The sequence below is a fragment of the Dendrobates tinctorius genome, unplaced genomic scaffold, assembly GCF_039654945.1.
Source record: "Dendrobates tinctorius isolate UK_male_01 unplaced genomic scaffold, ASM3965494v1 ptg000108l, whole genome shotgun sequence".
NCBI lineage: Eukaryota > Metazoa > Chordata > Amphibia > Anura > Dendrobatidae > Dendrobates > Dendrobates tinctorius.
Window position 1 is genome coordinate 14,295,395 of NW_027361776.1, and position 72,089 is coordinate 14,367,483.

The window sequence follows — 72,089 nt, forward strand, 5'->3', positions numbered from 1 at the left end:
TCCTCTATACACCTTTTTTACACCATCCAGAATCAGCCTGCTACTTTGAGGTGTAAAATACACAGGGCCTGACAGAATCCAACTGTGTCCTGAAGTCTGTAGAGAGATTCCACTTCTCCCCAGTCCTCTATACACCTCTTTTACACCATCCAGAATCAGCCTGTTACTTTGAGGTGTAAAATACACAGGGCCTGACAGAATCCAACTGTGTCCTGAAGTCTGTAGAGAGATTCCATTTCTCCCCAGTCCTCTATACACCTCTTTTACACCATACAGAATCAGCCTGCTAATTTGAGGTGTAAAATACATAGGGCCTGACAGAATCCAACTGTGTCCTGAAGTCTGTAAAGAGATTCCATTTCTCCCCAGTCCTCTATACCCCTTTTTACACCATGCAGAATCAGCCTGTTACTTTGAGGTGTAAAATACACAGGGCCTGACAGAATACAACTGTGTCCTGAAGTCTGTAGAGAGATTCAAATACTCCCCACTGCTATATACACCTTGTACCTTGTTTTACAGTACCATATAGTTGGTGGTATTTTGGGTACATTTTCCCCAAAAATGAGGAAGTGTGGTGGAAGAGTAGGTAAACCGCTTTTAAAGCCGGAGCTTCAGGAACAAGTTTTGGCTTACATTGCTGACTTAGCCTTCGGCTCTATCGCCTCCTCTTCTGAAGTTTTAAAAAATAAAAGCACTGAGTCGTCATTGGAGGCTCGTGGTCATGAACCACACCTTTCCTTGTGTCCTTCACCCCAGCCAAACTTGAAGGATGCGGCAGGCCACTCTACAGATTACTCCATGGAGCTGTTTTCACATACCATGCCTGGGTTATCAAGTCAAATCGTGAATTACCCAGGCCAAGATGAATCTGAAATGGAGTGCACTGATGCACAGCCACTGCTAGATTTATCTGCTGGTACATTCACTACATTGTCCTCACAGTATACTGAGTCAGAATCTGACCCTGATGAAACTCAGGTGCCCCCTCCCGCATACTATACCACCATACACGGTGACACAGAGGAAGGTGCACATGAACTTGAAGAGGAGGTGATGGATGACCCAGTTGTTGACCCAGATTGGCATCCATTGTGGGAAGAGGGTGCCGCTGCCAATAGCTCAGAAGAGGAGGAGGAGCATCTGCAGCAGGCATCAACATCGCATCAGCTGTTATCTGGCAGGCCCGGAGCAGTCCAAAAACGGGTTACAAAAACCAAAAGAGTTGCAGGACAGCTTGGCCAGACGGTCAAAATAGCACAGCGTGCAAGGCCTCAAAATGTCTTCCATAGTAGGAAGAGAGCAGTGTGGCACTTTTTTGAACAAAATCCTAATGATCAGGCAAAGGTTATCTGTAAGAAGTGCGCAAAGACCTTTAGCTGAGGGAAAAATCTGAGAAATTTGAATACCAGTTGCATGCTTAGACATTTAACCACCATGCATGTGCAAGCGTGGATGGACTACCAAACCTCACGTACCACATGTGCACCTGTTCCCAAAGAAGGTAGTCAGCAACATTACATTGTTTCCCCCACTGTAAGCCCAACGGTTAGCACACCAGCAGCAGCAAATGTTAAGATGTCTTCATAAGGCCAAAGCAGTCAGGGAATCACAATGTTATATCAACGAAAGACTGAATCTAGGCCATCAGAAAGAACACCAACTCCATCACCATCATCAACCCTCTCTCAGTCCGCCATGCCCACTGCTAGTTCCACCATATGCAGCTCTCAAGTCCAGCTCACCCTACTAGAGACTATGAGTAGGACAAGAAAGAACTCATCCTCTCATCCGCGTACACTGGGTTTGAACGCCCTCTGTTGTGAGATCATTCTCTGGTTCCCTTTCTGGACTCTCTCTGGTGGTGTCTGGAGGTGGTGCGGCTGGTTTGATCAGTGGAGATCTGCCACCTGAGAATGAGGATGACGATTGGATCTCAGGATTCTCAGATTGGATTTAAGACAGCCGACGCCCTATTCAGTTGCTGGTGATTCCGTCTGGCTTGTTAGCTCTTGGTTTTCAGCTCTGTTCCTGTCATCTAAAGCTAAGTTTTTCTGCTAATGTTCACACTTGATTTTGTTGGTCTATTCAGTTTTTTTGTGTGGTCTGCCAGCCCCGGCTGGGGGCTGAGCTGAATTTCCACTCTTATTTATCAGTATTTTGCCAATTGGCTTTTTGTCCCTTACTAGTTCGGTCTCTTTTTGCTCTGTCTCAGAATATTCCAGAGTGCTGATATAGTGGGAGAAGTCTAGTGACTTCAGGGTTAATTTTGCTATCAGAAGTGTTGGGCATTATTTTTGTATGTTTTTTTGCAGGTTGCAGACAGTGACTTGCCTTTCCTTTTCTGTCTAGTTAGTTTGGGCCCCATCATTTGCCAGCCTATTTTCCTGCCTGTGTTTGTGCCTTCATCTTATTTCACCGTCAATACATGTGTGGGGGCTATCTATTCCTTTGGGGTCTGCTCTGGGGCAGTTAGTTTTCCCTTTTCTTGCTTTAGGCTTATGTAGTCCTCCGGCCGTGACGAGGCATCTAGGAACATCGTAGGCACGCTCCACGGCTACTGCTAGTTGTGTGGCAAGACCAGGGATCTGCAATCTGCATAGTTACCAACTTCTCTGGTTTTCTGTGGCTTAGCTTGTTTTGTTTTTTTTCTCGTCAGTGACCCATTCATAACAGCCCACATTGCCAAACTAATCTCGTTAGAGATGATGCCCTATCGCTTGGTTGAAAGCGCAGCTTTCCGCAAACTCATGGCATACGCAGTACCACACTATGACCTACCCAGTCGCCACTTCTTTTCTTGTAAAGCCATCCCAGCCCTCCACCTTCATGTGAAAGACCGCATTGTCCATGCACTCAAGCAATCAGTGAGTGGAAAGGTGCACCTCACAACTGAGGCATGGTCCAGTAGGCATGGCCAGGGCCGTTACGTGTCCATCAATGCGCACTGGGTTAATGTGGTGGATGCAAGGTCCACAGGGGACAGCGGTGGTGGGACAGTGCTGCCTAGCCCACGGTATAGGAAACAGTTGGCTGTAGGCATTCGACCCTCCTCCTCCAGAAGCGAAAGCTCGTCCACAGATCACAGTCGCATGAGCACTCAATCCGCAGCTGCCAGTGTTGCACACGAGGTGTCCCCCTATCGATCAGCTACTGGAAAGCGTTAGCAGGCTGTGTTGAAGATGATGTGTTTGGGCGACAGACACACCGCTTAGGTACTGGCCGACTACTTTCAGCGACAAACTGAGTCATGGCTGGGCAGTCTACATCTTGAGGCAGGCAAGGTAGTTAGTGATAACGGCCAGAATTTTGTGGCAGCCATAGTCTTTTCAAAACTCACAAGCATACCTTGCCTGGCTCACACCTTGAACCTGGTGGTGCAGTGCTTCCTCAATAATTATCCGGGGTTAACAGGCCTGCTCCATAAGGTTTGAAGACTGTGCTCGCAAATCTGCCGGTCGCCGGTACACTCCAGTCGTATGCAGAAGCTGCAGCGATTGCTCCACCTTCCCAAGCACCGCCTAATTATCAACGTTACAACAAGGTGGAACTCCACCCTGCACATGGTTGAGCGGCTGTGTGAACAGAGGCAGGCCGTAATGCATTTGTGGGAGGATACACTGGCAGGCACTTTGAGGGCAGACATGGAGTTGACAGGTGTGCAGTGGTCGAAGCTGAAAGACCTCTGTAAAGTCCTTCAGTGTTTTGAGGAATGCACACGGCTAGTAAGCGAAGACGATGCCATCATAAGCATGAGCATCCCACTTATGCGTCTGCTCATGCAAACTTTGACGCACATTAAGGAGCAGGTGTCTGCAGCCGAGGAGGAAGAGGAGGAGGGAAGCCTTGATGACAGTCAGCCATTGTCTGGTCAGGGAAGTCTCGTGGATGAGGTGGAGGAAGAAGAGGAGGAGGAGGATGATGATGGGGATGATTATTTAGGGGAGGAGGATGCTTCTCGTGGGGCTAGAGAAAATGTTGGCGTGGCAAGGTCTGGTACAGGGTTTGTGAGGGTTTGTGCATGACTGTAGGGATGTGGATTTGCCAGAAAGTGCTCCTCCACCCAGCACTCGCAGTGCATCATTGACACCGGGAACTTTGGCCCACATGTCAGATTATGCCTTGCAGATCCTAAAAAGGGACCCCCGCATTGCCAAAATGATGAGCAATGATGATTACTGGTTGGCCAGCATCCTGGATCCACGCTATAAAGGCAAATTCCAAAACATAATGCCACAGGAGAACCTTGACCTAATATCGGCTAACAAACAAGCAACTCTGGTAAACCGGTTGGTTGAGGCATTCCCACCACAGAGCAGTGGTGATGGTTCTGACACGAGCCGTAGGGGACGGGGGCAGCTTGGAAGAGGTGTTCTTGGTGCACACAGCAGAAGTGGCATTGGAGACAGGGGTTTCATGACCATGTTGTGGACTGATTTTTCAAGACCCGCTCACACGATTGGTAATATTGCATCGATTTAAAGTAACAGGAGACAGCAGTTGTCAACCATGGTTACAAACTACTTCTCGTCCCATATCGATGTTCTCCCTCACAGGTCATTCACATTTGACTATTGGGCCGCTACACTGGACACCTGGCCAGAATTGGCACAATATGCCTTACAGGAGCTCGCTTGCCCAGTTGCAAGTGTGCTAACAGAAAGAGTCGTCAGTGCCGCTGGATCAATCCTGACAGAAAAAAGGACCTGTCTGTCGACCAAAAATGTGGACGATCTAACCTTCATTAAAATTAACCATGCATGGGTTTCCAAGGATTTTGTCCCACCTTACCCTGATGACACATAGGTTGCCAGAAAAATGGCTTGCTTTTGTCCTCCTCTTCCTCGGACTTGACCAATTTCGCCTTTAGCAGCAGCTGAATATCCCACATCAACATATGCCATTTTGTAAACCTCCCTAACTGGGCTGCCTCCCCCCCCAAGGCCGGCGTCACCTAGGGCACGCAACTGTGCGAGTGCCGTTGCCCTGGACAGGTGGGTAGGCCGACTCTTGGGCGTGGGCACTGGCACAAGGTCCCTCATAGTGCAATCAAGTATCTCTGACGGTGGGGGTGCACACCCGCCGTCAGACACATCGCCTTACTATGAGGGGCCCAGTGCCAGTACCGATGCCCACAAGTGTGCCCCCCTTGCTTGGGCAGGGCCACAGCATTTGCAATGTTTACCTCTCCCTGCTCCTCCGCTGTGTAGTCTGGGCTATCAAATCCTTCACTGGGAATGCAACTACAAATTTGTTGAACTGATAGATGATGGTTAAGACGTAGCTATGCCCTGTCCCGCTGGCCAGGCTCTAGCTTCAGATGATCAATGGTTTCCATTTCTTATGGACATTGACTCACAGTGACATGCAGTGGTGGTTTATCATCAGCTTTCACAGTTTTCTTATTCACAGACATGTGACATTCCGGCACACATTTTTAAATGTGCCATCTCATGCCAATCCCATAGAATCACCTATGGCCTGTGGCTTCTGTCTTTTGCACTCCAAAGTTACGTGACAGATCATGATAGGCAGTGAGCACCATGTTTACATCTCTCCCTGTTTGATGGAGATGAGTAACGCTGATGGGATCAATGGTACTGCGATACAGCAACACTTTCTTCACAAAGAAATGTTTTCGCTGTCTCCACACACCAATTAATTGAGGGTCAGCATCGCCTCTGAGAATTGTGATGGAAGTTTTTCCCGTGATTCTTAATTCCTAGATTTCTGCAATCATCAGACTTTATGTCAGTAATTGTATGCATCTCATTTCCTATTGCGGAGAGGCTGGACTGTCTTACTGAGACAGAAATACATATGAATATTTAAAAATACCACCAAAAGTGTATACTGGTGTACGCTTCAAATACATTTCCTTTTTTCTACTTTTTAGATTGTTGTCTAATCCATACTGAGAACATGGAGATTTTAAATGTTTAAACTATGCTATATATACCTGCTATCCTGTGATAATGTACCCTTTCTCAACTTTGTACTATATGGTCAAATCCATACTGGGTCTGAGACCATCTGAGCTTGCCTCCTGATCTATAGACATAGATTTTTAATGTGCAAACTATGCTATACATACCTGTAATCCGGTGATACGTTATCCTTTCTCACCTTTGTCCAATCACGTCTAATCCATACTGGGCCTGAGACCATCTGAGCCTGCCTCCTGATCTATAGACATAAGTTTTTAATGTTTAAACTATGCTATACATACCTGTAATCCGGTGATAATGTACCCTTTCTCAACTTTGTACAATCTGGTCAAATCCATACTGGGCCTGAGACCGTTTGAGCCTGCCTCCTGATCTATAGACATAGGTGTTTAATGTGTAAACTATGCTATACATACCTGTAATCCAGTGACAATGTACCCTTTCTCAACTTTGTACAATCTGGTCAAATCCATACTGGGCCTGAGACCGTCTGAGCCTGCCTCCTGATCTATAGACATAGGTTTTTAAAGTGTAAACTATGCTATACATACCTGTAATCCGGTGATAATGTACCCTTTCTCAACTTTGTACAATCTGGTCAAATCCATACTGGGCCTGAGACCATCTGAGCCTGCCTCCTGATCTATAGAGATAGGTTTTTAATATGTAAACTATGCTATACATACCTGTAATCCGGTGATACGTTACCCTTTATCAACTTTCTATAATGTTGTCAAATCCATACTGGGCCTGAGAACGGCTGCCAAGCTGTTAAGCAAGCTACAGCACCTGTGGTTTGGACACGTAATTTTTTCATTTTTTCAGGAATGCCGGTTAGGCCTAATTCCATAATTGCGGTTGACTTGCACTTACTGGGAAATCATCGTTCGCGGGGAATAATTGGAATCCCAGATCCCCATCACTAACGGTGTTCAGCGGGTTATCAGCACCTGTAAGTGACAAAAGCTGGTCCTTTCAGTGTAGCGCGCATGCAGCCCCGGACATGTAAGGGCATGATAGACCTGTTATTGCTCGATCTCGCGTGCCAGTGCCTCGCGTATCCCTCTAGTAAACTTGACGCGTACCACGGAGGCATGCCGGAGTCTCGGTCGTTAACGGAATAAAGCTGAGAAATCTCTAGCACAACTACAAACGGACATACCACACAACACACAGAATCGACAAAGCTTGCAATCTGTCCATCTTTTCTGTAGCTTGTATGGTTGTGGTTTCCCAGGTGGAATCCAATTAAGCCACAGGCGCCACTCCTGGTGGTGCCCTTTTGGACATTCCTTTAAGGTTTAACTTTGCAATCATACAGCCCCCGGAAACCAAACAATTTGCCTTCATGGACGCTGTTTGGAGGTTCGTGGGAATAACACCGCCCCATCGGCAGTTGGCATAATTTATTGGTGGGAAGTCTGATGGTATATGATCGTGTTCGATTTCAGAATTTATTTTTTTTTTGGTTTGTATTTTACATTTTTATTCCAGCCTTTCTTGACTTCATAAGGGCAAGACAAGCCTATATCTGTGTCTCCTCCACCTCCTCCTTTTACTCCTCCACCTCTTTTCTAAATCTAGTTGCCCTTTTCCATATGTTATTTTTGTCTTCTGAGCATTTTGTCTGCTTTGGGACACCTTTAAAGGTGTTTTGTAATTGTTTTCTATGTGTTTGTGTTTGCTTGCCATTGTTTTCAATGGGATTCCACGGTGTTCTTCGAATGTTCGACGAACATTCAACGAAATTGCCTTCTGTGCGAGGAACCAAAACACTAGCTCGGTGGCTCAACACTACTCCTGATATATAGACGTACATTGTTAATGTTTAAACTATGCTATATATACCTGGTACAGTTGTGGCCAAAAGTATTGACACCCCTGCAATTCTGTCAGATAATACTCAGTTTCTTCCAGAAAATCATTGCAAACACAAATTTTTTGGTATTATTATCTTCATTTAATTTGTCTTAAATGAAAAAACACAAAAGAGAATGAAGCAAAAAGCAAAACATTGATCATTTCACACAAAACTCCAAAAATGGGCCAGACAAAAGTATTGGCACCCTCAGCCTAATACTTGGTTGCACAACCTTTAGCCAAAATAACTGCGACCAACCGCTTCCGGTAACTATCAATGAGTTTCTTACAATGCTCTGCTGGAATTTTAGACCATTCTTCTTTGGCAAAGATGCTCCAGGTCCCTGATATTTGAAGGGTGCCTTCTCCAAACTGCCATTTTTAGATCTCTCCACAGGTGTTCTATGGGATTCAGGTCTGGACTCATTGCTGGCCACCTTAGAAGTCTCCAGTGCTTTCTCTCAAACCATTTTCTACTGCTTTTTGAAGTGTGTTTTGGGTCATTGTCCTGCTGGAAGACCCATGACCTCTGAGGGAGACCCAGTTTTCTCACACTGGGCCCTACATTATGCTGCAAAATTTATTGGTAGTCTTCTGACTTCATAATGCCATGCACACGGTCAAGCAGTCCAGTGCCAGAGGCAGCAAAGCAACCCCAAAACATCAGGGAACCTCTGCCATGTTTGACTGTATGGACCGTGTTCTTTTCTTTGAATGCCTCTTTTTTCTCCTGTAAACTCTATGTTGATGCCTTTGCCCAAAAAGCTCTACTTTTGTCTCATCTGACCAGAGAACATTCTTCCAAAACGTTTTAGGCTTTTTCAGGTAAGTTTTGGCAAACTCCAGCCTGGCTTTTTTATGCCTCGGGGTAAGAAGTGGGGTCTTCCTGGGTCTCCTACTATATAGTCCCTTTTCATTCAGACGCCGACGGATAGTACGGGTTGACATTGTTGTACCCTCGGACTGCAGGGCAGCTTGAACTTGTTTGGATGTTAGTCGAGGTTCTTTATGCAACATCCGCACAATCTTGCGTTGAAATCTCTTGTCAATTTTTCTTTTCCTTCCACATCTAGGGAGGTTAGCCACAGTGCCATGGGCTTTAAACTTCTTGATGACACTTTGCACGGTAGACACAGGAACATTCAGGTCTTTGGAGATGGACTTGTAGCCTTGAGATTGCTCATGCTTCCTCACTATTTGGTTTTTCAAGTCCTTAGACAGTTCTTTGGTCTTTTTTTCTTTTCTCCATGCTCAATGTGGTACACACAAGGACACAGGACAGAGGTTGAGTCAACTTTAATCCATGTCAACTGGCTGCAAGTGTGATTTAGTTATTGCCAACACCTGTTAGGTGCCACAGGTAAGTTACAGGTGCTGTTAATTACACAAATTAGAGAAGCATCACATGATTTTTCGAACAGTGCCAATACTTTTGTCCACCCTCTTTTTTATGTTTGGTGTGGAATTATATCCAATTTGGCTTTAGGACAATTCTTTTTGTGTTTTTTCATTTAAGACAAATTAAATGAAGATAATAATACCAAAAAATTTGTGTTTGCAATCATTTTCAGGAAGAAACTGAGTATTATCTGACAGAATTGCAGGGGTGTCAATACTTTTGGCCACAACTGTATCTGGTGATATTGTACCATTTCTGCCAGGAAGTCCTCCTCCAACCAACACTCTAAGTGTATCATTGACACCTGTAACATTGTCCCACGTGTGTGATTCTTTCTTGCGGATCTTCTTGTTATATTGTGGTGTGATCCATCCTGAGCGTGTGAGTGTCTACTCCTGCAATTTAGATGTACATTTAAAAATTACCCCAATACTGTATACAGCTCTACGCTTGTGATACATTACCCATTTACTGCTTTTTATATTCTGGTCTAATCCAAACTGACCAAGTGAGAGTTATTTTCTGACTGTGGAAATAGATACTAAGATTGACAACAATGACACCTACACTGTGTACAGCTGTACTCTTGAGATCCATTACCGTTTTACAGCTTTTTAGATTGTGTTGTAATCCAATACTGAGCCTGAGAGTGTCTGTGTGTGCCTCCTCAAATATCTACAGAGATTTAGAATGTTTAAACTATACTATATATACTGGCTATCTGATGATACTGTACACTTTGTCTAATTTTTAGATTCTTGTCTAATCCATACTGAGCCTGTGAGCGTCTCTGTGAAACTGATGGAATATATAGGGAGATTGACAATTATCCTTTGACTGAATAGAGCTGTACGCTGCTTATACAGTGCCATATATCTGATGTCATTTTGGGTCTATTTTCTGCAAAATTTTGAAGTTTGGTGTTAGAGGCCACAGACGTGGGCGTGGGGGGGCCAGCTGGTGCTGATGGTGGTGGTGCATCTGCTGGTAGTGGCAAAAGCACAATAGCAGCTAAGGCAGGAGGTGTTGAGCCTGCGTCATGGTCTGGCTCCGGAACGCCTGGAAGGCTGCCTTTTCTGGGAGTAGGCTAACGGCTTTTAAAGCCGGAGCATGAGGAATTGGTTTTGGCTTACATTGCCGAAACAGACTCCAGCAAATATGCCCTCCTCTTCTGAAGTTTCAAAAAATGCAAGCACAGAGTCATCAAGTGCTGGCTCCTGGTCAGGAAGAACCCCTTTCCTTGTGTCCTTCACCCCCACCAAAAGTGAATTCCCAAGTCCAATATGAATCTGACATGGAGTGTGGGTGGCCAGCCAGGGCAGTGGGGTTAATCGGTACCGGGCCGGGGTCTCACAGGGATGTGTCACGGTGGTGTTGACCCGTTCCGTGGCCCTGGGTGTCCATGCAAAGGGGTGAATTATGTTTATAGGTGAATGATACGTGACGCCACCAGTGGTTTCTGATTAGATTGACCAGCGCTGCAGTGTCGCTTCTCTGGGACAGATGTTGTGGTGCAGCTAAGATGTAAAAGCCCAGCACAGGTAGGGCCGTAGTCGCAGGGCAGATGAAAGAGTTGGTAGATGGTGTGCAGTGCAGGATGTAGCAGAGCCGTGCGCCAGGCGCAGGAGAAAGATGACAGACAGTCGTGCAGTTCCTTTACCTGTACTTGGTAAGTGCCGTCCAGGACCCAGAGTACAGATGGAGAAGGAGTTGGTCAGCCTGGAAGCCAATTTCAAATTCTCTCTCTGCAGATAGGTAGCGTGGCCTCCGTTCTAGCGCTTATCTGAGGTACTCACAGTGCTGAGTTCAATGAAGTTCCCCCTGTTCTCTCTCTTTTGGAACTTTCTCGTATGGCAGGCAGCCGTAGCCTTTTCCTTCTGGCTCCCACACGTCGATGCTGGGGCCTCCGAGCCTTAGTTGGGTACAAAGCATTTACAGATGCTACTTCCTCCGGTTTCTGCTGCAGGAACGTCAGTGCCCCTACAAACTCGGAGACCGGAATCCGGACAATGCGCTCCAGCTAGGAGTGAGCCTTAACTCTGCTCATCCTCCAGCTCCCCTTCTCACTTCCACACACTTCCCCTTCCCTGCACAGAGTGCCCTAACTTACCTCCTCTCATCCACAGAGAGCAGCTCCTCAGCAGTCAGGTTCAGAGGTCTCCCTGCTGGACTGGAGTGGGAAATGTGTTGTGTGTTGGTTTAACTGCTAGAGAGATCCTTCGCTGCTCCCAAACATGACACCACACTCCCTAGGAGGAAGGTAATGCCACTGTGGCGACTGTACTCCTGGGGATGCCACAAGTGCACTGATGCCCAGCCACTGCTAGATGATTCTGCTGGTACATTGACCCAGACCACTACATTCCCCTCACACTCTACACAGCCAGAGTCTGACCCTGAGGAAACTCAGGTTCCCCTTCCCGCATACTATACCACCTTACACGGTGACAGAGGAAGGTGCAGATGAAAGTGCAGGTTCCTTGAGCATGTGGGGGGGCATACTCATGGGCAATGGCACTGGCACAGGGCCCCTGATAGTACGCAAAAGTGTCTCTGCCATTGGGAGGCCCCTCCCGGGGCCACCCACCATCAGACACACCGCCACACACCGCCGTACTATGAGGGGCCCTGTGCCAGTGCCGTCACCAATGAGTGAGCCCCCCCTGCTTGCTCCGGATCACAGCACTTGCAAAGTTGAAATACTTACCTCTCCCTGCTCCACCACCATGACGTCTTCCGCGTGTCCTGACAGTGATATTCTGATCAGAGAGCGCAATGACATCACGTTTGTACGCCCTCTGTCTAAACAGCCAAGTGCAGTGAGATGGAAGATGGGGACGATGAGGAGTCCAGACTAGTACAAGGATTCCCTAGCGGGGATACTTATTTAATTGTTTTCAATGTTGGGACAGCAATTTTTGGGGCGCACTATACTCTGGAGAATGATTTATGGGGCCCACCATACACTGGAGCATTCCAAAGGTGGACATCAGACATTGGAGCAGCATTTACAGGGCCCATTATACACTAGAGCATTAGAAATGGGGCCCATTATATATGGAGCATTATTTGGGCCCATAAGACAGTGGAGCTTCATCCATGGGGACCAACATATACTGTAGCATTATGTGGAGCTCATCATATACTGTTTCAAACATTATATGGGATCAATGATTCTGTATGGAGAAATATATGGGCCTCATTACTCTGTATAGCGCACTATGCGGTGCCCATAATACTGTATGGAGTAATATACTGTCCGTTTTTGGAGCTATTGGAGAATTTAAAATAAATATCAGTCATGAGATGTAAAAAGTAAAGTATTTTTCATTGAACTATACCGCTATTTCTCTGCCGTATCGGAGCATCATAATGTCACGGTCACGTGTGTCTGGACGCAGCGAGAACCGCAAGGCGAACCTATATGACACACGTGACCCTGGATACACCGCCTCCAGTTGGGCGAATTTAAATAATAAAGGGGGAACCTGGGTAACATTAACAATGGTGAGTCCTGCAATAGGAAATAGGGAAGTGGAGACCTCCTGTACTCCCCTGAGCCAGTGTCCCTGCACTCCTAACGTTCCCTATGCCGGTTCCGCACTGGGCGACGCACAGGAACCTTAAAACCCTAGCTCACCCTGAACCTAAACCCTCACTAGGGATTTGGTCGGTGCGGAAACTAATCCCACCACTGCACTAAACACACATGAGGGAAAATGACAATACAGGGGAAACACCACTTAGCTTTGCTATGTTGCGTACGCTCCTAGTAACAGAGCCCACCAACTGTGTGCATCTTCTCCTCCACCCGGATCCATCACCATAACTGGATCCTTCACCATAGTGCAGCCTTGGAGCAGAGTCCACCACCAGTTGTAGCTGTCCAGTAACAGAGTCCCAAAGATGAGTTCAGCTCCTGTCCAAAAAGTCAAGCATGCTTGAGTCCAGCTCTCAGCAACCAAGTCCCGCATGCTGAGTGCAACTCTCTCCATAGTTGTCACTCCACCAAGTCATGTAAGCACTTCCTGCCGACACCATAAACTGACTCCACCACGCCATGCCAGCCCTTCCTGCAGACCACATAGCTGCCACTCGTCCCCTCTGGCTGGGCTGCACAGGACTCATGTTCAGCTCCTTCTTTCACCCCGGCTTCCTTGTGAGTGACTAACACACAATATCACCAACAGTGATTGTACACACCTGGCTCCCTTTTATAGAGCCTAACACCTGATTTGTAATTAAGTGCACATTAAACCAAAGAAACTAAAGTGCACTACCGCTCACCACCACCGGGGCAACTTAGAATGAACGACACCACGTGTAATAATTCTAATGGCCACCGGGGGCATTCAACCCACTTTGGCACCAAGCCAAAGGAAAAAAGTACACTTTGTGCATTTAAACTGTCAGATCCACCTTGGATCATGACACATGAGTTGTGGTATGTGTTAAAGGGGCGCTCTTTGGCCCAGGGCACATGAAAACCTAGAGCCAGTCCTACCCCCCACAACTTTAGCCAAATAACCCCCAGTTTTCAGTGCGTAACTATTATTATGAAGTAAATTAAGGTTGACCAGCTTCAGTAATAAAAATTGATGCTTTTGCCATTCAAACGGGCACTGTAGGTGTGTTTAATGTCCTCCATTCCCTGCCGACTTTGCTTCCCCATTGACTTGCATTGGGTTTCGTGTTTCAGTCGGCCTTCGACTTTTCACGATAATCGGCTGATTTCGTTCGACCCGACTTTTGAGAAAGTCAGGTTTCATGAAACCCGACTTGACCCATAAAAAGGCAAAGTCGCTCATCTCTGCCCCTCATATGTGGTGGAAAACTTCTGTTTTGGTGGATGGTAGGGCTTGGAATGGAAGGACTGCTTAAGGAATGTATATAGTTGTATGGTGAGCACCTTCACAGAAGTTTATAACGTAGAGCCATAAAATTAAAGAAATTACATTTTTCTCACAAAAATGTTCTTTTAGCCTCAAATTTTTCATTTTTACAAAAGTAACAGGAGAAAATATATGATACAATTTGTTGTGCAATTTCTCCTGAGTATGCCAATGCCAAATATGTGGAGTAAAACTACTGTTTGGGAGCACGTCAAGGCTTGGCCATTTGACTTTTTAAATGCAAAATTAACTGGAATCATTAGTGGATGCCATGTTGCATTTGGATAGCTACTTATGTGCATAATACAGAAGAAACCCCAACAAGTGATCCTATTTTGGAAACCAGACCCATCAGTGAATGTACAGTATGTACCTATGTGGTGAGCAACCCCTAGGTTTTTTACAGAAGTTTAGAACGTTGAGCTGTGAAAATAAAAAATCTAATCTTTACCACAAAAATGTTGTTTTGGCCTTATTTTTTTATTTTTACAAGGGTAACAAGAGAAATTGCACTATACAAATTTGTGTATAGGTGCAAACTAAAAGTAGCCATCTCTATATATAACAAGCAAATAAAGTTCCAGCATGTAGTGCTAAAGCATGTAAATATGGAATCTATGAAGTATGAATAGCATTACTGCTCTGGATAATAAGAAAAAATGGAGATGAACAGCACATAATTAGGCCAATCCATGCATGCCTAGCAACATTGCTTGTTATATATAGAGATGGCTACTCTTAGGAACCTGGACGTGAGGGTGATTGTGCATGCAGAGGTCGTGGCCGAAATTGTGCAACTACAAACACTCACATCTTCTCAACGACCTTTCTGTCTGAATTACTAGGGGACCACAGCACACCACTATTGAACACAGAGCAGTGCCAAATGATTGTTGGTTGGATAGTGGAAAATGCTTCCAGTCCCTCTGCCATCACCACCACCCTGTCTTCCACTCGGTCAAGTCTCAGTAGCCATGAGTCTGTACCGCATATTCCTCACCTTGATCGTATTTCCTCCCACCTTGAGTGCACCTCTGCACACCAGTTTTCTGTTTTGGAAGTACCAGTCAGTTTTTTGTTATACACGTGATCAAAATTGTTGGTACCCCTCATTTAATGACAGAAAAACCCACAATGGTCATAGAAATAAATTGAATCTGACAAAAGAAATAATAAACCAAAAATCTATGAAAATGTATAAATGAAAGTCAGACATTGCTTTCAACCATGCTTTCACAGAATTTGAAAAAAAATAAAACTCATGAAATAGGCCTCGACAGAAATGATGGTACCCCTGAAAATAATGTGATAAAAGGGACATGTTAAATCAAGGTGTGTCCACTAATTAGCATCACAGGTGTCTACAATCTTGGAATCAGTGAGTAGGTCTGTATATAGTGCTACAGATACTCATTGTGCTTTTTGGTTACACGGTGTGTATCACACTCAACATCAACCAGAGGAAGCAAAGGAAAGAGTTGTCTCAGGAGATTAGAAAGAAAATTATAAATTAACATGTAAAAGGTAAAAGTGATAAGACCATCTCTAAGCAGCTTGAGTTCCTGTAACTACAGTTGCACATATTATTCAGAAAATTAAGCTCCATGTGACTGTACCAACCTCCATGGACGTGGCAGCAGGAGGAAAACTGATGACAAATCAAAGAGATGGATAATACGAATAGTAACAAAAAAGCCCAGAAAAACTTCTAAACAGAGTAAAGGTGATCTTCAAGCTCAACGAACATCATTGTCAGATCGCACCATCCGCCGTTGTATGAGCCAAAGTGTACTTCATGGGAGACGACCAATGAGTACACCATTGTTGAAAAAAATCATAAAAGATCCAGACTGGAATATGCCAGCTACATGTTGACAAGCCACAAAGCTTCTGGGAGAATGTCCTATGGACAGATGAGACAAAAATGGAACTTTTTGGCAAAGCACATCAGCTCTATGCTCACAGATGGAAAAATCAAGCATATCAAGAAAAGAACACTGTCCCTACTGTGATACATGGAGGAGGTTCTGTTATGTTCTGGGACTGTTTTTCTGTACCTGGCACAGGGTGTCTAGAATCTGTGCAGGGTAAAATGAAATCTCAAGACTATCAAGGGATTCTAGAGAGAAACTTGCTGCCCAGTGTCAGAATGCTTAGTCTCAGTAGCAGTTTATGTGTTTTGCAACAGGATAATGACCCACAACACACAGAAAAAAATACCCAAGAATGGCTAAGAGGAAAACATTGGACTATTCTGAAGTGGCCTTCTATGAGCCCTGACCTAAGTCCTGTTGAGCATCTTTGGAAAGAGCTGAAACATGCCGTTTGGAAAAGGCAGCCTTCAAATACAAGCAACTGGAGTAGTTTGCTCTTGAGGAGTGGGCCAAAATACCTGTCGAGAGGTGCAGAAGTCTCATTGACAGTTACAGAAATTGTTTGATTGCAGTGATTGCTTCAAAAGGTTGTGCAACAAAATATTAAGTTAAGGGTACCATCATTTCTGTCCAGGACTGCATCATGAGTTTTATTTTTGTTTTTAATTCTGTGGAAGCATGGTTGGAAATCAATGTCTGACTTTTATTTGTTCATTTTCATAGAATTTTGATTTATTATTACTTTAGTCAGAGTCAAGTTATTTCTGTGGCAATTGTGGGTTTTTCTGTCATTAAACGAGGAGTATCAACAATTTTGACCACGTGTGTATATGTTTACAGAGATACCATTTCTATTTACATTTGACTTTTTGATTGTGTTTTATTCCACTTTTTGTTCGGTGGTATGATGGAAAAGCATCATTTTTGGCCTCATTTTTTTATTTTATTTTTCACTGTGTTCACTGAAGGGGTTAAATAGTGGGACAGATTTATAGGTGAGCCCTTTCTGAATGTGGCAATACCAAATAGGTGTGCTTTTCCTTTTTTCAAAAAAATGTATATTTATTGGTAGAGTATTTTTTATTATTATTTTATGATTTTTAAAAAAATATTTTCCAATTAGTTGTAACTTTTTTTCTAATTCTTTTGTATTTTGTCCCACTATGCGACTTTGACTTTCACAGCTCGGATCGCAGTTATGAAGCACTGCAATGCAGCAGCATTGTTTTTCTTTGTAACCTGTCAGTGCTGCAGACACAAGTAGGATAGATCATGCAATGCACATGATCTAACTAATGTGCTAGAGCCAGGTGACCAGGATATCATCATGATGAAATCGGGTCACAATTGCAGCAATCGGCCCCTCACTATGATGTCACGGGGCAATCAATATCAATTGCAGCATTAAGAGGGTTATGTCCAACACTTTGGACCTGACTTCTGAGTTTGGGCTCCCTCTGGTGGTTGCTGCGGGTAATGGAGTTGGTCAGGTTGACAGAAGTCCATCACCTGAAGAGGAGGTCAGGTGTTACAGACTGGGAGGATTTAAGTGAGCAAGTTTCCCTCAGTTGTTGCTGGTGACTTGGTTTTCTTCCTGTGCATTTTGAAGTCTGCTTGCCCCCTGCTTGGTCTTGCATCTTTGCTGGAATCTTTTTGCATTTGATTCAGTTTTTGCCTTTCTCTGCTTTCTGCATTGCTGTTTGGGTTCAGCATTGTTCCCTGCTGGGACCGGTGCTGGACCCCGATCCATATGCCACAGCTTATGTCAGTATGTTCAGTATTGCTAATTCCCTGTTATATCAGTATCTTTTGTTTTGCTTCCAGTTCACACCAGAATTCTGATCTAGTGGTGGAGAGGTCATGTGGCATCAGTACTTTTGCATATCAAACGTGTTGGATTTTTCTTAGGGTTTTTTGCATGATTGCAGACAGTATCTTTCCTGTCCTGTTCTATCTAGACAGTTTTGGCCCCATCATTTGCTTAATCTATTTTCTGCCTGTGTTTGTGCCTCATCTTGTCTCACCAGCAATATATGTTTGGGGGCTATCTATTCCTTTGGGGTTCTACTTCGGGGCAGTTTAGTTTTCCCCTTTTCTTGCTTTAGGCTTATTAAATTCATTGACTGTGCCGGGGCGTCTAGGACATCGTAGGTACGTCTCACGGCTAATTCTAGTTGTGTTGTTAGTTTTATGGGTCTGCAATCCGCTAAGTTACCAACCTTTCTGGTTATCTGGTTGCCTAGCTTATTCCGCGTCTATCCTCCTCGGTGACCTAATCATAACAGCTAAGCTTCTGGGAACGGTGCGGGTACCGCTCCTGGAAGTGAGTGCCGAGTGCCAGCTGTCATGTCAGCTGAACATCCGGCAGCTCGTTTGAGCACAAAATCGCCTGGACATATCCTTACATAGAAGGTCGGTAAGTACTTATCAACCTGGACATATTGATATGTCCAAGGTCGTCAAGGAGTTAAAAATATGTTATATTAGAAAGAAAATCAATTACAGATGTAATGATTGGATTTTGGACCTACCATAGGTGAGAAAAATCCAGCCTGCCCTCGGCTTGAACAAGTGCGTTGAAGTCTGGGTGAATGTCTGAGGTGGATTTATGATGGATAGCTGACAGGTGATCATCAATGAGAGACGCTCTGTTTCTAGATTTGTGAAGCTTCATCACCAAGAATGTTTGTTCACATATGTAATTAAATCGAAAGAAAACAAACATTTTCTAAACATGCCTCCTCCTGTTTGGAAAGTTCTCCTCTTTGAGAGAAGAGTACAAATTTTGTAGTGATACTGACCTAAAGTGCTCTTTTAATAGTGTATCAGACTGCAGATCAATGAGTTAAAGCTGAACATGGATGAGTGTATTATCAGTGCTGCAGGTAAAGGGAGAAAAAATAAACTGCATTTCTTTCTCAACTGATTTGAAGTCTTGAAATTACCTTGAATAAAGTGCAAACATGGAAAGCATGGATGCGTACCTGTGACAGTGGTCAGCTGATGTTGTGGCTTTCTTTAGTGTTGGCAAGAGGGTAAGAATGATGTCATCCATTTGTCTTGAAATAAATCTCAACTTTCTCATGAAAGCTTTCACCAAGCTATATATTTCATGTACAGAAAGGCCCTTTCATTGTACTTTGGTGTTTAGCTCATTCATCAGTAAAGTTATTTCAATGTCAAATCCAAAATCTGCATTCCAGTCAGCATCTGACAGCTCTGTGACATAATAGCCCTTCTTGTCACAGAAATTTTGAAACTCTGCTCTCAAGTCTCATAATGTTTAAGGTACGTTCCCCTGGCTGACAAATTGGACAGCTATGTGGTGGTATATCACGATGTTCAGTCTAATTCTCTTCCAAAAGTGTAACATATTGTCTATGATTCTGCTCACTTGCCATGATGAAGTTAACTATTTTAGTAGTTACAACATCAGTAAGGCCAGATTCATATTGCGTTAGAGCAGTTCGTTCAACGAATGGGTTAAATCGACTGTGCTAACGCTACTCCTAATGCGATCGTATTATGCGATTGTGCTAGTGCAGATGCTCCATCTGCGCTAGCAGTGATGGACCCTCGAATGCTGCAGACCGTGTCCGAGGGTCCATCACAGAATGAAGGCACATCGCTAATGCATGCCGATTATCACATGCTTTAGTGACGCTCTACCTCATGGCACCTATGGGTGCGTTAACGCATCCGTTACATAGCGTTAGCGCCGCTATGTAACAAATGCGTTAAACAGAGCGCCCTAACACAATGTGGACCCAGCCTAATGTGACAGCCACAGTCCCGTTGTCACAGTGACATCGCCTCCCTCTAAGAGGTGAAGTCATGCTTGGAGGCAGAAAGGGACCCCCATGCCAGGTAACAGAGATTAAATCACAATTCCTCTGCATGTCAGAAAAAGGGAGATGTCTTATAAATTCTGGCCAGCAGAGGGGGGTAGTGAGTCAGCTAGAAATCAGCTGAGGGGGTTGTCATGAAAACAAAGCAGCTGTGAGCTGTGAGGAGAAAGGACAGTTTAAATGTGAGGACGTGAGGTAAAGAGATCTTTCTGGAAAATCCTGTCAGAGGAAGACAGGGAGCTGATCTGAGAGGAGCTCGATAGGCAGAGCTAATCTGTGAAGAGGGAAAGGACAAGAGCAGAGACTAAGGGACTATAGGGAAGCTAAAATACTGCATATAGCAGACCCCTGAGTGAAGTGCTATTAAAGAGAAAAGGGACATCAGAGTCCGAGGCTGACAGGAGCTGTAGGCCCTGATAGCCGAATCTGAAAGTACAGGGAATTGTAAATTCTCGTGCACATTAATCACCTGAGGGCACGGCAGCGGATAAGGAGCCCGGGGCCGACGGTGAAGAGAACGGTACCCGTGGAATAGGCTCACGCTGACAGCCGTACAGGCTAGTGAAACCATCACAAATAGAGGGTCGCAGCATAGTTATATACAGCGGAGACTCACACACAAAGCGCAGAAAGGAAGGTCCTAAATCCCCACCTGGCAAGGTGGATCCCCTGAATGCCTCCAGGCGAGCCGGACTCATTCCATCACCTCTATGTGGTACTCCGAACTGCAACCTATTACCAGTAAAAGGTAAAGAAACTGCACCTCTCTGTGTCTTTCTCTCATTTATCTGCACCCCAACGTTTACAGCCATTTTTACTATTTATTTAACATCTTTGCCCTGGGACTACAGCCCTACCTGTGGAGGGCTACAACATCATAACTGCGCCCAACATCCATCCCAGAGGAGCAACACCGCAGCGCTGGTCACCTCTGACCAGAATACCACAGGTGGCGTCACGTATTTCACATCTAATAACTTTATTTTCATTTTTACCACATAAATACCACACAACTTTCCCCTATTTTATTACTGGACGCCTCTGGGCCACGGACCGGGTCGCCGCCGCCGTGACACCGTCCTCTCATTGAAGTCGATGGGCCCGGTACCGAGTACCCCCAGGCCCCGCAGGGCGCTCCACTAACATGGTTTACTAGGTTCTCAGCATTGTGGACAGCTCCGCCGTCCACCCTCCTCTCCACCCTAATCACAGCTGCACTACCGCTGAACATAAACGCCGGAGCCTGTTTGTGCTCACAGAGCTCGGCTAAAAGAGCGAACAGTGTATGGCCACAGAAAGCTACCCCAAGGACACGGGGTTAGAGTCCCTCTAGGCCCACTGAGCATGCAGCGTCGCTGCCACGAGGGCCACTAAAGATGCTGGAAGAGGAGTGTGGAGCATGTGCACTGAGGCGTGATGGATCACTGGTGAGGACCAATGTCTGACTCAAACCCTTATGTACCTACACCTAAGCCTGGGCGATAGCAGGCTAGGCTGCACAACACATGCGTACCAAGGGTAGGGGTTTCATAATGAGTCACTCACCAGATACATTCATACATGCATACATCTCTCACACCTCATAGTCTATCTTAGCGCATGGGCGAGCGGCCATGCAAACCTTTTATAGCCACGGGTGTCCGGGACCTTCCTGGCTTCTCGGATGGGCCAATCCGAACACGAGCAGGACCTGAGCACGTGACCCTCGATCTCCAATGGTTGATCACTCCACGGCATGCTCAGTGGCCTGACATGAGGACTTAGTCCCTGGAGAATCTCAGCATGCATTGTCATAGCTGTGCCAGAGGTGGCAGCAGCAAGGAAACCCATGGAGTTGGCCTGGGCAGAGCGCCGGGACCAACGAATCTGCTGAGCGGGCTCCACTGTGGCTGAAGAAGAATGGGAGACCGTTGGGTGCAAGGCTCTGGATTCCTGCTGTGCAGTAGCAGGAACCCGACGCCTAACACTTAATTGCTGCCAGCTCCACCATCCAGATAGTCCTCATTGCTGGAGCATTCATTCAGCTCTCTTTGTCTGTGCCTGCCTGCAGACCAGACAGGCAAGGTCAAAGGGCCAGGTGTGGCCCACGAGCCACAGTTCTCCCAGCACTAGACTGGGTGAATATATCACTTGAAATCTTAATGATTAATTACAGCTTTCAATAAGTTCATAGAAAAAGATTGCTTGTCCAGTTATTTTTTGATCAGTTATCCAGAAGAAATAAAAATTCAAGTTGGTAATCTTACCCCGATGACCGACACTCTAAATGCTACTGTCAAATATTGACATTGTCATTTAAGTAAGTGGTTAACAGCAGCAAACCACTAATAGAAGCAGATACTGGCTGTCACACTGCTCAGTATGATGCATGTTTAGCTTCTAAGCATGCATCATACACAGGGATTCAGCACTGGACATAAATCATATGTCCAATGTCAGAAAACTGTATATAATTTTGACATTGTAGAAACCTTAGATTGGTATGCTTGATCTACCGACAGTCAAGCTTAAGGTAATCAAATATATCAAGTTCTTTCATGATTTTATTTTTTATCTTTTGCCATATTGACTTTATATTTATTCCTTTTTAATTTTTTTACATTCATTTTTTGCATTCATAATACTGGTACTAATTCTCTGCATTTTGACCTTTCCAAAACTTATTAGTTTTACTTCTGCTGATAGAGCATATGTCTCTGTTAAATATAGGGTAGTACCAGCCAAAAGTCTTTTCCGCAAAGTTTTATCATAAAAAATGTACAATATAATTTAGGAATTTTTCAAACTAGCAATGTTTAACTTCGTGTCTTAAGGAAAAGCTAAGTCTAGTAATTAATGATAAAAGTAAAAAGAAGTAAAACTTATTCTAGCGTTTGACAATCTACACGATTTCCTGCATATTCTTTAACAGTCTTAAAGGGAACCTGTCAGCAAATTTGTGCTATGTAATCTAAAGAAAGCATGGAGAAGGGATTGAAACTCTAAATTCGACGATATGATACATAGCAAGCTCTGTGCTGTTGTTTACTTACAGTCATGGCTGAAAGTGTTGGCATCCTTGAAATTGTTTCAGAAAATTAAGTATTTCTACCAGAAATGTATTGCAATTACACAAGATATGCTATATACACTTGCATTGGAACAATACACACAAAAAAGGCAAATTGGACAAAACCCCAAGCATGGGCCTGGCAGCCAGTTGCTTTGTAGATCAAAGACCAGTTCATGAGAAGGAGGATAGATTGACCACAAGATACAGTCATTTTTCCATGATATTCAGATTCATTTTTTAGATGTAAAATATTTCCAAAAAGCCTGAGATATTGTATCGTAAACAGACAAAAAACAGTGGCTACTGAGCCCAAAAGAGCAACAGTTTTAGAATTGCAGTATGTAAGCAAAATTTATTTTTTTCTACTTAGGTTTGTCATCAGAATAACTGACATCAAAATATTTTTATGTCCCAAAACAGCCCTTTTGGCTTTCACAGCCCTTTTAGTTATTTGTTGTAAATAGGTTTTGTATCTATCCTCCTCCCATTCAACTACTCTCAAAGTAATACTCAAGGGATTGTGCTGAAACATTTGACAGTTTTTACAATGTTCTTATTACTATTTTAGGCCATATACATAACCAGGATAAAGTAAGTTGAAGCAGTTCAGAGGAAATAGATGAATACTTAAAATTGAATTTCTCAAAGTCTTTGATGAGACTCAATCACTTCGGGTCAGAGACATTAGTCTGGAAGAAATGCATGATGCCATAATGTTACTCTCTAATGGAAAATCACCAGGACCAGATGGCATGCCTGCTAAATTATACTAAAAAAATGTAGCCCAAATATGTGCTACTTTGTTGGAAACCTTTTCAGAAGCCCTCTGAGGGCAATCCCTTCCTCAATCTTTTTATGATGCCACTATAGTGATGATCCCCAAGTCACATAAACCAGTTGAGGAATTTAGTTCCTATCATCTTATATATGTCTTTAATATGGATTATAAGTAGTGATCAGAAAATTTATTTGGAAAATAATCGCCAAACATAAATTGGACACAAATATGGCATATTCGGATTCGTGATTGAAAACCTGAGCAAAATTTTAGAAAATTGGTGAAAATAAGTAACACTGGGTAAAAAGTGCTGGAAAATATTTCTGTTCCCACAAAAGTGTTTTTATCACTTTTGCAATGATAATGGTGGTGTATCATCAGCATTTTTCATGTGTTTGATGAGGGGAGGAGGTTTGCAGAGCTCAGAGGGGCGGCGGTCTTGTAAGCTTTGTTTTTCCCCCTAACTTTATGTGTGCACATTGCGGCTAGTCAATCAGGGAACATCCACAATATCCTGACACCATGGCTTGTGTCATTCGCTGCTGAAATCACTTGTCCCTCTCCACATAAAGACCGAACATCTTGTTTTAGTGCCATTTTGACATGTAACAGTGCAGAGAGGCTGCTCCTGATGCCCTGGCACTGTTACCAGCAAGATTTTAGCTAGTTAGCTAGGTGGTTGTATTTCAGTCAGATAGTGTAGCTAACTAGTGTCCAGTGTGGCTCTTAAATTTACCTTCCAGCATTTTTTGGGCCATTACTGAGGTCCACAGACAAAGACAGCAGGGCCATGTCCTACAAGTGTGTTGTGCACTGCTTCTATTGTGCTCCATGCGCAAGTATAGCATTCTAATTAATATTTTTTCACTAGCTAAATGTGAAACAGCCTGCTGTATTTCATCTTGTCATTTAGTGTTGTGGTGATATGAAACTGTCTGCAGACCTAACACACATTAAAAAAAATTATAATTTTTCTGTTGCAAAAAGTTAGACAGCACGCCATATCACACTATCATTTTGCTGGGTTGAAAGTAAGCTGTTTGCAGATCTCACTCACATTACCACTGTTTTGTTTCTGTTGCTAAACATCATACAGTTTGGGACCTGACTTTAAAATAGTTTGTAGCATTTAGTGTGTTATAGAGGCCTGATCCAGAGGCCACAAAACAATTCTAACGTTCCTAACGTCATATAGTAGGGGACATCTGATTTTCAAATTGCTTGTAGCATATCTTCTTTGTCATACAGGGTCTCATCCACATTCAAACAATTCTTTCTTCTGTGACTAACGCAATACAGCATGCAATATTTCACTTTGGAATTTTTTGGCCGCTGAAATTTGCTGTTTGCAGAGGTGGTGCAGAGTTTAAAATCTAATTTTTTGTTGCTAATACTGTGCTGCTACCACACTATCTGAGCAACATGCCTGAGAAAAAGTGAGAACGTGGTGGAAGGGGAATTAGGCTTGGTGTTCAAGGTGGGGTAGGTGGTAAGGTTAGTGAAAGCACTAGTGAACCAACAACATCATGTCCTATGCAAAGACATCTGAAAACCTCTGTTACTGGACATGTTTCTCCACTTCCTTTTTTTGTGAGATGCACAGCAGTACGCCTTGTTGATGAGGCCCGTAAAGAGCATGTGCTCGAGTGGATGTCAAGCGTAGCTTCAAGTGGCCTCTCCTCCTCTTCCTTCACCTCAACCTCACACCCAGTACAGTCCACAGAGATGGCACCCCAATTACCTTTGCCTCCCCCCCATGTCCCAACTCTCCAACCGTACAACTGACTGTACAGAACCACAGATGGGTGAGTCTGATGAGCTGTTCAAACATTCTATACCATGGTCATCAGATGTGTACTCAAAAGCTTAACAGAGTCAAGAGGATGAACTCTGCACCGATGCACAACATTTTTTTAGCTTGGATCTGGAGCAGGACAAAGTAGGGTCTGAGCAGCATCCTGACCCTCAACATCAAATGTTAATCCATGGAGGTGATCCTTATGAGACTCAGATATCTGAGGCTCATGCAGATTGTACTGTGCTGTCAGGGCAGGAAGAGGAGGAGGGTGACTCCAAGGGCGAGGAATGTGATAACACAGAGGATGCTGATGATGAGGTGTTAGATCCCAGTTGTTGTGAACATAGAGGCATACAGTTGAGCAGGTCATCTGAGGAGGAAGATGAGGAGGTTATGCTGTGCTGTACTTCATAGACATGTAGTGATGCAGTCACGATGAGCAATGCATCCTCAGCCACAACTGTGACCAGCAGCGTTTGCAGCTCTGCAGCTCAAAGGGGTGGCAAAGTTCATCTAGCCTGGGCTTTTTTTGATACTGCAAAGGATGAGCCAACTCACATAATTTGCCAACTTTGCAAAAAAACTGAGTAGAGGTAAAAGTGCAATAATTTGATTACTACATGAACCTTCACATGCACAATCAACATGCATTACTCTGGGAATTCCATTGTGCAAAAATGCGGACCAGCAGGCCTTCAGCTGCCCCATCAATCGTATCTGCTGCTTCTTACTCCTCTGTTACCATGACAACTATTGAGATGCAGGTCTTCGACCGCAGAACCTCGGGTTCTTTACCCGCTCCAGTCATGCTAACTGAGAGTCCGCCATCAGCTGTAACAGAAGTGGACATGCCTGCTGTTTTAGACCCATCCCAGAGAACGAGCACACCACAACTTTTGCAATCCACTGTAGCAACTCTGCCAGTACCTCTCTCACGGTCAAGAAGTTTGTCTGGTTCACCGTACTTCGCCCTCAATTCTGCAGCCAGCCCTCGGCACCGCAGTTGTGGTGATGTAAAATATTGATTCCTCCTATACAGGACAAAGGTAAGAGGTTGAAATCCACCATCTATAATCTGTTAGTCACGGAAATGCAGCCTTTCCAGCTGGTAGATACAGACAGTTTCTGAAAGCTAATGACCGTCACAGTCCCCCAGTACCAATTGCCCAGTCATCATTACTTTTCTAAGAAAGTTGTGCCTGCACTACACCAGCATGTCGCAGGCAACATCACTCATTTCTTGACTAAATCTCTGCCACGGTGCATTTCACCACAGACATTGGGCGAGTAAACATGGTAATTTTAAATGTCATTCATGAGGACCAATCTGTTTTCGTGCTTGGGAAGTAAACTTCATCCAATATAAGAAGAGACCAAGTTCTATCTCAAATAGGTCATAAATGTGGAAAGTCATGGGCATTTGCATCTTTGGATACTGCTAAGGCTTTTGATTCCATGAAATGGAAATTCCTTCATCGTGTACTAATTAGTGTCAGGAACACTGCACTGCACTTGCTCACTGAACCAGTGCGCGTGTCCTGAGTAAGACAAACTGTGCTCAGCGATAACTGTGGAGCGGGCAGCAGCAGAGAAGGTGCGTGCTTCAGACCAGCAGGACCTAAAGCACGTGACTGCTGGGGGCATGGCCTAAACCTCAGAGAGCTAGGAGCTGCAGGTAAACTCCTAGCAGGGTAACTACGGGACAAAGTTACCAAGTGGCATAGACAGGCTGGGGTCAAAGCACGAGATAGTATGACAAAACCAGAGGACAGACAGAACGGGGAGTCAGGACGTAGCAAATGAGTCACACACGGAGATAGCTGCAAAGTACAAGCGAGGCGAGCAAAGAATAGTCAGGTCACAGGCAAGGAGTCATACACAGAGAGGGTAGTGCAGTACAGAATCAACAGGCAAACTCACAACGGGGGGACAGAACTGTTGTGAGTTCATTTTCCCCTTCACCGTTGATGTCTGATGAACTCCCTCTGCTGGTGAAGAGAGGTAGTGAAATTGATTGGGTTGGGAAGAACCTGTCATCTGAACAGGTGGAGCCTGATTGTACACCCGGAATCACTGAGTGGATATAAGGCAGCCGACGCCCTACAGGGGTGCTGGTGATCCTTTCTGCTCTGAGCTCTTGCAACCAGTTAGTCTGTCTACTGAAAGCTAAGTTTTTGCTCTCTTATCTTTCCATGAGATTTTTTCTGTTTGCTTCGTGTTTTGTGTTCAGCCTGCCTTTGTTGGGACGGGCTGAGCTCCATTTTTGTCTCTGATCAGTTGATCTCTTTGCTCTGTCTTCAGAATTTACCTGAGTGCTGATATAGTGATTTTGAAGTCTAGCGGCTTCAGGGCCTTTTTCCCTATCAGACGGTTGGGACATTTTTGGTAGGGTTTTTTGTGGATTGCAGCCAGCATCTTTTCTGTTCTTTCCTATCTAGTTAGTTGGGCCCCATAGTTTGCTCAGCCTGTCTTTCTGTCTGTGTTTGTGTTTTCATCTGCTTTTCACCGACAATACATGTTGGGGGCTGTCTATTGCTTTGGGGTCTGCTCTGGGGCAGTTTAGATTTCCCCTTTCTTTCTTTAGGCTTATTTAGTTCTCCGGCTGTGAACGAGGGGTCTAGGGCATCGTAGGAACCCCCCATGGCTACTGTTAGTTGTGGTGAATAGGATCAGGGGTCTGCAATCCGATAGCTACCAACCTCTCCGGTTTTCTGGACTTAGCTTGTATTTTTGTTTTTTCCTCCTCCGGTGACTCATTCATAACAGATTCACCAGCCATACCGCAGATTCTAGGGTACTCAATAGCAGGAAAGAATTGTAAAAAAAAAAAAAAAAAAGGGAAAGAAAAAAAAAGTGTCAGAATTTTTTTGTTGTGTATATTTTTTCCTCTATGTCTTTGAGGCCGTAGGGGGAATTTTTTCTTCTCAATGGAGATGAAGCAATTGTCTGATCGTGTGGAGCAGCTCGCTGCTGAAGTGCGGGGAATTTCTGCCTATCTTGCTAAATTTTTGAACTTTAAGAATAATTGTAAATTATTTTTTGCCTTGAAGCCTAACTCATCAGGGAGCTCCGCACAGCAGGTTAAAATTGTCATCTCCTTGCTGTGCAGCGATCCTCAGGATTGAGCGTTTTCCTTGAAACCTGATGATCCTATTCTAACTAATGTGAACGCATTTTTTCAAGCCTTGGGGCTGTTGTACGATGAACCTAATGCTATTGATCAGGCTGAAAAGGCCCTTTTGGCATTGAGCCAGGGTCAGGATTCTGCAGAGTTGTACTGTCAAAAATTCCGAAAGTGAGCGGTCCTTACTACCTGGAATCATGGTGCCTTGGCAGCTCTCTTTCGGAAGGGTTTGTCAGAAACCGTAAAAGATACTATGGTGGGATTTCCTGTTCCCTCTGGTCTTGACGATTGTATGTCATTAGCCATTCAGGTTGATCGGTGTTTGCGTGAACGCAAAATTGCACGAGAGGTGTCGCCACCTGTTGAACAAATGTCTGAACCTATGCAATATGATAGAGTTTTGTCTAGGGCGCAACGTCAGGAGTTGAGAAGGCGTAATAAGCTGTGTTTTTTCTGTGGAGATGCCTCGCATATTATTTCTGTCTGCCCTAAACGAGAGAAACATTTTGCACACACATTTGCTGTGGGTGGTGTTCAACCTAAGTTTCTTCTGGCAATTACTCTGATCTGCTCCCTGTCCACATTTTCCGCTAAGGCTTTTGTGGATTCGGGAGCAGCTCTGAACCTGATGGAATTGGATTTTGCTAAACGTTGTGTATTTCCTATGACACCTCTGCGGACGCCTATCCCTTTGAGGGGTATTGATGCTACTCCTTGGCGAAGAATAAACCTCAGTTTTGGACCCAGGTGGTAAAGCGGGTCGCCCCAGACCATCAAGAAAATTGCAGATTTTTGGTGTTGCATAATCTGCATGATACCACTGTTCTGGGGTTTCCCTGGTTGCAAATCCATAATCCAGTTTTGGATTGGAAATCTGTGTCTGTGGTGAGTTGGGGTTGTCGGTGTGCCCTTAGTGACGCTCCTGTTTTCTCCACCTCTCCCCAGTCGCATGATGTTCCTGACTGTTTGGCTGATTTTTATGATGTATTTAGTGAGAATGAGTCTGCGTCTTTGCCTCCTCATAGGAGTTATGACTGTGCAATTGAGCTGAGCCCTGGGTGTAAATTTCCCAAGGGTCGACTTTTCAATTTATCTGTACCCGAGCACGAGGCTATGCGATCCTATATTAAGGAGTCGTTGGAGAAGGGTCATATTAGACCATCCTCTTCACCCTTAGGTGCTGGGGTTTTTTTTGTGGCCAAGAAAGATGGTTCATTAAGGCCTTGAATTGACTATCGTTTCCTCAACAAAATTACTGTTAAATATCAGTATCCGTTACCCCTGATTTCTGATCTGTTCTCCAGAGTTAAAGGTGCTTGCTGGTTTACCAAGCTTGACCTCAGGGGGGCGTATAATCTTATTCGCATTAAGCATGGGGATGAATGGAAGATGGCGTTTAATACTCAAGAGGGACATTTTGAGTACCTGGTGATGCCTTTTGGGCTCACTAATGCCCCTTCTGTCTTCCAGTGCTTCATGAATGATATTTTCCGAGACTTTGTGGATAAATTTTTGATTATCTATCTGGATGATATTTTGATCTTTTCCAAGGATTGGGACTCTCATGTGGAACATGTTCGGACTGTGTTCCGGATTTTGAGGGAGAATTCCCTGTATGTCAAGGGATCGAAATGCCTTTTTGGGGTACAGAGGATTTCATTTTTGGGATTTATTTTGTCTCCGTCAACTATTGAAATGGACCCGGCCAATGTACAGGCCATTTATGATTGGGTTCAGCCCACTTCTTTGAAGGCCCTCCAGAAGTTTTTGGGTTTTGCTAATTTTTATCGTAAATTTATAGCTAATTTTTCTGGTATTGCCAAACTATTGACTGATTTGACTAAGAAAGGTGCTGATGTGCTGAATTGGTCTCCGGAGGCTGTTTCTTCCTTTCAAGAGCTGAATCGAAGGTTCACTTCTGCTCCGGTTTTGCGGCAACCTGATGTCTCACTCCCGTTTCAGGTAGAGGTGGACGCTTCTGAGATTGGTGCAGGAGCTGTTTTGTCCCAAAAAGATGCGGTAACATCTAAAATGAATCCCTGTGCTTTCTTTTCCCGAAAGTTCTCCCCATCTGAACGTAACTATGATGTGGGGAATCGGGAACTGTTAGCCATGAAATGGGCATTTGAGGAGTGGAGACATTGGTTGGAGGGAGCTAGACATCAAGTCGTGGTCCTTACTGACCTCAAGAATTTGATTTACCTGGAGTCGGCCAAACGCTTGAATCCTAGACAGGCTAGGTGGGCCTTGTTTTTCACACGTTTTGATTTTGTGGTCTCTTTTCTTCCAGGCACTAAGAATGTCAAGGCAGATGCCCTCTCTAGGAGTTTCTTTGCTGATTCTCCTGTTGTGACCAAGCCTGCTACCATCTTAGGTGAGGGGGTAGTTCTTTCTGCCATCTCGCCCGATTTGAGACGTGCTCTGGAAGAGTTTCAGGAAGACAAACCTGAGCGTTGTCCCATTGGAAAATTGTATGTTCCATACCAGTGGAGTAAGAGAGTGATGTCTGAAGTTCATTGCTCTGCATTGGCTGGTCATCCAGGTATTTTTGGTACTAGAGATTTGGTGAGTTGGTCTTTTTGGTGGCCCGCCTTGTCTCATGATGTCAGGAGTTTTGTGCAGTCCTGTGGGACTTGCTCCCGGTCTAAACCTTGTTCTCGCTCTAGTGGGCTGCTGATGCCTTTGCCGGTGCCCAGGAGACCATGACCCATATTTCAATGGATTTTATCTCTGATATGCCTGTCTCTCAGAGAATGACTGTTATTTGGGTGATTTGTGATAGATTCTCTAAGATGGTCCATCTTGTACCACTCCCTAAGTTGCCATCTTCCTCAGAGTTGGTGCCCTTGTTTTTGCAACAGGTGGTTCGCTTGCACGGGATTCCTGAGAACATTGTATCTGACAGAGGAGTTCAGTTTATTTCTAGATTTTGGAGGACTTTCTGTTCCAAGCTGGGAATTCAGTTGTCCTTCTCCTCTGCGTTTCACCCTCAGACCAATGGGCAGACAGAGAGAACAAACCAGACTTTGGAGTCATATTTGAGATGTTTTATTTCTGCTGATCAGGATGATTGGGTTTCATTTTTGCCCTTGGCCGAATTTGCTTTAAATAATAGAGCTAGTTCTGCCACTTTGATGTCACCGTTTTTTTGTAACTTTGGGTTTCATCCTCGATTCTCTTCAGGGCAGGTGGAGTCTTCTGCCTGCCCAGGTGTTGACACTGTGGTGGAGAGAATGCACCAGATCTGGGACCAAGTAGTGTATAAGTTGTCTCTCTCCCAGGAAAAGGCCCAGCGATTTTCCAACCGTCATAGGACCATTGGTCCCCAGTTTAAGGTGGGTGATATGGTTTGGTTGTCATCAAAGAATATCTCTATGAAGGTGGCTTCTCCAAAGTTTAAACCTAGTTTTATTGGACCTTACAAGATTTTGGAGATTCTTAATCCTGTCTCTTTTTGATTGGCTCTTCCTGTTACATTTAAGATCCATAACGTGTTTCATAAGTCTCTGTTAAAGAGGTTTGTTGAGCCAGTAGTTCCTGTGGTGGCATCTCCTGACCCTGTATTGGTGGAAGGTGATATAGAAGAGTTAATGGTTTGCTTTTATATCCCTTTAAATGCCTTTAAGACTTCAATTGCCTTTTGCCTTATTATTGCTAGAATTATTCTTATGTAGACTAGTAGTCTCTGTCTTCAAGGAAACTATACTTGTTATTAGAGTTGAGCGATACCGTCCGATACTTCAAAGTATCGGATCGGAATGGATCGGCCGATCTTAAAAAAAAGTATCGGTATCGCCGATTCCGATACCGGAAGTCCCATTCAAGTCTATGGGACTTCCGGTATCGGAATAAGAAAAACCCTGTTTTTGCCTTGTACAGCCTCTCTGGGGTCTGTACGGGCCTTTCGGGGGGCTGTGCCGGCCTGCCAGGGGGTCTATGCAGGCTCCGGTGGGCTGTGCCGGCCTGCCGGGGGGCTGTGCCGGCCTGCCGGGGGGCTGTGCAGGCTCCGGGGGGCTGTGCCGGCCTGCCGGTGGTCTGTGCAAGCTCCGGGGGGCTGTGCCGGCCTGCCGGTGGTCTGTGCAGGCTTCGGGGGTCTGTGCAAGCATCGTCCGATGGGACTACAAGTCCCATCGGGCGATGCCTGCTACCATGACAGTGATTGACACATTAGCCAATGATGGGACAGTAGTAGTCCCATCATCCGGCTAATGTGTTGAATGTAAAAAAAAAAAAAAATTACATGCTACATACATACAACATGCATACTACATGTAACATACATACTACATATATACTACATGCAACATGCATACTACATACATGCTACATTCATACTACATACTACATACATGCTACATTCATACTACATGCAACATACATACTACATATATACTACATGCATGCTACATACATACTACATATATACTACATGCATGCTACATACATACTGCATGCTACATACATACTACATGCTACATACATACCACATATATAATACGTGCATACTACATGCATGCTACATACATACTACATACATACTACATACATACTACATACATACTACATGCATGCTACATGCATGCTACATGCTACATACATACTACATATATACTACATGCATGCTACATACATACTGCATGCTACATACATACCACATACATACCACATACATACCACATACATACTACATACATACTACATGCATGCTACATACATACTACATGCTACATACATACTACATATATACTACATGCATGCTACATACATACTACATGCTACATACATACCACATACATACTACATACATACTACATACATACTACATGCATGCTACATACATACTACATACATACTACATACATACTACATGCATGCTACATACATACTGCATGCTACATACATACCACATACATACTACATACATACTACATACATACTACATGCATGCTACATACATACTACATGCTACATACATACTACATATATACTGCATGCTACATACATACCACATACATACCACATACATACTACATACATACTACATGCATGCTACATACATACTACATGCTACATACATACTACATGCATGCTACATACATACTACATGCTACATACATACTACATATATACTACATGCATGCTACATACATACTACATGCTACATACATACTACATATATACTACATGCATGCTACATACATACTACATGCTACATACATACCACATACATACTACATACATACTACATGCATGCTACATACATACTACATGCTACTTACATACTACATATATACTACATGCATGCTACATACATACTACATGCTACATACATACCACATACATACTACATACATACTACATGCATGCTACATACATACTACATGCTACATACATACTACATATATACTACATGCATGCTACATACATACTGCATGCTACATGCATGCTACATACATACTACATACATACTACATGCTACATACATACCACATATATACTACATACATACTACATACATGCTACATACAATACATTCATACAATACATACATAGACATACAGTACATATAACATAGAGTAACATACTTACCAATACTTGTCACATTGTTCCCCGAAGCCATTGTCTTTTACGGGATAAATATTAACATAACAAACCACAAAAATACTCACTCACGATCGGAAGCAGTCCACGAGTGTGTCCCACGACGATCTTGGGTAGAGAACTGCAGCATCAGCTGATGCTGCCGTTCTCTACGGGCTGCAGGAATCCAATGACGGAAGGTAGGTATCCTTCCGCACTGTATTCCTCCGCCATTTAAAAAAAAAAGTCCCTAGTCTCACTTTATGCCATTGCTGTGTGGGAATTTCCCACGCAGCAATGGCATAAAGTGAGACTAGGGACTTTTTTTTTTTAAGTGGCGGAGGAATACAGTGCGGAAGGATACCTACCTTCCGTCATTGGATTCCTGCAGCCCGTAGAGAACGGCAGCATCAGCTGATGCTGCAGTTCTCTACCCAAGATCGTCGTGGGACACACTCGTGGACTGCTTCGGATCGTGGGTGAGTATTTTTGTGGTTTGTTATGTTAATATTTATTCCGTAAAAGACAATGGCTTCGGGGAACAATGTGACAAGTATTGGTTAGTATGTTACTCTATGTTATATGTACTGTATGTCTATGTATGTATTGTATGAATGTATTGTATGTAGCATGCATGTAGTATGTAGTATATATGTGGTATGTATGTAGCATGTAGTATGTATGTAGCATGCATGTAGTATGTATGTAATATATATGTGGTATGTATGTAGCATGTAGTATGTATGTAGTATGTATGTAGCATGCATGTAGTATGTATGTAGTATGTATGTAGTATGTATGTAGCATGCAGTATGTACATGTATGTAGCATGCATGTAGTATATATGTAGTATGTATGTAGCATGTAGTATGTATGTAGCATGCATGTAGTATGTATGTAGTATGTATGTAGCATGCAGTATGTATGTAGCATGCATGTAGTATATATGTAGTATGTATGTAGCATGCATGTAGCATCCATGTAGTATGTATGTAGTATGTATGTGGTATGTATGTAGCATGTAGTATGTATGTAGCATGCATGTAGTATATATGTAGTATGTATGTAGCATGTAGTATGTATGTAGCATGCATGTAGTATGTATGTAGTATGTATGTGGTATGTATGTAGCATGTAGTATGTATGTAGCATGCATGTAGTATGTAGGTAGCATGCATGTAGTATGTATGTAGTATATATGTGGTATGTATGTAGCATGTAGTATGTATGTAGCATGCATGTAGTATGTATGTAGTATATATGTGGTATGTATGTAGCATGTAGTATGTATGTAGCATGCATGTAGTATGTATGTAGTATGTATGTAGTATGTATGTAGCATGCATGTAGTATGTATGTAGTATGTATGTAGTATGTATGTAGCATGCAGTATGTATGTAGCATGCATGTAGTATATATGTAGTATATATGTAGTATGTATGTAGTATGTATGTAGCATGCATGTAGTATGTATGTAGTATGTATGTAGTATGTATGTGGTATGTATGTAGCATGCAGTATGTATGTAGCATGCATGTAGTATATATGTAGTATGTATGTAGCATGTAGCATGCATGTAGCATGCATGTATTATGTATGTAGTATGTATGTAGTATTTTTTTTTTTTTTAACATTTAACACATTAGCCGGATGATGGGACTACTACTGTCCCATCATTGGCTAATGTGTCAATCACTGTCATGGTAGCAGGCATCGCCAGATGGGACTTGTAGTCCCATCGGACGATGCTTGCACAGACCCCCGGACATCAGCACAGCCCCCCGGCAGGCCGGCACAGCCCCCCGGCAGGCCGGTAGAGACCCCCACAGGGTGCACAGACCACCGGCAGGCCGGCACAGCCCCCCGGCAGGCCGGTACAGACCCCGGGCAGTCCACACAGCCCTCCGGCAGGCCGGCACAGCCCCCCGGCAGGCCGGCAGAGACCCCCGGAAGGCCCGAAATGACGGCGCATCATGATGCGCACACACCGCGCATCATGATGACGTCATTTCGGCTGTCAATCAACTTTGAACTTCCGATTCCGATGCCGACTTCCGATATTGAAAAAATATCGGAAGTCGGTATCGGAATTCCGATACAGCAAGTATCGGCCGATACCCGATACTTGCGGTATCGTAATGCTCAACACTACTTGTTATCATATTTGTTCTCAACAACGTATTCTGGGTATATTGTAAACAAGGTACGTACGACCCTGAGGTGATGGTGGGGGCCAAATGATCTCCAGAGTCACATATTGTTGTAAATGGTATAAAAACATGTCTTATATTTCATTACGTCAGATAAAGTGATTTAGCCACGACCAGTGTGTGTGTCACTTTGTCTACAAGCGCTTGTGAACAGAAAGGGCGAAAAACCTCACGATTCGAACTCACTGGTGATCTGGACAGCTGACGCTTGGTCAGAACAAAAGCAGCTACGACAGTTTTGGCGCCCGACGGGGACCGTGGAAACCAGTCTATTCGGAATCCGTATGTGGGAGCTTCCTGGAAGGTTGAAAATGCAGAATCCAGGCTGCAGCAGGTGAGAACATTTATTCTTACATTGATTCTGCATCTGCAACCTTTCTAAGGATCTCTACATATCTCTGGGTAAGACTGTACAAACACGGTTCAAAAGAACCCACATCACCAGTGAGTGGTGAGTATGTTTGTATGAGAGTTGAATAATAATTGTCATCTGTATTATCTGTTAAACTGTCCTGGCAATATACTAATATACTAACTGGTTGTGTACTGTGTAGCACAAAGTCTGGGATAGACTCTGTGCAGTAGTTATTTTGGATTGCCAGTAAATTTGTATAAGGCTTTGGTTTTTGGTTGCTCTGGTTTTCAATGTTTCTTGTGTAAGAAGTTGGCTTTGGTGTTCTCGGAGTGTCAGTGGACACTGCTGTAGGTTAAAGTGTCAATCAAATCCAAAGTGCAAGATAGCCAGGCTGTGTGAATCCTTGTATATATGTCTATGAGAACCTCTGAATAAGATGAGAGATGAGTAATTGAGTATAAAAAAGTCCCTGAATGTGATGAATGAATCATCACACATCATTTTTGTGTCAAGAGATTTGTTACCTTTCTAGTTGTGGTGGAATCCCGGACAGATGAGTTATAGATATTTCAAATCTACATCTGAGACTGAATGAATTGAGTAATGATATAGCTCGTGTTATATGTGGCATTACATTGTAAAGTTTCCTGAATGCATTTGGCCAGAAAAAGGGCAAGGCATGGTTAATCTCATTATCCAGTTATCTGCTCTTACAGTGAAATCCCGTGATTTTGAGTTTTCTTTGTAGAAATTGATTTTGATAAGTCTAAAGAACTACGGAACTCTGTGAAGGACGCTCTGATGAGAGGGGGGAAAGATGGCGCTGCGCAGTTTTTCTTCTCCCTTCGCTCTTATCTCTGCTGAGTGTGAGCTGTGCTCAAAATTCTCTGTAATTCTATCTGTAAGGTACGCGCTGAAAGATTTGTGCATTTTAAAGCAACAGTACTTAATTGAAGTTGGAAGTTAAAAGTAAAATATGGTGCCTAATTTAGAAGGGAATTGTAAGTGTAAGTGATTGTTTGGTCATTAATGTGTTTGAACCTGCTTCTAGTTGTGTGATTGATTTGTATAGCAAATTGTGTATCAACAGAGGAGGTAGCCGACTGTACGGCTGATAAAGTAGGTCAGAGGCCTATCACACCTGGGCCTTCTTACTTTAGTCAGCGGGTTTTTTGTTGTGGGTGAGAGGCGAGGGCGAGGAGCCCTCTGGATATACCTTGGCAGGCTCGCTCTGACTTGCTATGTGTGGGCTGTAAGACAGAGGTCCAGACACACAGAAGGGCATTTCAGAAGAAAGGTGAGCTGTCTAAAGTTGAAATAGCCTTCCCACAACAATCCATGGAGCTGGGCTGGAAGGATTCAGGCCTGATCCTATTCTAGCCAGCTGATCTAACGGGTGAGAGGCAGAGAGCCTTCCCGTTACATCCTGTAGGTCTACCAGGTGAGAGGCAAGGAGCCTTCCCGCTACACCTTGGCAGGCTCTCTCTGACTTGCTAAGTGTGGCCTGTAAGACAGAGGTCCAGGCACACTGGGAGGGCATTTCAGAAGAAAGGTGAGCTGTCGGCAGAAAAAGGTTGAAGCCATGGCAACTTTTTCTGTGTACAGTCGGTGCCCCCAATAAGATCCAAGACAGCTATGCAAATTGTAAAAGACAGAGCAGAAAGGAAGCAGTAAAACAGGTAGGTTGGACAAATATTGAAAAAGGCAAAAATACCAGAGTGTGAATGTTTGGATGTACAAAAAGGCACAGACAAGGGAAGAAAATAGCAAGTGAATAAATGATGCTTGAGAATGTGCAGCAGTATGAAAGGTGTATTATGAATGTTTGATTGACAAAGTGTAACCAGAGACCCAGACAAAACAGATGGACTTGTAAACACTGTGATCAGACTCAGACAAACCCAGACTGAATAGCTACTTGTGTGACCTGTGCTACTGACCTAAGCGAATTGCGCTAAATCCTGTCCAGACAAGATTATAAGAAGCTGACATAATAGTGTGGATAGTGGGTAGTGGGGACATTGGCCCTTGAGGAGTAAGCTGACAGTAGACATCAGACGACCAACCCCATCAGGACCTAGAAGTGCGACTAGAATAAGAAAGATGCAGGTGTATTATCCCTGGAGCCCCTCTGACCAGCTAGCTTTGCTGAAGCAGCTGCCTGACCCTGAAGACCAACCATTCCCGTTTTACAGACACATAAAGGGAGTACTGCAGACATATAAGTGTACCTGGGCAGACCTAGAGAGGTTGGTGAGTTTAAAGGCAGGTGACGCACTAGGACATATAATTAAGACACACACAGATGTGACAAAGAATCCGACTTGGGGCATGGATGATAAATCTGCACGATCTGGGGAGACGTACTGTGAGTCACTAAAACAATGGGCTATAGTGAAACAGTCAGAGCAGTCCGTACTCCTGACTAATGTGACACAGCAAAAAGGAGAGAGGGTAGAGATGTACTTTGGACAGTTACAGCTGAAATGGGCAGACATGGAGTACATTTGCATAAACCCACTTGATGTTAGAATACTGGTGAATGCATTCATTGACGGTATGAACAAAGACTTACGAGATGCAGTACAGGCAGCCAGACCTGAATGGAGATATGTAGATCCGAAAAGACCTCCTTAAGGTAGCTAAAGAAGTTGAGTAAACAAGGACAATAAGACGACCTGTCTTGTATGCTGGAGCACAAGGAAAAAAGTGGAGACGTAATAAGGGACCTAAGGACCTAGAAAAAGTGAGGTGCTGGAATTGTGGTACTTACAAAACTTATTGTTAGTGACAATACCCCTATGAATTTACTGGGAGCAGATGTGCTGAGTGCGATCCCGGCCATCATACAGTACTCTCCTGAGGGTATTACAGTCACAAGTCCCCTCTCAGATAAACATTTGTGTAAGATTGCGGCAATGGTATATATGACAAAAGCGGTGAAACTAACACCTGACACCAAAATGCCTGAGGATGAAGAAATGGGACAGGTGCCACACACTGTTTGGGCAAGGGGGGAAAAATGATGTGGGTCGGTTGCCCATTCCCCCTGTCATGATTGAATTGTTTTAAGCAATACCCCTTGAGCCTAGCCAAATCAATTACCCCGAGCAGAGATATTAGTGAGTATGTTAAGGCAGGGGTTCTGGTGCAAAGAAACCCCCGCCCGGACTGCAAAGATCTTCCCCCTGCGACACCTCTTTGTATCCCATTAGGAAAAAAAGGACTCAAGGGTTTGCTGACACTTACAGAAAGGTTCATGACTTAAGGGCTATTAATGATGATACAGTGAGTGTGACCTCAATCGTCCCTAACACACACACACAATACTGTCACAGATCCCAGTAATGTCAGAATGTTTCACAGTCATTGATTTAGCAGGTGCATTCTTCTCTGTACCCCTGCACCCTGGCTGTCAGTGTCTTTCTCCTTTACTCATAGAAGTGAACAATATTGTTGGACAGTCCTCCCACAAAGGGGGAAAGAAATCCCCTGCCATCTATTCAGCAGCAATGGCAGGGATCCTTGAGTAGTGGCAATCACCTCATCCGCTGATTGTACTATTACAGTACGTGGATGACCCTAAGGGTTGCAAGGTCTCACGTGACAAATTACAGTATTACAAACAAAAGGTGACATTTGTTGGGACATTGTATTGCCGAAGGTACCAGACACCTGACAGGAAACAGGCAATTCAAGATCTCCCTCTACCCAGGTCACATCAGCATCTATGCACCTTCCTAGGTTTAGTGACCTACAGTAGGCCTTGGATAAGGTCCGCTTCACAAATATTCCAACCACTTTATGACTGCTTGTCATCAGACCCGGGACCTCACACAAAATTGATTGTGTCTGTGCGGTAGGAGCAGCTGCACTACTACTAGGAAAGGCATGTGAGATCACACTGACGTTTCTTTTGACAATCTATTCCCCACATGACATCCATGCCATACTCGTATAAGTTCAACCAAAACATCTGTCTATGGCCAGACAGCTCCGACTTGAGTGTGCTCTACTAATTCCTGAGTATGTCACCCTCAAAAGATGTAACGTTCTGAATCCAGCCACACCCCTGCCTGTGGATTCAGAAAAAGGGGGAATTGGTGACCGTATTAGTGAGTGAGGAAGGATACTTTGACATGACACATGAACATGTCTGCATAGAACTGATGAGTCAGGAGACAGTTGGGTTTGCACACGTTCATGAAAAACCTGTTCTTAACGCAGACTTTGAGTTTCTTTTTTGTAGATGGCCCCAGATACCACCAGGATGGACGATTCTACACTGGATATGCAGTAGTAACCTCACATGAGGTAATCCGAGCGGAACCACTCTCTCCTCACATGTCGGTGAAGGAGGCAGAGTTGAAGGCACTCACTGAGGCGTGTAGAGCCGCTGCAGGTAAAGTCGCTAATATTTTCACAGATTCGAAGCCCATTAAAAATGTAGAGCTGGTGAAACAATTGATGGAGGCATTGATGTTACCAGTCCAGGTTGGCATTGTCAAGGTAAAAGCACACACAAAGGTGACTCCGTGGAGGTAGAGGGCAATAGAAGGGCGAACGAGGCTGCTAAAATAGCACAAGGCGGCCTAGAGAGAGCAGTGGACGGTGGCGGGGAGTCAGCGTATTCCAGCCACATTGGGTCTAGATGTCCTGAAATCCCTCCGGCAAAAGGCTGCCCAAACAGAGAAGGTACACCGGGGGAGACTGGGAGCTGAGCTGAACTCAAATGGAGTATGGGAGAATAAGGATAAATTGTGCCCACCAAAGTCCCTGTTCCCAATCGTGGCGCAAGCAGCTCATGGCCCCACTCACACCTCAAAAAGTCACATGTGTGCCATGGTAGATGCCTTCTGGATCGCTCCTGGTTTCAGTTACGCAGCGAAACTTGTACAATCATGCCTCACCTGTGCACAGCACAACCCAGGTAAAACAGTAAAAGTCCCTAAGAAAGCGACATCTAGGCCTCTCTACCCGTTTCAGAGACTGCAGATTGACGACATACAGCTACCAAGGTAGGAGTGTATGCAAATATCCTAGTATGTGTAGATCTCTTCTCTGGTTGGCCGGAAGCCTATCCGGTAAAATGTGCAAATACTAAAATGACTACAGACAAACTGATGAAAGAACTGATCTGCAGGTATGGTGTCCCAGAAGCCACAGAAACAGATAGGGGTACACACTTCACGGGAGAAATAATGAGGGAAGTCATGCAGGCCCTGGGTGTACAGCAAACATTTCATACACCATATAGGCCACAAAGTAGTGGGAAAGTGGAAAGATTAAATGGGACACTTGAACTGAAAATTCAAAAGGCCATGGCAGACACAGGAAAGAGCTGGGTAGAGTGCTGGCCTCTTGCACTCTTTTCAGTTAGACACACTCCAAATAGAAAGACAGGCTTGTCTCCCTTTGAAGTCCTGTTTGGTAATGCACCAAAGACTGGTCTGTACTTCCCACATGTGCTACAAATGCAACACGGTTGTATGTCCAGGCCTAGCAGGAAAGACTTGATGTGGTGCATAAACATGTGTTCTCATACATTCCAGATCCTAATGCCAGTGCAGATGTGCATCAGCTGAATCCAGGTGATTGGGTGGTTATACGCAGACACATGAGAAGGATCCGGAACCCACGATTTGACGGCCCCTTCCAAGTCCAGCTGACCACATCCACTTCAGTAAAACTTGAGGGAAAGTCCACCTGGATCCACGCCAGTCACTGCAAGAAGGTCCTGTCAACAGCAGAATGACGGTTCTCCTAATCACCTTGCTGGCAGTGACAGGGTTACTGCACTCTGCAAAGACACAGGACAAACTCTTAAATGCTGATTTGGGACAACAAACTTATTCGGCATCATGCTCTTCTTATAAAGGACATGGAAGGACAGAAACCGAAAGACTGTTGGATCTGTACACACAGCCCTGTATCCGCGAGGACTATGCCGTTCTTAGCCTTACCTCTGGATCCATGGGAGGTATTAACCCCACACTGCCTACACAATGAGACTTGGACTCAATCTAGGTGTGCCCCATGATATATCTGCCTCATTGGCTATAATCGAATGGGTCGCTAATCCCTGGTTTCAGTTTAATATAACGCGGCCTAAAGGTACAAATGTGGTGACGGGAATATGATTCAGATGTCGGAAATATGGTCGCCAGGAGGAGGACTGAAATCCCTCACTCAGACCCTATTCCCAATGATGGATGGTGGTTCAGTCTTCAACACACTGGAGCAGACACCTGTGGTGAGGACAATAATTGCTTCCGCATATACACTCATGATCAAACACAGGTTAATAAGACGATGTACCAGGATGGTATTGAAGGCTGTAGAGCATCTACGGGTAAAATAATAAGGAAAGAAAGGGGTAAATGTACATCTGGTATAAGGGGAAAACTAATGAATAATACTTGGTGTGCCCATAAGCCTGCAGTAGGTCAGGACTTTTGAGTTTATACCAATGTATACAGACCCCTGGTCACGTTTGTGTTCTCCCTGAAGGAGTATTCTTGGTTTGCGGACATCGAGCCTACAGGTGGGAAGGCCAGACATAAGAGGGGTCTGCACTCTTGCTAAACTGACACCAGCCACTTTCATAGTTCCTCATAGTAAAATAGACACTGCAGCAGTTCCAATTCACACTTTGTATAGAAGGGCTGCAGACAATAAGCCCCAGCCAAATGGTAGGCCGCATCTAGTAGAGATGGGGATAACAAAATATTCAGTAGTATGCTAATATACCCCTTCATAACATAACTGTGGGATAAATTAGTGGAAGGTACCGACTACCTGGACGATCAGATTTTCCAGATTCTTGAAGTTCTAAATGAGACTAATACAATACAGAGACAATTAATCATAGTTACTAACCAGCATACTATAGTACTAGATTACCTGACAGCAAAATAAGGAGGAATGTGTCAGATAATTGGTCTCACCTGTTGTAATTATATCGACCCTGCTGGCAATCTCCAGATCAGGGCCGGTATAGACAAAATAGGTGAACGTAGAGACCAATGGTTAAAGCAACACAGTGCAAACAGATACTCCTGGTGAGGTAACACATTCTCTTTCCTAAATCCAGCAAATTGGTTTAATGGCTTAGCAGGATGGATTTTTGGCATTTTGCAGACTTGCATGCAAATTTTGTTTTTTTGCTTATTGTTTTATGTAGCCGTAAAAGCGCTAATATATGTATTACTTAAGCTACTGAATAATGTATGTGTGGAAAAAAAAATCTAAGGCTGAACCTTCTGTAGTGTATCATAGACCCCAGGTAGCCATTGCTGATGGGAAAGTAAGTGTCCACACTGAGGGTGGATGGGCGAAGCAGGTAGGAAGCCCCCTTATGGGTACTAGACCCTTGAGACCGTAGCTCCTTTGTGGACATCACCTGACCCTGTGGCAAAGGTTATACCATTTACAAAAGGGGGAAATTGATATAGAAGAGTTAATGGTTTGCTTTTATATCCCTTTAAATGCCTTTAAGACTTCAATTGCCTTTTGCCTTATTATTGCTAGAATTATTCTTATGTAGACTAGTAGTCTCTGTCTTCAAGGAAACTATACTAGTTATCATATTTGTTCTCAACAACGTGTTCTGGGTATATTGTAAACAAGGTACGTACGACCCTGAGGTGATGGTGGGGGCCAAATGAGCTCCAGAGTCACATATTGTTGTAAATGGTATAAAAACATGTCTTATATTTCATTACGTCAGATAAAGTGATTTAGCCACGACCAGTGTGTGTGTCACTTTGTCTCCAAGCGCTTGTGAACAGAAAGGGCGAAAAACCTCACGATTCGAACTCACTGGTGATCTGGACAGCTGACGCTTGGTCAGAACAAAAGCAGCTACGACAAAGGTAATGTGGAATATGAGGTTGAGAAGATACTGGATTCTCGCCTGGCTAGACGGAGACTCCAGTATTTGGTTAAATGGAAGGATTATGGCCAGGAGGATAATTCTTGGGTTCCTGCATCCGATATTCATGCCGAAAGATTGGTTCGTGCTTTTCATCGGGCCCATCCTGATCATCCTGGTGGCGTGGATGAGGGTTCGGTGACCCCTCCTCAAGGGGGAGGTACTGTTGTGAGTTCATTTTCCCCTTCACCGTTGATGTCTGATGAACTCCCTCTGCTGGTGAAGAGAGGTAGTGAAATTGATTGGGTTGGGAAGAACCTGTCATCTGAACAGGTGGAGCCTGATTGTACACCCGGAATCACTGAGTGGATATAAGGCAGCCGACGCCCTACAGTGGTGCTGGTGATCCTTTCTGCTCTGAGCTCTTGCAACCAGTTAGTCCTGTCTACTGAAAGCTAAGTTTTTGCTCTCTTATCTTTCCATGAGATTTTTTCTGTTTGCTTCGTGTTTTGTGTTCAGCCTGCCTTTGTTGGGACGGGCTGAGCTCCATTTTTGTCTCTGATCAGTTGATCTCTTTGCTCTGTCTTCAGAATTTACCTGAGTGCTGATATAGTGATTTTGAAGTCTAGCGACTTCAGGGCCTTTTTCCCTATCAGACGGTTGGGACATTTTTGGTAGGGTTTTTTGCGGATTGCAGCCAGCATCTTTTCTGTCCTTTCCTATTTAGTTAGTTGGGCCCCATCGTTTGCTCAACCTGTCTTTCTGTCTGTGTTTGTGTTTTCATCTACTTTTCACCGACAATACATGTTGGGGGCTGTCTATTGCTTTGGGGTCTGCTCTGGGGCAGTTTAGATTTCCCATTTCTTTCTTTAGGCTTATTTAGTTCTCCGGCTGTGAACGAGGGGTCTAGGGCATCGTAGGAACCCCCCACGGCTACTGTTAGTTGTGGTGAATAGGATCAGGGGTCTGCAATCCGATAGCTACCAGCCTCTTTGGTTTTATGGACTTAGCTTGTATTTTTGTTTTTTCCTCCTCTGGTGACTCATTCATAACACAGAACCGGGTCAGAACCATATAAGCAAGCTAGAAGACAACGAACAGGCAGAGGCACACAGGGGTCAAAACACTCGGCCAAAGGCAAAAGTATAACTGATAGGGATTGGAGTTTCCCAGGGCTATATGAAGCTCTCCCTGAACCAAAGAGAGGCCACAATAATTAACCCCAGGCGTGCAGGTCAAAACCTGCACTGGGATCATGACAATTAGATTTGGTTTTAGTGAAATATTTAGCAGATGGATTGAATTACTTAACTTCAAATAGCAAATGTGTGTTCTTGTGAACTGATTATTTTCAGAATATTTTAATCTGGAAAGGGGAACTAGACAGGTTTGCTCTGGCAATAGAGCCCATTGCTCTTAAAATCAGGCATGACCCTATGATAAACTGAATCGCAATAAATTCCAGATAGGATAAAGTTGTATTATATGCCAATAATCTAATTCTCTTCTTATAAAGAATGGAACAATTCTTTCCGAGAGCAATTAATTTAATTAATCACTTTAGGCATCTAGCTGGTCTTTAAATAATCTGGGAGAAATCCTCGGTTACCCCGATCACTGAGAGTATACCTGGACTTATACCTGGATTGAAAAGAAAATGTATAACCTCACACTGAGATGCATAAGCATCTCAGGCTGGCGGAACTCACCAAATAATAAAGAAGGTATAAGGTGCGCTCGCAGCCCAGGGTCCACCGTGCAGAGATGGAAAAGGCTGCTCGGTAATGGCGGACGTTATATGGTGGTACAATAGAGGAACACATGGCGTTAACTCCACCTAGTATGTACAGAGGTGGACTCTGTTACCTCACAGAGCCGCCCGACTGCCAAACACAAATGCTGCAGCTTATTTATGCTCACAGAGCTCGGCAATGTGAGCACTGGTGTATAGACACAGAACTCTTCCCCTGAGACACTGGGTTAGAGTCCCTCTAGTCACACTAGTGCTCAGCACTGCAACTGTGGTGCCAGGAAGAACCTAACTTAATAAATAAAGTGCAATATGTGCTAACTGCACCGCTCTGTTGGATGCCACTAACCATCCGGACAAGGGAGGAAAGTGCTAGACTTGTGCACGGCTTTGCACTGGTGGATGCAGCCACTAAATGCAATACTGAAGGTGCCCGGAGCTGGACAGCACCATATGGAGCTGAGTGAGGTGCTGAGATGTGGAAGCACCGTGACACAGACCAAGCCACTGACTGGCGCTGACTCTAACTCTATAGCCCTATCACATGCGTATCCAAGGGAGGGGAGTCTTAATGAGTCAGTCACTAGTTTCATGCATCCACCATCACTCACACAAAATACAATTAGAATCTATACTAGAGCATGGCCGAGCGGCCATGCAAACCTTTTATAGCAGTGTCCTTCCGGGACCTTCCTGGTGGTTCAATCCGACCTGGAGAAGGACCTGAGCATGTGACCTCTGATCTCTAATGAGGGATCAGCCCACGCGCATGCTCAGTGGACTGAAAGGAGGACTTAGTCCCTGGAGTAGCTCGCTGCTGACCAGCATGCATTGCTATAGCTGGACCAGAGGTGGCAGCAGCAAGCAAACCCACAGTGCTAGTCTGAGCAGAGCGCTGAGATCGACGAGTCTGCTGAGCAGCCTCCTCTGTGGCCGGAGAGGAATGGGAGACCACCGAAGGCAAGGCTCGGGATGCCTGCTGTGCAGCGACAGGAACCCGACACTTAACAGCTTAAAGTTAAATTTGAGAAATGGTCCCAGCTTCTTTTTGCTGTAGAGAAAATAATTACTTTTATTAAAAATATCATTCCTCCAAAGTCTCTCTATATATTGGAGCACTCCTCTATTAGGATCCCAAAATATTCTTTAATAGAATACTTGGTATGATGTTGGCCTTCATATGGGCTCATCAAGGCCCAAAGTTAGAATTGGAACCATGTATAGGTCTAAATGCCATGGTGGCCATGCAGTGCTTGACCTATTTTGATATGATCTGGCTGCCCAGTTGCGCTATTTAAAAAGTTGGTTGAGAGATGACAGAGCGCCTAATGTCGAAGCTCATATTTTTCAATTGTTGAATGGGATTTCAATATGGGCAAGTCTTGAAGGGTAATATAAACCACCACAAGGCTTATTATTCGTGCATAAATTAGTGATACAGATTTGGAAGGAAAGTAAACATATTTTGAAATTTACTGATCAAGTGGGTTAGTTATGGGACAATCCTGAGTTTCCATACCTTAAGATCAAGATCAAATATTCAAGAAGCGATATGGAATAACAACACTGGATATGGCCTTTGAAAATTAAGTTTTATTATCATTCGACCAAATACATACAAAATAGGGTGTTCCTCACATGGACTTCGCCAGTTATGACATACTAAGATGCAGACATCAAGATATCCGTTAATAGGTGTACTCTCTACCAGGGCCCCACGGGTTTAATTTCCTGACTATGCACATTTTTGCTTAATCCAAATTGTATTTAATCAACTTCTTGTGGAAGTCAGATGGTAACAAGTGATGCCTTCAATAACTGAAGAACAATGGAGTGATGCTTTAGAAGCCCACACAATGGTATCACGAGCTGCAAATAATACATTAATGCAATTATATATTTTGCATCAATTTTACCTAAATCCATCTTAATTATATAGGTTCCATAAATTAACTTCTGATTGTTATCAAAGATGTGGGTAATTGGGGGCAGATTTTTGTCATGTTATCTGGAATTGCGCTGTGGTAAATTGGTACTGGAGTGAAGTGTCTCTATATTATCAAGAATAATATGGACACCGATTGGTTGTGTGCTGGAATTGTGTGTTTAGGGAATTGTTGATAAGGAGATTTGGTCGCACTATGATAGAATTTTTCTCTGTGAGACTTTGTTCCTCGCCAGGAAAGCGATAGCTTTAAGGTGCGTGAGGGAAGAAGGTCACCTATTGTCAATCAATGGAAAAAGCTAGTGAATAATATAATACCATATGAGAATATAGTGTATAGAAATAGAAGATGCCCTCAAAAATTCTATAAAGTTTGGGAGACGTGGTGTGAATCACCTCTGATGCACTTATCTCCCAAAGCTTTAACTTCCTGAATTTCACGTTATGTACCCTGAAGGGTTCCGGGTTTCCAAACACATGAGATGAGATTCCTGATACAAGTGAATCAATGAGTGTATTGCTCTTTCTAACCTCTAAATCATTAACACTTTAAAAAACGGACGAGTTCAGTGTTCTAAATATTGTAAAGATTGAAAATATATAGATACACATTTATATATTCTAATATGTTACAGTGATATATGTTAATTAAAATATTATGTAACATTTGTAATGGTAAACAGAAAGGACATTTGTTAATTTTGGTAACATAATCCAACTCATATCCTGTTAATGTATGCTATGGGTTTTGGCCGTTGCAGCTGAAAAGAGGAAATCGGAAAACCAGGGGAAGAGTCTTGAGGAGATCATTTGCATATTCCCAGTGCCTTCTGGGATAAGTGAAGAGTCTCCGCGAGCTCAACGATCACTGGGTTTTGGCCGTTGCAGCTGAAAAGAGGAAATCTGAAAAACCGCGCGCCTATCGGCGTGCGAATTTGGGCTCATCTTTCATCGTTTTTAAGAAATCTCAAGATGGAAGAGGCCAGGAGCCATTTGGTGAGCTGCATTTCTTGCTACATGTTCACAGACTTACCAGTGGAAAAGCCAAACTTCACATGCCACAAATGCAAGCTTGTGTCCCTGTTGGAGGAAAAGTTGCAAAATCTCGAAGAGAGGTTAGCTACGTTGAAGATCATTAAGGAAGGTGAAGAGTTCTTGGACAGAGCAGAATTATCTCTTCATGTTACAGAAAGAGAAGAAATTCGAAGTGCACCTGAAGAAACAGAGGAATGGAGACATGTGACCCAGAGAAGCAGGAGGATCAGGAGGCAGTCAGCACCCATACTGCTCAGAAACCAGTACCAGGCTCTCACGCAGGAAAACAATGAAGAAATACATCAGGATAAGACTTTGCCAACAAGCAGCAACCTTGTACGCCTTCAGAGTCCTCCTGGATGGAGAAAGAAAAATGTTGTGAAGAAGAAACGGAGAGTGGTGGTCATGGGGGATTCCCTGTTGAGAGGAACTGAGGCCGCTATCTGCAGACCGGATATAACTTCAAGAGAAATGTGTTGTCTTCCAGGTGCAAAAATTAAAGATGTGTCTGACAGGATATCAGGACTCTTCAGACCTACAGATGACTACCCATTCCTGCTACTACATGTGGGGACAAATGACACTGCAAGAAACGACCTGGAAACCATCTGCAGAGACTTTGAAGACTTAGGCAAGAAAGTGAAAGAACTGGGAGCGCAGGTGGTCTTCTCTTCCATCCTCCCAGTGGATGGCCATGGAACAAGGAGGTGGAATAAGATTCTGCAGGTGAACAACTGGCTACGTCGATGGTGCCGTCAGCAACGATTTGGATTCCTGGATCACGGAGTGAACTACTTATACGATGGACTACTTGCTAGAGATGGGGTGCACCTTACGAAGACTGGTAAGCATGTATTTGGAAGTCGCCTTGCTACACTTGTAAGGAGAGCTTTAAACTAGAACAACATGGGAAGGGAAGCAAAAGACCAGAAAAAGCCATACACCTGACAAATGCTATTGAGAACTCTGCTATTAGAAGTGGAAAGGAAGAACAAAGACGAAAGAATCTAATTAATAAAAATATTGGAGAAAGAGAAACCAATCACAAACTAAAATGTTTCTATACTAATGCACAAAGCATGGGCAACAAACAAGGAGAATTGGAACTACTAACACAGGAAAAGAAATATGATGTCATTGGAATCACTGACACTTGGTGGGACAATACACATGATTGGAATACAAGACTAGAAGGATACAACTTATTTGCAAGAAACAGACTTGATAAACGAGGAGGGGGTGTCGCATTGTATGTTAGAAACGCGTATATCTGCACAGAGATTGAAGCTTCAGAGACTGGGAGTTCTGTGGAAACTGTTTGGGTAAGAATACAAGGACAGAACAATGGAAAGGACACCATTGTAGGCATTTACTACAGGCCGCCTGTGCAAGCTGAAGCTATGGATGAACTCTTTATGCATCAAATGGCCAAGTTCTCCAAAAAATATGACATAGTTGTCATGGGAGATTTCAACTATCCAGACATTTGTTGGGAATCTCTCTCAGGCAAAACTAACAGGTCAAGGAAATTCTTATCCTCTCTTGCTGACAACTTTATCTTCCAAAAGGTAAGGGAGAAAACAAGGGGAACTGCTACCTTGGATCTAATCCTTATAAACAGGGAGGAAATGGTTGAGGAGGTAAAAGTGGCTGGGACCCTAGGAGGTAGCGACCATGCTATTTTAGAATTTTGGATAACTAGAGGCGGAAGACCTGTGAAGACTCAGACGTCAAGGTTAGATTTCAGAAAGGCAGATTTTAAGGGATTCAGAAAGAGAATTGGAGGGATCCAATGGCTGGATATCCTTAAAGACAAAAATGTCCAGGAAGGATGGGAAATCTTGAAAAATGAAATTCTCAAAGCACAGTTGTTAACAATTCCGAAAAGAGGGAAGAATAGGAAGCAGTTAAGGAAACCAGGATGGATGAACACAGAACTTAAGCACATGCTAAAAAGGAAGAAAAAAATGTTTATAAAATGGAAAGAGGGAGGCATATCTAAAGAAGAATATAATGCTGTCTGCAGAACCTGCAGGGCACAAATCAGATTAGCTAAAGCTGAAAATGAATTGAGGCTTGCAAGAGATGTCAAAAGCAATAATAAAGGATTTTGGGGATATGTCAAAAGTAAAAGAAAAGTCAAAGATGCTATAGGATTTTTACAGGATGAAAATGATGAAATGGTAAGACAGGATGTTGAGAAGGCTGAACTTTTAAATTCCTATTTTGCATCTGTTTTCTCTCAGAAAGGAAATGTAACATCAACTGTTATTCACTGTCCTATTAAGGGAATAGAAGAATCCAGGATATCTATAAACAGAAAGATAGTGAGGAAACACTTAGCTAGCCTAAATGAATTCAAGTCTCCAGGTCCAGATGAATTACACCCCAGAGTACTGAAGGAGATAGCAGAAGAAATTTTTGAACCCCTCTCTATAATCTTTGAAAATTCTTGGAGAACAGGAGAAGTGCCAGAAGACTGGAGAAGAGCAAATGTTGTTCCTATCTTCAAAAAGGGGAAGAAGGTGGACCCAGGTAACTATAGGCCGGTGAGTCTGACTTCTATACCAGGAAAGATCTTTGAACAAATTATTAAACAACATGTATGTCAATACCTGGATAAGAATGAAGTGATTAAACAGAGTCAGCATGGGTTTGTAACTAATAAGTCATGTCAGACTAACTTAATTTCCTTCTATGACGGTATCACTGATTGGGTGGATCAAGGAAATGCTGTAGATATAGTATATCTTGACTTCAGCAAAGCATTTGACAAAGTCTCTCATACAATCCTTATTGAAAAAATGATTAAGTATGGAATGGACAAGGCAACTGTTAGGTGGATTCATAACTGGCTTAGTGATCGGACCCAAAGAGTGGTCGTAAATGGCTGCACATCCAGTTGGAAGAATGTCTCAAGTGGGGTACCACAGGGCTCTGTCCTGGGCCCTGTATTGTTCAACATCTTTATCAACGATTTAGATGAAGGAATTGAGGGTAAACTGATTAAATTTGCTGATGACACAAAGCTAGGAGGGATAGCTAATACTAGAGAAGAGAGAGAGAGGATTCAAAAAGATTTAAATAAACTGGAGAAGTGGGCAGCAACTAACAGAATGGTTTTTAACAGGGAGAAATGCAAAGTACTACATCTGGGCAATAAAAATGGAAAAAGCATATATAGAATGGGAGGAATAGGGCTAAGTGACAGCACATGTGAAAAAGACTTGGGTATACTAATAGATCACAGACTGAATATGAGTCAACAGTGTGATGCAGCAGCAAAAAAGGCAAATGCAATTCTAGGATGTATTAACAGAAGCATACAGTCTAGATCACGTGAAGTCATTATTTCCCTCTACTCCTCTTTGGTCAGACCTCATCTGGAATATTGTGTCCAGTTTTGGGCACCACATTTTAAAAAAGACATCAACAAACTGGAGCAAGTTCAGAAAAGATCGACCAGAATGGTGACCGGTCTGCAAACCCTGTCTTATGAGGAAAGGTTGCAGGATTTGGGAATGTTTAGTTTGCAAAAGAGAAGACTGAGAGGAGACTTAATAGCTGTCTACAAATATCTAAAGGGCTGTCACATTGTAGAAGGATCAACTTTATTCTCATTTGCACAAGGAAAGACTAGAAGCAATGGGATGAAACTGAATGGGAGGAGACACAGATTAGATATTAGAAAAAACTTTTTGACAGTTAGAGTGATCAATGAGTGGAACAGGCTGCCACGAGAAGTGGTGAGTTCTCCTTCAATGGAAGTCTTCAAACAGAGGCTGGACAGACATCTGACTGGGATGATTTAGCGAATCCTGCTTTGAGCAGGGGGTTGGACCAGATGGCCCAGGAGGTCCCTTCCAACTCTACGATTCTATGATTCTATGATTCTATGTTCTTTCTGAAGTATTTTTCAATAAAAAAAAAAAAGAGTTAAAAAATGTAGAAGTTAAAACGTATCAGTCACTAAATTTCAGATTAAAAGTTAGAATTTATCTGTTTTGCTAGTGTTTTTCATCGAAGTTGTAAAACTCAAGAAAAGTGTTGGAGATGGGAGAGATGGAAATAAAAGTCTTAGATTCACTACGCAACAATTTTACATATATTTTTTATTCCCAGAAGTTCAGTGTGTTTTCCTATTTCTTAGCACCTAAAATGAATAGGAAAAGGTTACCATTCCCCACAAACTTTGCTTTCGTGGTAGTCAGCACAATGACATTTTGAAATGTATCTACTTTTAAGAATATTCGAGAAATATTCAGTGCTGAGTATAGACTTTGAGAAGCTTCTGGAACTGTAAAAACCATCAAGAAGTTTTAAGAACTGTTCAGAATTGTCTAGAACTTTCTCAAACTGTACATTCTGCAGCAGTATATATACAATAATCTTAAGCTAACCATTTAATTTGTTGTTCTGCAGTTTAAGAAAACTTAGACAGCTGCAGTTAATTTAGATGGCATCAAGAGGTTGCTGTGACGAATGATTAAGGTATTCGTGGCAGCACTGGGTCGGATGAAATTAAATGTTGTTTTTTTTCCTTTGGTCGGCAAATCAGCTGTTGGTTTGTAACTACTCCCACCTCCCTTTAAATAGTCACATGACCCATCAGCTGCTCATCGTTAATAGAGTTTTTGCTTTATGCAGACCAGCTAGGTGTGTGGCTCGCCTGTGACTCTTGTATTGATTCTGTGGGAATTCTGCTATCCTTTTGCCATTTTCTCTGCTGCTGTGGAGCTCAGCAGCAGAGCCTGAGCTGATTAGTTTCCTTTTTTCTGTCCCCTGTTTGTCTCTTCTCCTGTCTGTTATCATCTGTTGATGTTAGCATCCTTGCAGGCCAGTGCACTTGTCAGGGTTCATAGTATGAGATTCAATGGCTAGCACACGATAGGTACGGGGGTATGGTGCTAGTGAAGGAGGCTCATGAGTCCCACATAAATGTCTATTAGAATCACTGCACACATGCACTTAAGGAGTATTTTCTTATTAGTGAAATTTATTTAAAACAAGTGCTCTTATAGTGATTGCGACAGAATGACGTTTCGGGCATTCAAGACCTTGATCACATAAGTAGCTGAAAAAAAACGGAGATATATACAATCAGGTGTTGTTGTTACATATATTACATATTTACATTATATTTACTACATAATATATATGTCTAGTATATCCATGTCTGACATCTGGTGATGCTCATAGGAGGAATGCCAAGACTATGGTAAATGTGAAAATATTAACATATAAGTACTGAGAGAGAGATCGGAGGGCACAGATAAATGCATCATTATACAAAGTCAATAGACATGTGTGGAAAAAATATTGAAGCATAAAATAACAAGAGGACATGTATACCCTTGAACAATGTAGTGGTTCATGAAGGATGTGGTCCTTATGATCAAAATAGGGACAGCGAGTATGCCTGGATAGAGGAATTTGTATGTTTAAATTAGAATGAATGGTTACTTATAATGCCTGGTGATAAAAATTTTTTGCTAAATATAAGTGACTAATAGCATGGTTGTATTTAAAACCCTGTGGTGTCATAGAACTGTCTATCTAGTATCTTACCCATTGATGAAAATGGTATAGTGATAAGGTTATAAATATTTACCCGTAGTAGTTCTGAACTAAGGGCTGTCCTGAATTAGGTAATGGTCACTTATGCCTTTAGGTTAGCCAGGGTCAGAGCGGTCGCTCTATGTGGCTGTGGAGGTAAGTTGCATAAACATTAGCCTGTGTAAATAAGTGGAAAAAATGTACTTAACTTAATTGACTGGGTCATCATGGTTCACTCACGGTGGTGGCGAGACGCTGGAGTGTGTTAACACTCAGTTGTAGCAAGGAGGAGTGACTAGGAGCGATGTTCATAGCTCCTTTTAAACATGTTTTGTCCATGTGACAGGAAATGACAATTGCTGGTCTCAGGACAGGATGTGACATCACCGCACATGCTCAGATGAAGTGTGAGGCTCATGGTGGCGGCCATGTTTTTGGTTGAAAAAGTCATGCGATCCCAACGGGTCACATGACTATGTGATGATAAAAAACTTATTTTATCATAGTATAGTCTTAATAACAATGTTGTTAAGGGGATAATGGTTAATTAGGAATGTAACACCAAAGTGTTACAAGGTAACAGTCATCCGATTGTGGGATTTGTTATACATTTAAGGTTGAATGTAACAAGCCATGATGTTAGACTGTGATTTAAATAGTGTGTGACAATGGTTCAACAACATTGAACCAGTGTTGTGGTCAATATAAGCTAAAATACATTATGTATCGGCCATAAAGATGCTACTGGGTATGGATGCTAGTGTGCCGAAGTTCTGATGATATATATGATATATGTTGAGTACAGTGTATATGATGATAGACATTATGATCATAATACATAAGAAAACAAGTAGGAGTTCAAACTTAAGGTTAAAGGAAAGCAATCAAAGAAAGGGAAAGGAAACTTATGGCCAAATAACTAATGGTATGCTTAATCTTACCAGAGGGTTATGTCGTGCCCTGTTATTTGTATACATTAGGTGACCTAGGAAAGAATGTCAATTGTTAGTTATGCCACTCTATTTCACGATTAAGACCCCTAGGAGCAAGGGTGTTGAGTGTGTATATCCAGTAAGTTTCACGCTCTTTCAAGAGTTTGATGTGGTTACCCCCTCTTCTGGGTCTATGTACTTTTTCTAACACTTGGAAGCATAATTGTGAGATGTTATGTCTGGCTTCTTTGAAATGGGCCGGTAGGGGTAGCCAGGTGTATTCACATCTGATTGCAGATTTATGGCTAGAGATCCTCCTCCTAATTGCCTGGGTTGTTTCCCCTACATATAACAGTCCACAAGGGCACTTGATCACGTAAACAACAAAGTTGGAATCACAAGTGTAGAAGTCCTTTATGGGGTAGGATTTGCCTGTCCGGGGATGTGTGACTACATTGCCTCTGGTGACATTTGAACATGACATACAGCTAAGACAGGGATAAGTACCTGTCCTTCTTTGACCAGAGAGGGTAAGCGAATGGATGGTTTCCTTAGTCCCTATGTCCGCTCGTACCAGTCTGTCCCGTATGTTTGGGGGTCTCCGCAGACACATCAAGGGGGGGTTTTTGAATGACTCAACCCTGGGGTATGATCTTGTCAATAGTGGCCAGTGTTTGCGGATCAAATTATGTACCCTTAGTATGGAGGGATGGTGGTAATGGACAAAGGGAAGCCTCACAGGTTTTGTCATGTCACTGGGCGATGTAATATCAGTGCGGGCTCTATGTAGTTCATCAGTGAGTAATTTTTTCGGGTAATTTCGGCTGGCAAATTTATTGGACATTTCGATTAAACGTGTGTCTCTAATTGTGGGGTCGGAGACAATTCTATTGACTCTCTTAAATTGTGATCTTGGCAAGCTCTTTCTAGTTGCTTGTGGGTGACAGCTGTCATATAGGAGGAGACTATTGACATCTGTAGGCTTTGAAAAAATGTCTGTAGTTAAATATCCCCAGTCATCTTTTATTACTCTTGTGTCCAGAAAGCTGATGTTATTGGCGTCATGGGATAGTGTGAATTTGAGTTCAGGTCTAATCTGATTGATGGAGTTAAAGAAGTCAAGGAGGCTGTCCTGGGGGCCGTGCCATATGCAGAAAATATCATTGATGTATCTTAACCATACGAGAGCCTGTTGCTGAAAGGTGGGATTGGGGTATATATGGTCTCTCTCAAACCTATCCATAAAAAGATTTGCGTATGCGGGGGCTACATTCGAGCCCATCGCAGTACCCCGTATCTGTACATAAAAGTCATCTTCAAAGAGAAAGTAATTTTCATGTAGTACCAGGTTTAGTAGATCAATACATAGGTTTCTTTGTTTGGTATCGGTGTTAGCCTTCTGGAGGGTAAGGGAAACTGCCTCTATACCTTTGTCATGTTCAATGGAGGTGTATAAGCTGTTAACATCCAATGTACACAAGATACTATTAGGTGGAATGGGTCCCAGATCCTTCAATTTTTTAAGAAAGGAGCTAGTGTCTAGAAGGGATGATCTGGTCATGTGGGCATGTGGAATCAACAGCTTTTCTAAAAATACAGACAGTGGACTTAAGACCGAGTCAGTGGAGGCCACAATAGGGCGTCCTGGTGGATTATGGAGGTCCTTGTGGATTTTGGGAAGTATGTATATGACGGGGGTGATTGGATGTATGTTGGATAGGAAGGTTTTGGTCTTGGTATCAATCGTCCCATTTCTTATGTATTCGTTTGTGATGTAGTCTATTTTCCTACGTATGGGAAATGTGGGGTCAATCTGGACTCGTTTATAGGTCAAGGTGTCGGTCAGCTGTCTCCTTATCTCCTGGATGTACTGAGTTTTATTCATAACCACGATTGCTCCACCATTATCCGCTGGTTTAATAATGATATCTTTGTTATTCTGAAGTGAGGTAATTGCCTGTTTATGAAGTGGTGATAAATTATGGCGGACATGGAGTAAGCCAATACGATGGTCATGGATAATCTCCTTGATATCTCTATCAACCAGATTGATGAATGCTTTAGCTGCATGATGAGTTTTAGGTGGGATGAAGGTGCTAGGATTCCTCAAGCCCAAGTTGTCTATAGTCAATTGATTAGTAATCCTCTGGTTAGCTGTAAGGTTAAGTCTGTGGTCCCCAGTTGAAGGGTTCCCTTCGAAGTGTACTTTGAGTCTGATGTTACGATAGAACGTTTGGAGATCCTTCTCAAGTTGGAAGGAATCCCATTTAGGAGTGGGGCAGAAAGATAACCCTTTGTTTAAGACTTCTAATTCTAGTGGTGAAAGAGAGTAGTCAGAGATATTGACGACTATCTTTGGACTCCTACCTGTGAGCGCAGAAGCATCCGGTCTGGATCTCTTCCCCCTCCTGGTCCTCCGGCTGGACGTGGTGATGGTGGGTCTAAAAAACCAGCTGGTCTGGGAATAGGATATCCGCCAGTGTCGCTGCCGGATCCTGGAGTAGAACCGCCCGAAGGAGTCGAACCTCCAGAAGGGGGGATCCCCCTTGGAGGTCTGTTTGGTCTTGGTCGTGGTGGACGTCTTGGTGCTGGTTTGTCTCATCTGTATATTCTGTTTGTTAAGTAGTCCTCAGCATCTCGTTGGAATTTACTTCTTTTACGTTCTTCAATGGTTTTGAGATGGATAGCTAGGGTTGTTTCGATCTTGGTCTTAAGTGAAGTTAATTCGGTAGAACTAAGAGTGGAAGTAAGTTGTGTCTCAATCGACGTCACTTTAGCCTCGGTATCCTTAATAGCTTCTTGTAGATACTCTATCGTCAGAAGTATAATATGGAAGGAACACTTGTTGAGGATTTCCTGAAAAGTTTTACAATACCTCTCGTTATCTGAGAATAGCACAATGGAGGTCGTAGCCTATCAGTTTCTTCCTTTCTCTCTCCCAGTCATTGGTTTTCAAGTCTTTACTGGGGATGTGTAGAAAGTCAGAGGCAGTTCTTATTCTGGACAATATGGTTGGTCCAGTTGCGTCGTCATACCGGTATACTCCAGATGACATTGGATCAATCGGTGCTTATAGCCAAACATGCTTATAGTATGAGATTCAATGGCTAGCACACGATAGGTACGGGGGTATGGTGCTAGTGAAGGAGGCTCATGAGTCCCACATAAATGTCTATTAGAATCACTGCACACATACACTTAAGGAGTATTTGCTTATTAGTGAAATTTATTGAAAACAAGTGCTCTTATAGTGATTGCGACAGAATGACGTTTCGGTCATTCAAGACCTTGATCACATACGTCGCTGAAAAAAACCGGAGATATATACAATCAGGTGTTGTTGTTACATATATTACATATTTACATTATATTTACAACATAATATATATGCCTAGTATATCCATGTCTGACATCTGGTGATGCTCATAGGAGGAATGCCAAGACTATGGTAAATGTGAAAGTATTAACATATAAGTACTGAGAGAGAGATCGGAGGGCACAGATAATTGCATCATTATACAAAGTCAATAGACATGTGTGGAAAAAATATTGAAGCATAAAATAACAAGAGTACATGCATACCCTTGAACAATGTAGTGGTTCATGAAGGATGTGGTCCTTATGATCAAAATAGGGACAGCGAGTATGCCTGGATAGAGGAATTTGTATGTTTAAATTAGAATGAATGGTTACTTATAATGCCTGGTGATAAAAAAATTTTTATGGCCGATACATAATGTATTTTAGCTTATATTGACCACAACAGTGGTTCAATGTTGTTGAACCATTGTCACACACTATTTAAATCACAGTCTAACATCATGGCTTTGAGTGTTACATTCAACCTTAAATGTATAACAAATCCCACAATCGGACGACTGTTACCTGGTAACACTTTGGTGTTACATTCCTAATTAACCATTATCCCTTTAACAACATTGCTATTAAGACTATACTATGATAAAATAAGTTTTTTATCATCACATAGTCATGTGACCCGTTGCGATCACATGACTTTTTCAACCAAAAACATGGCCGCCACCATGAGCCTCACACTTCATCTGAGCATGTGCGGTGATGTCACATCCTGTCCTGAGACCAGCAATTGTCATTTCCTGTCACATGGACAAAACATGTTTAAAAGGAGCTATGAACATCGCTCCTAGTCACTCCTCCTTGCTACAACTGAGTGTTAACACACTCCACCGTCTCGCCACCACCGTGAGTGAACCATGATGACCCAGTCAATTAAGTTAAGTACATTTTTCCACCTATTTACACAGGCTAATGTTTATGGAACTTACCTCCACAGCCACATAGAGCGACCGCTCTGACCCTGGCTAACCTAAAGGCATAAGTGACCATTACCTAATTCAGGACAGCCCTTAGTTCAGAACTACTACGGGTAAATATTTATAACCTTATCACTATACCATTTTCACCAATGGGTGTGATACTAGATTTCTCTAGACGGTTCTATGACACCACAGGGTTTTAAATACAACCATGCTATTAGTCACTTATATTTAGCAAAAAATTTTTATCACCAGGCATTATAAGTAACCATTCATTCTAATTTAAACATACAAATTCCTCTATCCAGGCATACTTGCTGTCCCTATTTTGATCATAAGGACCACATTCTTCATGAACCACTACATTGTTCAAGGGTATGCATGTCCTCTTGTTATTTTATGCTTCAATATTTTTTCCACACATGTCTATTGACTTTGTATAATGATGCATTTATCTGTGCCCTCCGATCTCTCTCTCAGTACTTATATGTTAATACTTTCACATTTACCATAGTCTTGGCATTCCTCCTATGAGCATCACCAGATGTCAGACATGGATATACTAGACATATATATTATGTTGTAAATATAATGTAAATATGTAATATATGTAACAACAACACCTGATTGTATATATCTCTGTTTTTTTTCAGCGACTTATGTGATCAAGGTCTTGAATGACCGAAACGTCATTCTGTCGCAATCACTATAAGAGCACTTGTTTTAAATAAATTTCACTAATAAGCAACTACTCCTTAAGTGTATGTGTGCAGTGATTCTAATAGACATTTATGTCAGGGTTCATAGAGGTGACAGTCAGGGACTAGGCATATGACGGTGGTGGTAGAAGGCGCCACATGGGGCGATAGGTAAGCTTAAGTTGGTGTAGAATGAGATGGTGTCAGGAGGTGTCCCATCCCCCCTCCCTACCATTAAAACCTTCCTCTCCTTTTTCCATCCCATCTTATTTATATACGGTGCTGTTTGCCGGACTAAGGCTGGTTTCACATTAGCGCTTTTTAAGCGCACGCACGGCCGGGGGTGGCTCCACCCCCGAGCCGGCTCTCTGCCAGGCGTGCCCGCCCCTTGCTTGTAGCGCCGCCTCCTAGCGCACAGCGGCGCCTGCGATCGGCGCACCCTATCTTTAGCATAGGCTGCGCAGATCGTGCGCAGGCCGTGCGCTAGTTGCGCTTTGACCTGCGCTGCGCACTTTTGACGGTGCGCCGTGCGCGCCAAAATCCGAAAAGTTCGATTTTGGCGCGCACGGCGCACCGTCAAAAGTGCGCAGCGCAGGTCAAAGCGCAACTAGCGCACGGCCTGCGCACGATCTGCGCACCCTATGCTAAAGATAGGGTGCGCCGATCGCAGGCGCCGCTGTGCGCTAGGAGGCGGCGCTACAAGCAAGGGGCGGGCACGCCTGGCAGAGAGCCGGCTCGGGGGCGGAGCCACCCCCGGCCGTGCGTGCGCTTAAAAAGCGCTAATGTGAAACCAGCCTTACCTGTGTCCAAGCATGACAGCTGCATACAATGTGGCAAACACATTTTGCTACTTCTGTAGCCAAATTTATAAAGACAAGAGTTAAAAAGTACTCTCAAAACATCTGTTAAGATGTGTAAGGTCTACAAAGCATACTTTGGCATGTCTGTTTGGGATAAATACAAACTATGGGCATCTTATTTCACTTGTGAGAACTGAAAAACATCTCTTAAAGATAAGTAGTAGAGATGAGCGACTTTGCCTTTTTACGGGTCGAGTCGGGTTTCATGAAACCCGACTTTTGCAAAAGTCGGGTCGAACGAAATCGGCCGATTATCGTGAAAAGTCCAAGGCCGACAGAAACACGAAACCCAATGCAAGTCAATGGGGAAGAAAAGTCGGCAGTGAGTGGAGGACAGAAAACACACCTACAGTGCCCATTTTAATGCCAAAAACATCAATTCTTATTAGTTAAGCTTGTCAACCTTAATTTACTTCATAATAATAGTTACGCATTGAAAACTGGGGGTTATTTGGACCTGGGCCCACGAAAATCTGGAGCCAGCCCTACCCCCCACAACTTTAGTGAAAGAGTGTCAATGGGCTCCTTTAACACATGCCACAATTCATGATCCTCTGATACAGCAGAGAAATAGCGGTATAGTACAATGAAAAATACTTCACTTCTTACATCACATGATTGATATCTATTTTAAATTCTCCAATAGCTCAAAAAACGGACAGTATATTACTCCATACAGTATTATGGCTACCGCATAGTGCGCTATACAGAGTAATGAGGCCCATAAATTTCTCCATACAGAATCATTGGTCCCATATAATCTTCCATACAGTATATGATGAGCTCTGCATAATGCTACAGTATATGTTGGTCCCCATGGATGAAGCTCCACAGTCTTATGGGCCCAAATAATGCTCCATATATAATGGGCCCCATTTCTCATGCTCCAGTGTATAATGGGCCCTGTTAATGCTGCTTCAGTGTCTGATGTCCACCTGTGGAATGCTCCAGTGTATGGTGGGCCCCATATATCATTTTCCAGAGTATATTGCTCCCCAAAAATTACTCCCAACCTTTAAAACAATTAAATAAGTCTCCTCGCTAGGGAATCCCTGTACTAGTCTGGACTCCTCGTCGTCCCCATCTTCCATCTCTCTACACTTGGACTGTTTAGGCAGAGGGCGTACAGACGTGATGTCATCGCGCTCTCTGACCAGAATGTCACTGTCAGGAAACGCGGAAGACGTCTCGGTGGTGAAGCAGGGAGAGGTAAGTATTTCAACTTTGCAAGTGCTGTGATCCTGAGCAAGCAGGGGGGCCCACTCGTTGGTGACGGCACTGGCACAGGGCCCCTCATAGTATGACGGTGTGTCTGATGGCGGGTGGCGGGTGGGCCCTCCCACCGGCAGAGACACTTTTGCGTACTATGAGGAGCCCTGTGCCAGTGCCATCGCCCATGAGTATGCCCCCCACCTGCTCAAGGAAACTGCATTTTCATCTGCACCATCCTCTTTGTCACCGTGTAAGGTGGTATAGTAAGCGGGAAAGGGAACCTGAGTTTCATCAGGTTCAGATTCTGGCTGTGTAGAGTGTGAGGGGAATGTAGTGGTCTGGGTCAATGTACCAGCAGAATCATATAGCAGTGGCTGGGCATCAGTGCACTTGAGGCGCCCCCAGGAGTACGGTCGCCACAGTGGCATTACCTTCCTCCTAGGGAGTGTGATGTCATGCTTGGGAGCAACGAAGGATCTCTCTAGCAGTTAAACCAACACACAACACATTTCCCACTCCAGGCCAGCAGGGAGAGCTCTGAACCTGACCGCTGAGGAGCTGCTCTCTGTGGTCGGGAGGAGGGAAGTTAGGGCAGTCTGTGAAGGGAAGGGGAAGTGTGTGGACATGAGAAGGCGAGCTGGAGGATGAGCAGAATTAAGGCTCACTCCTAGCTGGAGCGCATGGTCTGAATTGCGGTCTCTGAGTTTGTAGGGACACTGACGGTCCTGCAGCAGAAACCGGAGGAAGTAGCAGCTGTAAATGCTCTGTTCCCAACTAAGGCTCGGAGGCCCCAGCAGCGACTTGTGGGAGCCAGAAGGAAAAGGCTACGGCTGCCTGCCATATGAGAAAGTTTCAAAGAGAGTCAACAGGGGGAATTTCAGTGAACTCAGTACTGCGAGTACCTCAGATAAGCGCTAGAACGGAGGCCACACTACCTATCTGCAGAGAGAGAATTCCTAATTTGCTTCCAGGCTGACCAACTCCTTCTCCATCTGTACTCTGGGTCCTGGACAGCACTTACCAAGTACAGGTAAAGGAACTGCACGACTGTGTCATCTTTCTCCTGCGCCTGGCGCACGGCTCTGCTACCTCCTGCACTGCACACCATCTACCAACTCTTTCATCTGCCCTGCGACTACGGCCCTACCTTTTCAGGGCTTCTACATCTTACCTGCACCACAACATCTGTCCCAGAGAAGCGACACTGCAGCGCTGGTCAATCTGATCAGAAACCACAGGTGGCGTCATGTATAATTCACCTATAAATGTTATTCACCCCTTTGCATGGACGCCCAGGCCCACGGACCGGGTCACCACCCACCGTGACACATCCCTCTGATACACCGGCCCGGTACTGATTAACCCCACTGCCCTGGCTGGCCACCCACACTCCATGTCAGATTCTTCTTGGACTGGGGAATTCACGATTTGACTTGAAAATCCAGGCATGGAACGTGAGAAAAAACTACATGGACTAATGTGAAGTGTGGCCTGTTGCATCATTCACTTTTGGTGGGGGTGAAGGACACAAGGAAAGGGGTTCTTCCTGACCAGGAGCCAGCACTTGACGACTCAGTGCTTGCATTTTTTGAAACTTCAGAAGAGGAGGGCATATTTGCTGGAGTCTGTTTCGGCAATGTAAGCCAAAACCAGTTCCTAATTCTCCGGCTTTAAAAGCGGTTAACCTACTCCCAGAAAAGGTAGCTTTCCAGGCGTTCCGGAGCCAGACCATGACGCAGGCTCAACACCTCCTGCCTTAGCTGCTATTGTGCTTTTGCCACTACCAGCAGATGCACCACCACCAACAGTATCAGTTGCCCCCCCACACCTACATCCGCGGCCTCTTCCACCATACTTCCAAATTTTGGAGAAAATGTACCCAAAATAACATCAGATATATGGTACTGTATCAGAAGCGTACAGCTGTATACAGTCAAAGGATAATTGTAAATCTCCGCATTTATTTCATGAGTCACACAGAGACGCTCACAGGCTCAGTATGGATAAGACAAGAATATAAAAAGTAGAAAAAGGGTACAGTATCATCAGATACCAGGTATATATAGTATAGTTTAAACATTCTAAATCTCCATATATATTTCAGGAGGCAGACACAGACTCTCTCAGGCTCAGTATGGATTACAACACAATATAAAAAGCCATAAAACGGTAATGGATCTGAAGCGTACAGCTGTACACAGTGTAGGGGTCATTGTCAATCTCAGTATTTATTTCCATAGTCAGAAACAGACTCTCACTTGGTCAATTTGGATTAGACCATAATATAAAAAGCAGTAAATGGGTAATGTATCACAAGCGTAGAGCTGTATACAGTGTTGGGGTAATTTTTAAATCTAAACATAAATTGCAGGAGTGACCCACAGACTCTCACATGCTCAGGATGGATCACACCACAATATAAAAAGATCCGAAAGAAATAATCACACATGTGGGCCAATGTTCCAGGTGTCAATGATACACTTAGAGTGGTAGGTGGAGGAGGACTTCCTGGCAGAAAGGGTACAGTATCACCAGATACCAGGTATATATAGCATAGTTTAAACATTTAAACTGTATGTCTATCTATCAGGAGTAGTGTTGAGCCACCCCGCTAGTGTTCTAGTTCGGTTCGGTTCGTCGAACAGGAGGCAAGTTCGTCGAATGTTGGTCGAACGTTCGATGAACACCGCCGAACCCCATTGAAAACAATGGCAGGCAAACACAAACACATACAAACACATAGAAAACAATTACAAAACACCTTAAAAGGTGTCCCAAAGCAGACAAAATGCTCAGAAGACAAAAATAACATATGGAAAAGGGCAACTACATATAGAAAAGAGGTGGAGGAGTAAAAGGAGGAGGAGGAGACACAGATATAGGCATGTCATGCCCTTATAAAGTCAAGAAAGGCTGGACTAAAAATCTAAAATAAAAAAAAATCTAAAATTCTAAAATCGAATCCGATCATATACCGTCAGACTTCCCACCATAAATTATGCCAACTGCCGATCTGGCGGCGTTATTCCCACGAACCTCCGAACAGCGTCCATGAAGGCAAAGTGTTTGGTTTCCGGGGGCAGTATGGTTGCAAAGCTGAACCTTAAAGGAATGTCCAGATGGGCACCACCAGGAGTGGAGCTGTGGCTTAATTCGACTCCACCCGGGAAACCTCCACCATGCCAGCTACAGAAAAGATTGAAGATTGACAGATTGCAAGCTTTGTTGATTCTGTGGGTGGTGGTAGATGTCCGTTTTTAGTTGTGCTAGTGATTTGTCAGCTTAATTCCGTTAACGAACGAGACTCTGGCATGCCCCAGCGGTCCGCGTCCAGCTTACTAGAGGGACACGCGAGGGTCTGGCACATGAGATCGAGCAATAACAGGTCTGTCATGCCTTTACATGTCCAGGGCTGCATGCGCGCTACACTGAAAGGACCAGCGTGTGTCACTTACAGGTGCGGATAACCTGCTGAACCCCGTTAGTGATTTGGATCTGGGATTCCAATTCTTCCCCGCGAACGAGGATTTCCCAGTAAGTGCCGGTTAACCGGAATTCCGGAATTAGGCCTAACTGGCATTCCAGAAAGAATGTGAAAAAATTAAGTATCCAAACCACAGATGCTGTAGCTTGCTTAACATCTGGGCTCCTCTGCTGAGTAGCACGCAGTTCTTACATAAACAGGCGGCAAAGCTTGGTTCACGGGTGGGCAACTCTGCTGAGTAGCAGACAGTGCTTTCATAAACAGGCGGCATAGCTAGTTTCACGGGTGGGCTCCTCTGCTGAGCAGTAGACACAGGTACTAGGCCCAAAGTATTCACTGGGCTAAATGGAGTTAAAAAATGGTTCTTCCATAACAGGCGGCACAGCTTGGTTCACAGGTGGGCTCCTCTGCTGAGTAGCAGACACAGTTACTAGGCCCAAAGTATTAACTGGGCTAAATGCAGTCAAAAACTGGTTCTTTCATAAACAGGGGGCATAGCTAGGTTCACGGGTGGGCTCCTCTGCAGCAGACAGTGTTACAAGGCCCAAAAAGATTTTCTGGACAAGATGCGGTAAAAAATTATTAGAAACACACACGGTGTAGCTCCTTGACAGGTGTACTACGCCTCTGGCTACCAGACACTGCTACTATGCCATGAAACTGTCTATTAACATTGAAAACCATTATTAATGTGAAAATAAAGTTACGCTTTTGGTGAACGAACCATTCTTGAACGGAACCTCGAACAGCCGAATTTTAAGCAAAGTGTTCGAGTTCGATGAACGGCTCGAACACCGCCCAAAACAGCTCGAATTTGAAATTGGTGAACAGGTCGACTCGAACACCGCTCATCTCTAATCAGGAGGCAGACTCAGACGGTCTCAGGCCCAGTATGAATTTGACAAGATTGTATAAAGTTGAAAAAGGGTACAGTATCACCGGATAACAGGTGTATATGTAGCATAGTTTACATATTAAAAATCTATGTCTATATATCAAGAGGCAGACTCAGACGGTCTCAGGCCCAGTATGGATTCGACAAGATTGTAGAAAGTTTAGAAAGGGTACAGTATCACCGGATAACAGGTATATATGTAGCATAGTTTACACATTAAAAATCTATGTCTATATATCAAGAGGCAGACTCAGACGGTCTCAGGCCCAGTATGGATTCGACAAGATTGTAGAAAGTTGAGAAAGTGTACAGTATCACCGGATAACAGATTTTTAATGTGCAAACTATGCTACATTTATACCTGTTATCCGGTGATACTGTACACTTTCTCAACTTTCTACAATCTTGTTGAATCCATACTGGACCTGAGACCGTCTGAGTCTGCCTCCTGATATATAGACATAGATTTTTAATGTGTAAACTATGCTACATATATACCTATGTCTATATATCAGGAGGCAGACTCAGACGGTTTCAGGCCCAGTATGGATTCAACAAGATTGTAGAAAGTTGAGAAAGGGTACAGTGTCACCGGATAACAGGTATATATAGCATAGTTTACACATTAAAAATCTATGTCTATATAGCATGAGGCAGACTCAGACGGTCTCAGGCCCAGTATGGATTCGACAAGATTGTAGAAAGTTGAGAAAGGGTACAGTATCACTGGATACCAGGTATATATAGTATAGTTTAAACATTAAAAATCTCTGTGTATATTTCCAGAGTCCGACAAAGACTCTCACAGCCTCAGTATGGATTAGACAAGAATCTAAAAAGTAGAAAAAGGGTAATGTATTTGAAGCGTACACCATTATACACTGTTGGGGTATTTTTAAATCTTCATATATATTTCAGTCTCGGTAAGACAGTCCAGACTCTCCACAAGAGGAAACGAGATGGATACAAGTACAGACGGAAAGTCGAGTGATTGCAGAAATTTTGGAATTACTAATCAAGGGAAAAACTCCAGGGAGAATTTTCAGATGCGATGCTGACCCTCAATTACTTTGTCTGTGGAGACAGCGAAAACAGTTCTTGTGAAGAAAGGTTTGCTGTATTGCAGTACCGTGGATCCCATCACCGTTACTCATCTCCATCAAATTGTGATCACAGGGAGAGATGTAGACATTGTCCTCACTGCCTATCATGATCTGTCAGGTAACTTTGGAGTGCAAAAGACAGAAGCCACAGGCCGTAGGCAATTCTATTGGATTGGCATGAGAGGACACATTTAAAAATGTGGGCAGGACTGTCACACATCTGTGAGTAGGAAAACCGTGAAAGCTGATGATAAACCACCACTGCATCTCATTGTGAGTCGACGTCCATAACAAATGGAAGCCATTGATCATCTGAAGATAGATGCCAGCAGGACAGGGCATAGCTATGTGTTAACCATCATCTATCAGTTCACCAAATTTGTATTGGCAGTCCCAGTGAAGGATTTAACAGCCCAGACTACACAGCGGTGGAGCAGGGAGAGGTAAGTATTGCATGTGCTGGGGCCCTGAGCAAGCAGGGGGGGCCCACTCGTGGATGGCGGTACTGGCATGGGGCCCCTCATAGTACGCCGGTGTGTCTGATGGCGGGTGTGCACCCCCACAGTCAGAGACACTTGATTGTACTATGAGGGACCCTGTGCCAGTGCCGTTGCCCAAGAGTGGGCCCACCCACCTGTCCAGGGCAATGGCACTCGCACAGGTGCGTGCACCACGTGGTGACCCCGGTTCTTGAAGGCAGCCCAGTTAGGGAGGTTGAAAAAATGGCATATGTTGATATTGGACATTCAGCAGCTGCGAATGGAGGAATTGGAGAAGTCCGAGTAGAGGAGGACAAAGGAGAGCCATTTTTCTTGCAAACTACGTGTCATCAGTGGAAGGTGGTACAAAATCCTTTTAAACCCATGCTTGGTTCATTTTAATGAAGGTTAGATAATCAACATTTTGGGTCAACAGACGGTTCCTTTTATCTGTCAGGATTGATCCACCAGCACTGAAGGCTCTTTCGGATAGCACACTTGCAGCAGGGCAAGCGAGCTCCTGTAAGGCATATTGTGCCAATTCAGGCCAGGTGTCCAGATTACAGGCCCAATAGTCAAAAGGGAATGACCTGTGAGGGAGAACATCGATATGGGAGGAGAAGTAGTTTGTAACCATCGTTGACAACTGCTGTCTCCTGTCACTTTCAATTAATGCAGTATTACCAGTCGTGTGAGCGGTACTTGAAAAATCAGTCTACAACATGGTCATGAAACCCCTGTGTCCAATGCCACTTCGCTATGTGCGCTACAAACACCTCTTCCATGTTGCCCCCTACGGCTCGTGGGAGAACCATCACCGCCGCTGTGTGCTGGGAATGCCTCAAACAAACGGTTTACCAGAGTTGCTTGTTTGTTAGCCAATATTAGCTCTAGGTTCTCCTGTGGCTTGATGTTTTGGAATTAGCCTTTATAGCGTGGAAAAAACTCAAAAATTGAGCTTGGTTTGAGTTGGTACACATGCAGCATATAAATGCATGTTCACATGGCCAAAAAGCATACAAAACCTACAAAAGACAAAATGAAAAAAAAACCCTGCTGTAATGAAATAAATAAAAAGCAAAAGTGCAGTGTATATAGTATTGGGGAGAATTGTAAGCTCCCTAGAGATTTTAGGAGGCTGAACTATTATCTCAGGCCCACTATAGATTACACCTCAATTTAACAGGCTGAAATAGGCAGGTGTATGACAAGGCAAAAGGTGTGTATATAGTATTGGGGAGAATTGGAAGGTCCCTTGAGATTTTAGGAGGCTGAACTATTATCTCAGGCCCACTATAGATTACACCTCAATGTAACAGGCTGAAATAGGCAGGTGTATGACAAAGTACAAGGTGTGTATATAGTATTGGGGAGAATTTGAATCTCCCTAGAGATTTTAGGAGGCTGAACTATTATCTCAGGCCCAGTAGAGATTACACCTCAATTTAACAGGCTGAAATTGGCTGGTGTGTGACCAGGCACAAGGTGTATATAGTATTGGGGAGAATTGGAAGCTCCCTAGAGATTTTAGGAGGCTGACAATGATGCTCTCAGTCCAAGTATGGCAGCAGGCAGCCTAATAAGCAGGACTGCTGCACACAAAAGTGTGGAAAAATGAACGCTTGGTAGCTGTACAGAAAAGAGGAAGAAAAGTATTTTTGCTTTTAAAAAAGCAGCTTGCACAGCAGTGTGCAAACAGCAATGCAGCTATCAGGGAGCCTTATAAGGCAGCCTAATAACCAACAGAGCTGATGCACAAAAATATAGCCTCCCCTGTCACTGCACACAAACTGTTGTGTTGTACAGGCAAAATCGCTACCAGCAGATGCAGTTTTTTGGTTCTTCTTCCCTGCCTAACGCTCTCCCTTATTAAGAATCAGCAGCTGCAACCTCTCCCTAATGCTAATATCGGCAGAAGTAAGATGGCGGTCGGCATGCACGCTCTTTTATAGCCCCTGTGATGCCACACAAAGAAAGCCAATCACTTGCGTGCCCTTCTCAAAGATGGTGGTGGCCGCTGGCCATGTCATCGCGTTGCCCACAGTGTGCGTCCTCCATCATTGGCTGAAAAAGGGAGCTGGAAGCATCTTTTGAAACGTGACTTTGGTGCTCTGGTCGCCGACCTCGTGGCCGACCTCACGCTATGGTCGGGTTTCGTTTCATTAAACCCGACTTCAGCGAAAGTCGGCGACTTATGAATTTGACCGACCTGTTTCGCTCAACTCTAGTAAGTAGGTGACTGCTGCTCTTAGATGGCATATTTTTGTTTTGCAAAATTTTGAGATTAAACTTTAAAAGAGCTGAAATTAAGACCTTTTTCACAAATGTCAATGTTCTAGCCATGTATACAATACAATATACAGTATATACTGTGTTAAAATATATTACATATTACTAGTAATGTGTGAAATTTGGCATGAACCTACTGACAACTCATCCAATTACTACTTCTGCATGGTGAACCCTTCCAACATTGAATTGGCAAAAACACACCTCCTGCCATGTATTTCTTCATTCATCGTCCCAACACTGCACTTCTCTGAGGTCCTTGCACCGGTAAGCTGGTGACCGGATACATTGCACAGATGAGCACAAGGCAGGAACAGACAGTAAAAGTATTTTTTCTTCTGGTATGGAGAGAATTTGTGGAACTGGGAAAGCATTTTAACAATAGTACAAAACACAAGTGGGTGATACAATGCAAAGCACATAATAATCATTCCCATATGTCCTAAATAGTGGGCTTTAGACACTTCACAGTACATAAATTAACATAACTTAATATGGCTGATTACCATAAAGATAAGAAGTGATTGTAACTGGGTCAAAACAAATATCTTTAGTAAACAACAAAATAGATGTAAAAACAATTAAAAGACAGGTCAATAAAGCCTCCTTCAAGGAGGGGATAAGGCAGCAATTAATAGTATTAATCAGTTAGTGGGGAGTGCGTGGGAGAAAATGGGGCTGGCTGATGAAAATCTGCACCAATATCCTCTGATATTGGTGCAGATTTTCATCAGCCAGACCCATTTCCTCTCACTCCCTCCCCACTAACTGTTTGATTAATTAATTAATTTATATTATATTATATTTTATATTATTACATATTATTATATTTATTATTTTATATTATTATATTTATTTATTATATTTATAATTTTATATATATATTATATATATATTATTATATATTATTATATATATTATATTTATATTAATTATTAGTCAGACATTAATGTGTCCGACTAATA